Genomic DNA, 72,089 nt, shown 5'->3' on the forward strand with positions numbered 1-72,089 from the left:
AATTTATATTCACATTACCTATAAATGGTTTGTAGAGATAAACCTATCTACTAATCAATCATATATAAATAAAAATCATAACTTAATTAACAAAGCTCTAGAAACTTAAACATATCAACAGTGAAATTATTTTAATTATAGTTTTAGTAATGATTGAGTTAGTTTCATTAACCATCTATATATATAAAATTGCAAATTAGTTTTTGGAAAGTTTCTAACATTTATTTCTGATGACAGTTTTCCAAAATAATAAAAAATACATATCTTCTGAATTTGCCAATTTTAAGAAAATTTTGTTTTGAAGTCATATTTCTATTTACCAGTAATTATGTTTCTATTTACCAGTAATTATGCATTTTTTCTTTCTTCTATCATAAAATGCATCATCTAACTCTAGAAATGCTTAAAATTTGTAAAGTTTTATTCATACAAAATGTATAACTGTAAAAACAGTTTCAAATTCATTCAAAATAATATGCAAGTTTTTGATTACTTATTGGATTTGTCACCATAAACTTTACATATTTTATCTTAAATCTTATCTATTTTTACACTCTACTACCTATCAGCAGAGTCAAAGTTAAGTTATTTTGATATAGATCCAACATTAACATAGAGCTAAGTGTAAACATTAATGTTAAAACAATTACTTCAAATCTAACACTGCAACTTTAGTTCCATATTTAGACATATATACACTAAATTTATATTTGTCATAACAAAATTATTTATTTTTATCATATTATACATAATCCCATATCAAATGATTAAAATATGAGTCATATTTATTTGGAGAAAATGAAAATAGTGTATAAGACATTTTAAAAGTTTTTTTGATTCATCTTTGGAAGAAAACACCAGACAACAGTTGAATCTTCAACTGCCATTTGGTATTTTATCCTGAAGATGAGCCAAAAGGGTTAAAAGCACTTTTGCTAGATAACACAGTCTATGTAATGACTCAATATTTATTTTTGACTAAATTACAGAACATATGGATGCAATCTATCGTTCAGAAATGCTTGAAGATATATTATATGGCATATTAATGATTATAGTATAATAATTTATCAAAACAGGGATATATAAATTTAAACACATACAACATACCTATAACAGCATACTTCAAATTAACAGATTTTTACTAACATTTTCATCCATTTATAACAGACATCTTCAGGAATGCAGAACAAAACAAACAAATTAAAATAGTATAAGTTATTTTTTGTATAATTATTTTAAACTGTAGATGTAATTTCTTTGAGAAATTAAATTTATTTCTCAAGATTTCTTTGAGAAATTAAAATAATTTCTGAAAGAAATTATGACACTGATTAGACAACTCAAAGCTAAGGTCCGCCCACTCCACCCGCACATCATTTTATATAAGAGATATGTAGACGATATTATCATATTGTGGAAAGAAATACCAGACATCAAGGTTTTTGTTGACACAATGAATGATAACACATATGGATTAACCATAGAAATAGAACAAGCACATCAGATGAACGTACACTTCCTAGATATTGACATTAAGAAAGAAGAGTCCGTAATCCACACTGCAGTGTACCGAAAGTTAGGATCAAAGGGCATATACATACCAGTAGGGTCATGTGACCCACCACAATATAAGGTGGCGCCTTATATTGTGTGGTATTTAAAGTCCTAATTAAGAGAGCACACACACACACTTCTACTGAGCAAGCCCTACAGTCGGAACTAAGGCTTACACATCGAACAGCCTCTGAGCACAGATACAGCAAGCTCATATGCAAGTTAATACATGGATACCAAAACCCAGCTCAAGACCTACCACAAAAGGAAGAATGACAAGATATGGATAAGATCATTCCAGTCACTTATAATCCATATATTAAAGGGATGTATAGCGAGATAGCTATAAAGAACCACATACGTATCGCCTACAGAAGATGTGCTTCGATATTTAACATCCTAACCAACGGAAAGATCAACCAGATAAAGATAAGTTGTCAGGGGTTGTAGACCCCTGACAACTTATCTTTATCTTTATCTGACAGCATACCAATTATAGATCACAGATGGGCTAGAAACCTGGTGTATGTGGGTTCCACCAAACGATCCTTAGAGATTAGACCAGTGTTTCTCAACGGGGGTGATATCGCCCCCATGTGGGCGTTTTTTCATGTTGAGGGAGCGATTAGTAACAATTTATATTTTGGGGGCGAAAAACAATTTTCTGGACGATATAGTAAAACATTATATTAGAAATAATTAAATATTTTATTCGTTATATCGTACAATAATTAAACAAAAAACATTATACCAGTAACTAGTCTATTCAATGCAGTACGAATTTGGCTTTAGCCTTGTCCCTCGGCATCGGAATTTTGTAGTGAAGGGGGGGCGATACTACGTAACGGTTTTATTGAAAGGGGCGATACTACGTAACGGTTTTATTGAAGGGAGTGTTACTACGTTGAAGGGGGCGACGATTCGTTAGAGGTTGAGAAACACTGGATTAGACTGAAAGAACATGCTGCAGATATTCAGAAACAAAGGAACACAACAGCTCTGGCAATTTATGCGTCTGATCCAAATATAGACCCCAAATTTAAGAAACATGAATTATCTGCACCACATGGCACATACACCACATCAAGTGGCTGGAGGCAGCCAGCATATACTTAGCTAACCTTAAGGATAATCAATGCATCAATCATAAAGAAGAGATCGCGCTCTCAGTAGCATGGCAGGCACTTATGAACAGTAATTTATGATATCCGTATTGGAATGGACTGCACATGACAACAAGCACATAAATGGGAAGCGTGCATTTGAACATACATATTTTCAAATTTTATGTTTTACGAGCTGCATTTCCATCAGAGATTAAAAAAATACCTGAATAAGAACCACTGTTGGGGTTCGAAAACATTAGTAAAGAGCTATTTTTGTTGGTTACGGCTTTATAGAAGAAGGAAAATGCACGTAATTTTTGTTGGTTATGATTTTTATAGAAGGAGAACGCACAGGTAACAGGTTAGGAAAAGTTTTTTGTTAATATTCTCTGGTGTTGAGATAAAGATGTGTAATAATATGATGATGATAATGATGATAAGACCATTGAAAAATTGAAAACTTTTTCATTTTTTTTTTAATTAAATTTTTCATGAATTTTTGTTGGGATTTTGGATTTATCGGTGTTCTTAGATGATGATTTCAATATTGTGACTTCGGCTAAAATAAGTAACCACCTGTGAGATTGCCCAGTTACAAACAATCTGTTGGCTGTTTAATAATAAAGTGTGCCAAAATTTTCCTATGACTGTAAAAGTGTGCCATAAGTCTAAAAATGTTGAGAATCACTAATCTACAAGGGCCGTTCACAATAAGCATATAATTTTATTTCTTGGATGCCTTTCATTGGAATTGGACGAAACTTTGCATAACATATTTTTAACAATTGTATAATGGCATGAAGTTTCTGTTAATTCCATTAGGTGGTTGTAGTGTAGTTTAGTTTTAAATGGCAACTGTACTTGAGACACGTACAAAGCAGAAAGCTGTGATTGAATTTCTTTTTGCAAAGCATGAGATCATCTCAAACATTCACAGACAGTTACAACATGTCTATGGTAATGAAGCAGTGGATAGGAGTACTGTCAGTCGTTGGATTAGTAGAGTGTCAACAACAGAACAAGGTAAAGTGAGACTGTCAGATCTTCCATGCTCAAAACAACCACATGCTACTGTGGCTCTGGAGACAGTTCAATGCACCGATAGACTTATTCAAGACAACAAGTGAGTAACAACCAAATAACTTGCTGCTCAACTAGGCATCTCTGTGGATAGTGCTAACACAATTATCCACCACTAAGGTTGTTCCACATGTCAGGAAGTGGCTGAGAGAGAGACTAACTGAGTGGTACTGAACTGGCATACAGGCTCTGGTATCTAGGTGGCATAAGGCCATAGATTTAAATGGAGACTATGTGGAATAAGGGTACTTGTAACCAATTAATTGGAGAATAATGTAGTATATTTGGATTTATAAAAAAAATAAACCTTGAGTAAAAAAAAACCAAGTGCATTACTCATTGAACATCCTAGTATTCAATAGTAATAAAGCAAATAGCAATATGTCTATTTAAACATAAAAAAACTGAAAACTCAAATTATAAGCCATTGCATCTATGTAAATTATTTTTCTGTTTCTGCATCATGCACATTGCTAATTAAGCTGATTGTCATAATGATAAACATTAAAACTAAACTGACCAGTAAAAACAATGAGAGTAAACTATATATCACTACCTTTCCAGGGATATAGCCACATGGGGTGGGGCAAGAAACAGTATTTCCCACACTAACACTGTTCCACCCCTCCCTTTGTCAGCCCCCACTGTTGCTTCCATACAAGTTTAAAAGTAAACACACAAAAAAGTCACAAAGCAGTTGACCACTGGATGAAACAGAAAATAGACCATTCAGACTCAAATACTAAGCTACATGAACAGCCATAAGATAAAGAAGAATAAAATTTAATATCTGTTCTTGTTTTACTGTTTATTTAGTATTTTATTGAGCATTGTCGTACATACTACTGATTTGCATATGACATGTAAGGAGCTACTCTACCGATATGGCAGTTCCTTGTACAATGACATGTTGCTAATAATCTTAGTTGTGTTATTTTTATGTAATCTACCTACCTATCCTATGTCTACACAAGCTACCAGAGATGTGGGTGACTCATACAGAAATTTCTAGATACATCCCTGCTTTCATATCATTAGCATATATTATTTTAATACCTAGTGCAATGGCAGTTATGGAATATGTTGGTACTCCATAACTGCCATTGTTAGTAGGCTCAAAGCCTGCAACTCTAAGAAAAATTGCATGTAGTCCACTGAAAGCCTAAAAAGTTCATTTGCAGCTTTTATTAAGAAAAGTATGCTCATAAATTCAACTACAGGTAACCCCCGTATAACANTGTTATATAGACCTAACAATTACTATGGTTATTGAAATATTGAATGTAAATGGGGTTTGCTTGCAAAACCTCTGCGGACGAAGTCGCGGGTAACAGCTAGTATTTAATATAATTGATACCCGTTACATTTAATGTACATATTCTTTACTGATTACATCCAATGGAAGAATGAGCTGCTATTTTGCTGCTATTCAAGTAAAACTAAATAAATAGATTAACTATTGATACAACACTTTAAGCATTGTAACAATTAATAGAACAAACAAATGAAGTAGTGTTTATTAATAAAAATAAAATGCAACATTTTGCTTCTCTGTATGGTATTACTCAATGAATTTCACTTTTGTGATTTCCTTAAACACTAAGTTCAGTTTTTTTTTTTTTTAAATATTCCTTTTGCAAACACTACATTTGTCTGTGTTAAAAAATAGCTACTGTCATTTAGATTTTCATGCAATTTGTAAAATCCAATACTGAGTCTATTACGTACTTTCTCACCACACCGGGTTGTATATACTTCAAATAAACAACTATCTACAATTAACCAGTAACCGGCGCAAAATTCTTTAAAATCGGCAAATGTTTTCGATTCCCCTCCTGGGAATCGAATTCGATTCCCTTTAAAGAATCCAATTATAATGGAAGATATAAAAATAGGCCTGAAGATGATCCCAGGAGGGGAATCGAAAACGTTCGCCGATTTTAAAGAATTTCGCGCCGGTTACTGGTTAATTGTAGATAGTTGTTTATTTGAGTCTATTATATTGCTTAATACTATATTATCACAATTACTACATTACTATACTCCATAGTAAGCAAGAAGCTAAATTTTTCTACTAAATACTTTTGATTGCTTCTCATCCATAACTAAGCCCAAATTCTAATTGAACATTACCTCATATTAAAATGCTTCTTCTTGAACTTAAATTCAAATGCCTATCAAAAGACTAATCCTAAAACATGAGAATTTTCCAAACTACATTTCAAGGATTTGTCTTCTGATAGACGTTTGAATTTAAGTTTTAGAAGCAGCAATCAAACATGAGATAACATTTGACTGGAATTCAAAACATATTTGGACTCTTATAATAGACAAAAAGCATCCAAACGTGTTTAATAAAAAACTGATAATATTCTGTGATAAGTAGGAAGCTAATGTTGTAAAGAGATAAACTTAACTTTTTATAATAATAAAAATAAATATAAAAATTTTAATTTGTTAACAAGAATACACATCCTCTAAATTCATTAAAATTGAAACTAATGGATTATATCGTATCTAACAGAACTGAAAAGTTAAACTTTATCTAACTATAACTTGAAACTACATTATCAATATGATAAAACAATATCAAGTTTACCAATATCTAAGATTACTTTAATATTAAACTAAAAATTTTCTCTCTGTAATTTGATAAGAAATTGATATAAAAAGTATATTATTTACAATAAATTAATTTAATTATTGTTTAATTTAAATCAATTTTATTAATTAAGATAAATAAATGTATTCCTTTTATATTATTTCATATCCAAGATATTAAACTGATAAATTGTTAGCATTATGTAATTAGTCACGCATTTAAACAATACTATATTAGATAATTAATTCAAATTAACAAAATTATATTCTAATTTACACTGAAATCCAATATGTTGATGATTGTATACAAAATAATTTTATTTTAGCTATTCATTAGCACAAACTAAAAATTTACTTAATTTTTAATAATTTTCTGGAGACAAAGTACAAAAAGTGTTTATAATAAATCATTAATTTGCCTAATGATTTTGCTAATTGATAAACTAAGATGACAATCTTTATTCAAGCAATGTAAATTTCACTCTCACTTCTGCTAAAGGATGTTCAATTCATTATTATCTATTAATTGATCTGACAGATTAATTAATTAATGAGTTTTTCATGTTTTGCAGAGGATTTCATGGCCATTTAAATCTTCCATATGGCAGGTTATAGTACAGAAATTTACTTTAATTCTCTCTCATATTGTTAATGTAATTATTATACATATTATTTTATGTTGAAAGTATTAGTTTAATATGACTTTATATCATTTATTAACGAAAAAGACTTAACTAAAGAAGTTCTGATGAAAAATTTATAATATTTATCAGTATGTTTTAACAGGTGATCAAAATATTACAGACTGAACTATTTTAAATAAATAAAAAATAAAATTTTATTTTTTTAGAAAAACAAATTATTAGAAGACAATTTCATTTGTAACTTTTTATTTTTTAAAAGTATTTATAAGATTAAATAGCTTTGAACACGCAAAAAATTTAGATTATGCTTTTACTTTTATTTAAAGTTAAATGAATCAAAGTAAGTTTAAAATAACATTAATTTTTCTATTTTACAGATAAATTAAAAAGCAATTCCCATAAGAATTACTCCACTCTAAATAATTTTTTCAGTCGACAAATCTCAAAGAAATGAACACTTATTAAATGAAACAAATTATTCCAGAAATAGATAACAATATCTATAATAAAAGATTACAAAAAGAAAAAAAAACATTCAAACTAATAAAATTATTATTAATAAAAACACAAAAATAACTAAAAGAAAAAGGCAATTCTTCACAGACCAATGAATAAAAACTATTAGCTTTATTATATAGTTTATGTAATTCCATTTATAAACTCCTCCGAACCGTTGCACTCAAACGATCAAAACAAACAGTAACGTTCTAAATAAATAATAATAAATGTTACAAATATTTTAAAAAATGAATTACAAAGTTAAAATAACATTTTAAAATATCTATCTAACAAGCTTAAAAAGTCCAATTCTAATGTTATGATATTACTGATCATATGGGATATCATAGTAGTTTTCTCACATATATAAAAAAAATGTATACATACTGAATATAAATTTATATTTTCAAAATATTTATAATTATCTTCAAGAAATATATCGTGAAAATAAATTTATACTTTCATTATATTATGGATATAATTTACAATACTTTATAAAAGTATTCTGATGATTTTTCTATAAAATTATAGTTTTATGTATTGTATTAACATTTATCTTCTTTATGAAATTACTTATTAAATTACGACTTCCATCTTTAAGATTAGAAAATGTTGATAAATAACTTAATTCTGGAAACTCTTTTGGGTTACTTATATTAGACTTTCAGTTTTAAATAAAATTAATTTGTTATTTCTAACAGCTACACTAGCAAATTAATCTATTGTATAATTTTAATTAGTATTAATTTTACCTAGACTAATAGCTTCAATTTGCACGAAATTATTAGTGAGATTAAATGCACATTTTTCAGTCAATAAAATAAAATCAATGGCTCTAAATTATAGCTGAATGAAGACCTAAATCTGTGCTAATTTATTTGCTAATTGACATTATGTATCCAACTGAAATAACAAAACAGAAACTTCTCTATCAGATTCTATGAGTTGTCCTTATTACCAAAAAAAAGTTCATAACAAAAATATTTCTGATTTTCAAAAAGTAATAATTCCCTATTGCCAACAGACAATTGCAAAACTTCCAAAACCACCAAGAAACATTTAATGTGAAGAAATACTAAAATATCTTAGCTTATTGTTGTAATATTAAAATAACTTTTTATTAATAAAATAAATGTATGTTCGATGATATCTGTCCTATTTATATTACATTAGTATTCATTTTAAAATTAAAAACCAACTATTTATATTTTGTGTAATAAAAACAATATTCAATTATAAAATATTCTCAAAAATAAGCCAAAAAAATGTAAATACATTTAACTCTCAACAAACTTTCGTCATTAACATCAGGAGAAGATTTGTAATTATACACTCATTTAAAATTAGATAAAACATAATTATTAACATTATTAGATTTAAAATTAGATATGAATATTGATTACATACATAAAAAGTATAAATTCAAAAGAACCTTTAAAAATGTATTTTTGAAATCACAATTTAAGAATTTCAAAACAACTTAATACTAGTTAAGTCTATCGGAAACATCTCAAAAAATTTGTGTAAGATATACACTGAGTGGCCAAAAAATTAGACACACCTTTTATTTGAAAGTAAATCAGTCCGACAGTGATGTAGAGTGACGTAACAATGCAGAGTTGTTTATATAACGTATGTTCAGCTTCGGACGTTATCATGGAAGTTAATGTCAAAATGGGTAAGACAAAAGATTTAAGTGACTTTGAACAAGGGATGATCATTGGTACAAGAAGAGCTAATGTCATTATTTCTGAAACAACAACTCTTTTAGGATTTTTTCACCCAACGGTATCTCGGGTGTTTAGAGAGTGGCATTTGAGGAAAAAAAACTTCAAGCAATAAGGAGAATTCTGGTCGAAAAAGGCTGGTGAACGAGAGGTGAAAGGCGATTAGCATGCATAGTCCGCAGCAACAGAAGGACAACAACATAACAAATTACAGCTGAATTCAATGCAGGTGCATCACAAAGCATATCCCAACGCACAACAAAACACACTTTTCAAAGATGGGCTTTAGCAGCAGGAGACCATCAAGAGTGCCTTTGGTATCACAGAAAAATAGGAAAAGGTGCCTGTTATGGACCCAGGAACAATGAAATTGTTCACTTGAGGACTGGAAAAAAATAACCTGGTCTGATGAATCTAGTTTCCTGCTCCATCTTGCAGATAGCAGGATCAGAATATGGTGCAAACAGCACGAATTCATGGACCCCCTCCTTCCAAATGACAACTCTTCAGGCTGGTGGCGATGGAATTATGGTGTGGAGTACACTAGGTCCCTTGATATTTGTGGACACATCTCTGAATAGAACAGCTTACTTCAACATCATTGCCGATCACGTACACTCGTTTATGACTAATATTCTCTGATGGAGATGGTCACTTTCAGCAGGATAATGCACCTTGTCACCGTGATCAATTGGTCTCAAATTGGTTTGAGGAACATCAATCATAGTTTAATCTATGGCCAGCTCAGTCCCCTGACCTCAATCCTACAGAGCATTTGTGAAACAAAGTCAAAAAATCTCTTAAAAGCTTGGGAACGCCAAGCTTTTAAGTGATTTTTTGACGGTTTGACGGCAGCTCTAAGTTGGGTCAGATTGGATGGGAACGCCATCCAATCTGACCCAACTTAGAGCTGCCATTATGTTAACATTGACCAACATTCCTCAGCAATGGTATCAGCAACTTGTTGAGTCCATACCAAGAAGAATATCGGCTGTGATCAGAGTTAAAGGTGGACCAACTTGTTATTAGACCGTGTGTGTAATTTTTTGGCCACTCAGTGTATAAAGTACATTAACCTAGAAAGTGGAAATATTGTCACTAAAAAAAATGAAAGCTCCCCTTATTCCAGTAAAATGAACTTACAGGAACTGGAAAAAATTCCTCAGTTCATTGAAGAACCAATCTGTATAACTAAATTATGTATAAAGATAAATAGAATATTTGTAATTTTGACCAAAAAATATTTTGTCTATATGAAAGGAGTTGCTTATCATTTCATACAGATATATTATTTTGTGAAATTTATTGTAGTTAATAGATGGAGGATGGAGAACAAGTACCAGCATTGGTTATAACAAACATTAGAAACTTTTAAATGATTTAATGCTTTAAATACTAATGATGTAGCTAACCTTTATACATCTGAAAATTTTTTACATATTTAATCAAATTATGGATTGTTGTTAATGAATATGTAATTGAGTTCCTGGTTCACAATTATTAAATTTTGAGTAAACCTACTGAATAATCTGTATTATTCTTAATGCTGTACAAATAATATTGAAGAAATGTATTGACTTTTAACACATAGATTCAATTAATATACATTCTTTAAACGAAAGGATATAACACTCTTACGATCACTGAAAATGATTTTTCTTAATTACAATGACATAAATCCTAAAAAAATTATTTTATAACTTTTTAAGTCATTAAGTTTTTTGAATTTTTCACAGTTGATTATACCACACCACAATTGAGAATACTCTGGTAGCATCAAAGACTTATTTTCATTTGTTGCACAGCAAAAGAATTAAACAGTCACACAGATTATAAAACAACATACGACAAACCGATTTTATTTTTGAAATATTATATTTTTTGTACGAGGAAAAACATTTTTCTCTCACACCACGTGTATGTTATGCTTTAAATGGCAAAAAAACAGATTCTTCAGGCGACGAGGATTAAACGTATCACATTGTTATTATATTGCAGTAAATGAATCGACTTACAAATATTTTTAGATAATATACCAGTAAAATCTATAAACAACCTATTCGAATATGCCAAAAAACATCTATATCCAGAAACCACCAAAATATTAAAATTTTAATTTCTACTTTTTTAAAATTTCATTTCGGTTACCTAGACGTAGAAATCCTTAACTTAAGTCGACACGCACGAGACGACCGTTTCGGAGGAGATTTCGATTTTCGACCGGGGACGACGGCGTAGATCCTTCCAAAACGACCGTCTGGCACGTGCAAACGAACGAGAGGAAAAACGTAACCCGAGGGTCTTTACCTGGGAAAGGCGTCGAAGAACCACGTCCTCTTCGTGTTGGGAAAGGCAACGCGCATCCCGGACATGAGGGGCGAGTGGAGGATGACGGCGCCCACTTCGTACCTGGAGGCCAGGTCCACGGTGGGCACGGTGCCGATGCTCTGCCCGTACAGGATGATGTTCTCCGGGCTGATGCCGTACCTCGTTCTCAGCGCGTGCCAGGCCGCGTCCACGTCGGCGTACAGGTTCTTCTCGGACGGCTTACCCGTGCTGATGCCGTAGCCGGAATAGTCGTAACTGAAGATGTTACAGTTAATCCTAGAGCCTAGACCCAAGTAGAAACTACTCATCTGGCCCAGATCGACGGCATTTCCGTGACTGAAAAGAATGGTAAACTTAGCATTAGGGCTGCATCTTACGTACATGCAAGAAATCCTGTTTCCTCTCGTAGTTCTAGTATAGAACACTTCTATGTCTTCGAGGTCCCTCTGGCTAAATTGCCATTCTGCTCTATCTGTCAGATTCAAAGTGAATTTCGTACCGGTATCGTCGGCTAAATAGGTATAAGTAGGTTCGGGAGGTATGAAGGCCAACTTGGCTGCGATTCTCGACGGAAAGGGCGGACAACAGAAAAGACAACAAAGTTCACTCAAAGATAAACCGTTCATTTCTCTGGGCATTTGAGGCTCTCTTAACGGCTTCTTTCCGAGTCGATAAGCGAAGATTCAGTCGTCATAATACTACCGATTTGCCAATATCTCCCATTAGACAACACTCGAAATTGTTACCCAACTACAAACAAAGAAAGATGCTCCAAACCAATCCATTCGGAAACCGTCCGCCATTGTACGCCGTGACGTCATCCAACGGAGGAAGAAACGGAGGATATTGCCCCAATTGACCCTAACAGTACACTGCTTTTTGCTTTTTACGCACAATTTTATTGGACGTCGACAGTTTTATTGTCTCTTCTGGATTTTTATTCGACGAAATCGCCGAAAGTCGAATTAGATTCGACTAGAATAAAGCTTTTCCGGAATTATATTTTTCCCCTTGACTTTAATTAAAGAAATTACACTAAATTGTTTGTAATTGCGATGAATATATTATTTATTTTAAATTTTAAATTATGTTCGGGCCAGAAAACAACTAAAAGAAAATACTTTTAATTTTATCCAGTTATCTTTCCGTCGCCATCTTGTCAGTTAAAAAGTAGCGATCGAATATTTATGTAACTCGGCGATACGAACTTAACCTAAAGAGAATAAAATTAAATTTTACGGAATAACACTGTATTTTCTGCAGTTTCTTATAAATATTTTAATGGGCAATTACTTTTTAAAATATTAATCGGAAACCAGTCGACAACTAGAAGGGGAAACAAAAATCCTTACGGATGGGTTGATTCGAATGTTTCGGGCCCATCATCATTTAGTCGTCCCCGTTAGGGGCCAACTAAGCCCGGAATTAAAAAGGCCTCTTAATGCCCTAAGAGAGAAAAGAGTTTTTAAAAAGCAGTTGGCGGGATCGTTTAAACATTTTAATTTTCATTATCGACTTCCTTGAACGGATATTGCAGAATAACATATAATACAAATTCTGTCGGTATTAATAAGAGCATTTTTATTTTGTAACAATGTCTGTAGGATGGAAAGTTTAATAAGTAATTGACACACAGACACATGGCGCAGACCCCACTTCCTTCAAACTAATACGAGTTGCACCCTCTTGTTTAGATCCCGAGTACGCCGCTGGTTCGAACACAGAAAGCTCTCGTTGCACTTTAGGAGTGTATAAAACATAGAGGTTTACCATAATATGTATACATAGGTACTGTCGAAAGAATAGTAATTAAGTTTACATCTATAAATTATTTATAGATGTAACATTAATTATGAAACGAACGTTAGAATCCGGGAAATTGTCTATTTAAAACGGCGTTAAATGACATTTAGAACATCAAATCGATCTACTCACATTTCCTTTCTCTCTCCCTAGTGTGAATATAAAATTTCTAATTACAGCAGTCCACGTTTATTACTATTATCGGTAAGGCCGGATGGCCGAGCGGTCAAGGTGGCAGCCTACCGCTCTGGGGGACCCGGGCTCCAGATTCAAATCCCCAGGAATTTTTCGGGGGTGGTCCGTTCGGATATGTCGGGCCCCGTCTCTCACCACCTGGCAGCCCCATTGTGGGCCTAGCCTAACCCATAATGGGCTTGCAAAAAGAGGCTCTCTTAGTGCCCACAGGGCGGAAAGAGTTAAAAAAAACTATTATCGGCATATTCCAAATTTCCAAATTCGTGTTTTAAATGATTGGACAACGTGTCTTACGAACCATTGTAATCGGAGTCCGGGCTGGACAGAAAATTAAGCCCGGGATAAAGCTACAATACATTCTCACAGTCAGTAAAAAGCTTCTATGCATACAAGATGTAAGTTTCAAAATTTTAATGCATGAAATATAAAAATTTTGTGGGCCACCACGGACAGTCGCAGTTGCCACATATTGCAGAATCCCGAGGAGGCAGCCATTTGTAAATTTGCGGGTATTTTTACTCGATCGAAGTTATGGACATTAACTCCAAAATTGTGGCCAACGTTTATCTTCTCGCTTCTTTTGTTTTCTGCAAAATCAGTCAACGAAAATGTGAAATTTTCTTTCTGAATTTCTTCATTTACATCTCTGTCTCGACCCATTCATTTCGCAAATGATTTTATAAATACAGTAGAGCGTCGATTATCCGAAAGTCAATCATCCGAAAGAATTCCAGTCGGCAAATTTAAATTTTCGTTAGTGCTGTGGCGCTGCAATCTTTGGCTATGTCTTGGGCTACTCAAATATTTTACGTTTTTGATACTAAATTAACTTTTGAAGTATAATTTTTTATTGTTTTTATATTTTTCAATATATTTATTTTGTTCATACAAAATAAAAAAATAAATTTTAACGATACAATAGTCTTCGTTAGGCTTAACATCGACGAAAATTCAGCGCGAAGCGACACGCAACGGAGAAAAATTTCAAGATGGGATAAATTAATATATTTTTTCGTACATAACCGGTTATCCGAAACACCGATCTTCCGAACAATCCCAGTCCCCAATTGATTCGGATAATCGATGCTCTACTGTAGTTGTTCCGGCGGGTCACAGTCGCGAGATTTCGTAACGATGCAATAAAGAACGAGGGAGAGACGAATACGGGATTCTTGCTATAAGAATTACATAGAATTCTAAAACATTAGTGTCGTGATTTATTAGTATATCATTATCTTGTATTAATTTAATTGTTTTAACGACGGCCCACCGGGAAAAGTCCGTCCAGTCCCATCCTTCTTCCCTCTTGTTATTTGGATGTTCGAGAAGGAGTTGGGTACGGGACGCGTGAAACGAATCATTTCGTCAGAAAAGTAAAATAAAAAGAGCGAATGAATTGTAAATGTTCGTTGTTCTTTGTCGTCTTTTCTTCGATCGCCTTCCTTCTGTTCTTTGCTGATCTTTTCTATTTTTCCTTCTGGTCTACTTTAAAAAGCAGGATTTCTTTCGGGAAGGCGTCCGGAGATTATTTACCGGAAATTGAAAAATACTTCTCGTTTAATCTAGCATAAGTTGTTGCGTAAAAGCATAAATATTTATTTTGCGTATTAATTGACCCACCATATACATTCATTACACTCTCAAAAATTTTTTTTACACTCTTTCCGCCCCGTGAACACTAAAAGGGCCTCTTTTAGCAAACCCATTATGGGTTCGGCCAGGTCCACAATAGGGCGGCCGGGTGGTGAGAAACGGGGCTCATCATATCCGAACGGACCACCCCCGAAAAATTCTCGGGGATTTTTCGACCCATCCGGATTCGACCCCGGGTCCCCCACAGCGGTAGGCCATCCGGACGGCAACACCCTCAAATAAAAAGAAAAAATATATATTTCGATTGCATTAAAATGTGTACGGAAGGCAAGGGCGATAAGGCATCCATAAGGGGAGAAGGTCCTCCATTTTGACAGGAGAATTTAGACTTCTGGCGACTCGAAAGTCGTTAAAAATGTGAAACGTGTGAAAGCAAAGACGGAGTAATTTATTATTTCGTATCGATTGTAACCGGTACTTTATATCGCGTCGACATTATTTTTGAAATTCATAATAGAGACGAGGGAGGCGCCTCTAAGATAATAAATTGAACCAAAAAGGATAATATCATTCTTTTATGCCATTGAAGAACCTTTAACCAAACAATCGGAAGCACGTGTTAAATGTGTTTAATTAAATAAATTTACTATAAATTATTAGAAAATACTTCGTAGCGAAATCTCAACGAACTAAGTTAATCCTATCCATGGTATGTTTGGACGGCCCACAATGGGCGTGGCCAAGTGGGCGGGGCGGAACTCGACGTATCCCAGACTTACCGTCCCAAATACTTTCTGGGACAGCTCATCCGAATCCAGAGGAACCCGTACATCGGGCAGTTGGGGCGCGTACCCCCTTTGTCGTCGTGTCGCCTTTTCTTAACTCCCGAGGGAGCTGTCAGGGTTCATTTTATTTTTAAATTAGTTACTCATTTTATCGCAGAAAACTTCTTATCGATGACAAAATAAAAATGAAAATATCTGTTATTAACCGAAAATTTGTTCCAGAGGGTGATGATTGTTCGATCGAGTACCGAGATACCACTGTAGTTGATTAACACGATTTTGAATATAGACGTTAGAATCGAAGGATTAATTAACTGCGTTTATCAAGGGTGACATGTATATATATATATGTCCATTTTTATAACTTGTGCCTCCCCTCATTTTATATTCTGCGGGCACTGATGCCTGGATCGTGGGCAGGTGCTTAAATCCTGGGTCATCCGAAATGTGGCAGGGGCGATGTCGACGCCAGCGCCGTTATTCTTACGACGAGTTTTGTTTTGAATCTGACGCGTCGTTGCCCAGAAAACGAATGAGTTACGGAACACGACTTTACATCCGACGACAATTGACGAAAGAACGTCGGAATTTGGACTGAGTCCAATAAACGCGACACACCGAAAAAGACAATACGTTTTCCTCGTTAGTCACAAACAGTTCGAACTTTAACGATACTGTACGTTATCGGTCGAATAATTGACGACGACAATTGTAAACCATCCGGTGATGTTGGTTCCACTAAAGGCTTATTTCCGGAAACGTGTGCAAAATGTCTTTTACCCGTAAGATCTTTGGATCGAATGAAATTAAATATTCGACGTTATGCCGGTGAGTTTTTCATAAATTTCGTCGTTAGAAGTAATTCGCCAATATATGACGTAACGAAGATGTTACGGGCCAAACTTTATACTTTTCCAAAGTATCGGAATATTCTCAAAGTACGTATCGCTTACGTATTGTCTATTCTATTATCATATATATATATTACTGACAAAGCGCGAAATTTGTGCGAGGTAAAAACATAGCTCGATTTATTAGGCAATCTATAAAAGAATTAATCGGGCCTCCTTCCCCCAAGGTTTCCATATCTGGTCTCGTCATTCATTTGTCTAACTCCGTTCTCCAGATGAAGGGAAGACGGACGAACGATAGTGTAAATTTATAGGTTTATAATTTTTTCAAATTGCAGTTCAAAAAGTTTGTTTTCCACTTTGCCTAGGCCTTCCACAAATTACCTAGGAATTCCATGAAATGCCTGTGATTTTTAGGTAAGGTACTGTACGTAAGAGAAAGGAAGACTGTATTTGACGGTCGGATAATCGAGCGCCGAAAATGTCGGCCTAACGCTCCTTTCGGTGGCGTCCCCATCGTGAGTCTGGCCCGATCCAAAGTGAGATTGCTAAAAATAGCCCCTCCTAGTGTCCAGAAAGCGGAAAGAACTAATAAAAGGCATGAGTAATAATATTGTAACATCCTATTTTTAATACGCGCAAGTAGAACACGGAGAAACACTAATCCTATCACTAATTGGGCTACAATTTGAAAAAATTGCATACCTATAAATTCCCACTGTCGTCAGTGTTTTATGTGGTTTACTTAGTGCTTATACGCCCTTCGTGACGCACTTAAGACCCCCCGCGAGACAGGAATACAGACACTTACTCCGAATGCTTTATTCGGGGTCCTACTTGGACCGGGCGATCTCCACTCTTAGGCTGCGTACACACTAGGCGTTTTTAAACGCGCGTTAGCTCGATCGAATGTACAACAGAATGGCAGTACATATATCTCACAGCGCCCGTAAAGCGCGCGTTAATAGATTTTTCTTAAAACGCGCGTTTTGCGGGCGCTGTGAGATATATGTACTGCCATTCTGTTGTACATTCGATCGCGCGCTTTTGGGACGCGTCGTCTTTTATAGCGACGATAGAGGAGCCACACACAAGCAATCACTTCCACATCCATTTCCAAATCGAGCCAGTGTGCACGCTCCACTAAACGCTCGTCGAACGTCGAGCTAACGCGCATTTAAAAACGCCTAGTGTGTACGCAGCCTAAGAGTGGAGATCGCCCGGTCCAAGTAGGACCGCCCGCTAGATATTTGGCCGCCCTCGCCCGATTATTTAAATGGTGAGTAGATTTATAACTTAACCCGACCGATAAGAATTTACTGGTATGTTTTTACGATAGTTCTGTATAGTTGACGGGAGTTTTAAAAAATCCATTAAAATATTTGATATTTTTATTCCGCTCTCCGATTTTATATTACTCACGGATTTCGATGTTAAACCAGTGATATTACGATTTCGTACGTCCCATCTTTAAGGAGATGTAGAAAAAAACGTGTAAAAGTCTTGTACGATGTTAAAAAATTAACCGTTACTTCGACAGCGTCATTTACGACTAAATTTAATGAATGAGAGAGAAGCGCGAGGTACAGAAAAGGCTGTAGAATTTACTTTCCTTAAATTTACGATTTATGTATCCGTTGTCTTTCCACTTTTTTCCGAGACTACAAATATTTCAGTACGAAGTAACCGGTTTCGACTTATTTCTAATTAAAAAGTAATTAAATAATTAAGAGATTAGGGAATTGGGGACGTAAACAAAACCCCGACGAAAGAGCCGAAATTTTACTTAAACGAAAGCTTAACCGAACCATCTGTAACCGAGTACAGTAGAGACCGATTTCTTCGTATTATTAATGTAATAAAGACAGAAATTTTTCCAGTTGGACGAGAGTGACCGAAAAGTTGTAAATTTTGGAAATTACCGTGGACCCCGGTCCTAAATCGAATTAGTTAGAAAACAAATGACTATGAAGTTTAACGTATTTAGATTTTTACGGCTATGGTGAGAAACGTTTAAAATCTACAACGGCCCCGTCGCGTCCTTTCAGATATACTAGTGATGCGACGAGAGGTATTTGACGTTGACCGGTATCGGCACTCTGGGGATTTGAATTTTTACCTTTTATTATTTGTCTTTTAAAGGAGTTTTATCTTCTAACCAATAACTGTGTCTTCCGTGGTTGTGTGAAAAGGATTTAATGATAGACTCGAAAATATTAATATGTTTTTGTAAATAGTCTAACTTCAAAAATTAAAACAATAACAATGTTTTCCTGTCTTGATAGAGCATTTTTATCGCTTGGTAAGGTCTCCCCTTTACGTTAATTTAATACTTTATCCGGATATTCAATTCTAGGACTTCCACGACTCGTTTTTCCCTCTACTTTCCTTCGTGTTCATATTCGTGTGGAATTTCTAATCAAATGTCCAATCAAATCGTCCCTCCTCTTTTCTATGATTGTCAAGAACAGTCATTCTTTTCTTGCTACAATCAGAATGTCTTCGTTTCTCCTTTGTTCCGTCCACGATACGCGTGGCATTCCTCGCCACATTTCCAAGTCCTCCCTCCGGCTTACAATTTCCTGCCTCCCGAAGTGTCCGGGTAGTTCTAAGCCATACAATACTATACTCCGCAGGAAACTTTTCACGAAACGTTTTGTAAATTCTATTGAAATATTTTTTTATGTCAAAACAAATAAATTTTTATGTCTCACTCAAATCAAATGCAGGATACACGGGTAGGACTCCTCCTGAATCCCGTACAGAGGGAAAAGAAAAATGACAACTGGGACAAGGGCGACCCACTAAACTCGAATCGAAGCGCTCTCTCACAGTAAAAATATACCATTATTGTAATAAAATTTTTAGTAACACTAGGTCACCAATTTCTAAATTTGATGATGAACGATGCCACTTACCACATAGTTGGAGAGTTGTCAAATACTCTGCATTCCACTGTCTCCAGAAGTATGGAACTGTTTGTTGTTCAGTACAAAGGTAATGTAGGAAGAACTATATCACTCAAGTCAGGTTCTGGGATAGCAATCGAGGGTGCCCCTACTAGAAAGTGACCAGATGTTAATACCTGCGAGTCATTGGGATCGCTTGACATTGAACAAAGGGGACGACTGTTTAAGCGTGCTTCCATCTGTGTTAACAACGTTACAAACTCTTCGTACGTTAATTAATAATGTAGCTCCTATAACTTTCCTTAGGTGGGACTTCATAGATTTTACGGCGGATTCCCAAATTCCTCCAAAATGAGGCGCGGCTTTATATTAAAAATCCACGTTATGCCTTCACTGGTGGTGAAATGAGCCAATTCGCTACTCGGTTGTCTTTACAGACACACACTCAAACTTCCTTCGGTTCTTTACTAGCCTTTTTTAAGTTGGAGGCACAGTCACTCATAATTTTAACTGATTTTCTACGACGTGCAATAAATCTCTTCGGCAAAGCTATAAATGTTGGTGTAGGTCACTGATCAACTCGAAGTAGACAGCCTTTTTGGAAAAACATACAAAAGTTAGCAACATAGCACTGTGAAGTAGTGTTACCATCCGTCCGGTTTTCACCCGGACAGTCCGGGAATCTCGACTCACTGCCCGGGTGAACTACTAATTTTGTCCGGGAATATCGTGCGCAACCTGTCCACCTTTTTGTTTTTTTTTTTTCTTGTACGATTCGTATTCATACACGTCTCCAATATCCAATAGAGCTAAGTCATCTGTAGTTGTTTTTTCTTAATTTAGTTACTTACGTTACTCCTACCCGAGTCTCGCTAGTCCCTAACTGTAACTGATTTAGAACCGGCATGCACTGCACTTATTCTTCGCAATGCAAAATGACATTGCGCACGCGTCAGGAACTTCTGTTCGAACAAACCTCACCTGCCGTCTGGGTCGGCGATTTTGAAAAGGCGGCAACACTACTTTGAAGATCTAACACCTTTTCCATCTCATAATTTAAACAAATAAGGACCGGCATAATCTAATCCAGTGACAGTGAAAGGCCTACTGGGTTGAACTCTAGGGGCTGGTAAATCACCTATCAACTGAGAGGCAGTTCTTCCCTTGATTCTTACATAGGTGACACATTTATGTATAATATTGCGAACTACATTTTTCCGGACAATATCCAAAAAGGCATTCTACGAATACTCATGAGCAACTCTTGGCTAGCATGTAAGTGAACAATGTGCTAGTAAGTTATGATTTGTGATATGACTCCTAGCGAGAAGACGGGATGTTGTATGTCATTTCAGGAATATTGGCATTCTTTAAACGACTTTCCACACGGATGACATCCAAAACGAGAGCCAATTGAATTATTCTACTGTGGACATCTAATTCCTTTCCCAACCTTAAACAAGCACGTCCTCGGTAAAATATGATTTTTGAACATTATTAACCTCTACAGGCTGATTTTAAATAGATCCTGGAACGATAACCAAACCTCAACATTTCCACTAAAGGTCGGAAGAGATAGTTTCGGAAGTCTTACATTCAGTACCTGTGATTTTAGACCATCGCATCACTTGTAGAAGCAATTCTTTACTTAGAATTCTACCGTTCGACCATTAACCAAAATTCGTCAACATATTCCTCAATGGATTGCAGCTCCTCTACATACATTTCAACTTCCTTATCGTAACATTGCAAAAATATCTCGCGAAATACATGATGTAATTCAACTCTAAGTTTCTTAATTTTGGTTTGGAACGTTCTATTTGGGTATCGTCTGCGATATCAATACTGGCACTTATCCTTTCCTTGAGACTGGTAGTGTTGGACTTAAGTGTGCGTTAACGAAAAAAGTCCTTAAGACCTTCCATGATAACGACTAATAATAAAAAGGCTCTCACTTGGCTGAGCTTATTGAATCATGTTTCTACGGGGTTAATCCAAGGAATACGAACACCAATGCACGTGATAGAAAGTTCCAAAGTTTTCTATCCACTTCAATCCGGCAGAAATCCGCCTCGACGGACCAAATAGTATTTATAAATTGATTACAAAATGATGTAGCCGGCAATGTCCGAATTTCACACTTTGCCGGTTTCACACTATATAGAATGTGACGGCCAAATGGCCGAGGTGGCAGTCTAACGCTCTGAGGACACGGGATCGAATAAGCCCCAGGAATTATTCGAGTGGTGGTCCGTGCGGATGTCGGGCCCCGGCAGAACTCATAATGGTCTTGGTGAGAGGCCTTTTGTGCCCACGGGGCAGGAAGATTTTAAAAAGTATATACAACATATTCGTGTATTTCCATATATTCAATACCAGTAGTGCCAAAACTTTTCGTTTGACCCGCCAATCGAAAAGTTAGTGTTAGTATTCTCTATTAATAATAAAAATTTAGTTTATATTAATACGTCTATAAAGCAACTTATTTAAATATGGCCAATTTAATTTCGTCTATGGCCCACTAGAAGCTTAAACCTACACTGGTCTAGCGTATATTTTGCATACCGACGAGATATCGTGATATCTTTGTATCAGATGAGCAAGAATCAATCCGTTTGTCCCAGAAAATGGCATACAGAATTTTGTCGTTGGAAGCAACTTGTCGGAACTTTCGGGTGTGGAGAAGCAGTATGTTCTCATCGTTTCTATTGCAGTTTTCTATCGGACTTGAAAAGTGGAATCCAAAACTCATCTTTGGCGGTTTCTTCCATCTGCAAATTCTCGAAACCCCTTGCAAACTGTGCAGACAGCAAGAACAGACTCCCCAATATCCATTAACTGTGAATTTCACTCTCTTTTTCACAAGAAAAATTTTGACAGCACACTGCTCCTGAACCGGAAAAAACTCCTATGCTCAGACACACTCGGAAACAGATGCGTGAAAAACGCGAATTACTCAGCGACTAGTGGAATTCACGAGGTAACTGGCAGAGGTTGCTCAAACTTGTCCTTAGAGGGAGTGCTTAGTTTGCAGTAATTCCCAAACTTTTCCACCCCTTGTTCCATAGTTATACCCAATGCCCCTATTCCATTTGTCCTTGTGAAGCATGGAAACATTCTTAGGAAAACTTTTCTATGAACCTCACACTATATTGTTCTCCATATCTGGATACCATTAAACGCAGTTTCTTCTTATTCGTTTAAGAGGAAAGGTTGTCAGTGATCCCAACCTTTGCTTATGGTCACAATTCAGTATCCCCTAGATTTACTCACCACCGACTGAGAACCACTGCCTAGAGGGAAACTGTACATAGTTCTGGTATGCACCTCTTATTTCTTTAAGCATTAATAATAACGTGCAAGCTGGGCACTTGGATGAAAAACTTGTTAATGAAACCATCTAATTAATGCCATACACAGTAAGTTTAGCGATCATTTCCAGAAATGATCATTAACACTTGGTTTTTTGATATAAATGAATATGAAAAAGACGAAGAAAAGAATTCATTTACATACATACTTCTTAAAGTAGCGGACTTGTGAAATAGTGATAGACTGAGTCAATTTTGGTCTTGCTATTTATATAGTCTATGTAATAAAAACCTCTTGATTACAGTACTTTTTAACTTGGTCTGAGTATTCACTAGAGTTCACTATTTAATAAAAGCTGTATGATTCATATTATATAGTTTATATAAACTGTGAGTTAAAGACGACTATAAATAAAACATGGTCTGTAAAATTTGATTATATTTAATTGATAAATTATGATAACAGTTTTTTTTATTCTATTTATGAAAGATGATGTATTTTGTAGCAGGAAATAATTTTTATTAATAAATTTAAAAGCTATTATTTCCTGCTGCAAAACTGCTTTGTCTTAAAATCCAACAAAAATAAATTTGACAAATGTTTTAAGTTTTGTAAAAATGAGTTTGAGAAAACACTATTTAAAAGGCAATGAAAAAAACAGATCAGAATTTGACTCCTGTTATTAATAATACATAAGATGTTAATTATATAAATTAGAGTAACTTCTTTTAAAACAAAGTCTTACCTTAGAATAAATAAACCAATATAACAAAGAACACTTTATTCACGTTGTATTACAAGCATGGGTGGTCTTGTTAATAACCATCTATGTTCCTTTAAAGACACCAGACTCTTTCCATTTTAACCAGTCTCTAACTATTGGAATCTTTAAGAAAAGTAATTGCTAATTTTTTACAGATCATTTTCATTACTGTTTTTGTAAATACTATTAATTATTTTATTCTAAGCTTGGAAAGTGGCTAAGAAATCCGTAACGATCTTCTTCATCTTGGCATCTGTTTCGTCGCTTATCTTTCCTTCCGTGGAAATGGTCTTCAACAAATCTTGGTGAGAAGTACGGATGTGTTGCAGAAATTCGTTCTCAAATTTCTGGATCTTGGAGGGATCCAGTTTGTCCAGATAACCTCGCACACCAGTGTAAATTACTGCCACTTGATCTTCAATGGGCATCGGAGCTGAAAAAGTATACAAAGTTATTGAAACATTTTAATTATTTTATATTATAAACACAAATGCTTCATGTACTGTATTGTCCTTGTTTTAGCAGTTCAGTCAGACGAACGCCCCGATTCAGTAGCTGTTGTGTAGCGGCATCCAAGTCGGAACCGAACTGGGCAAAGGCGGCCACTTCTCGATATTGAGCCAATTCTAATTTCATGGAACCTGCAACCTGCAGTATTATAGTTTATTTTAAATCATTATCCTATATTATACATACTTATTGAACTAAAGAAAAATAAGTTTCTAGTGCTAATATTTTTAAAATCAAAATTTGTAAAATAACAGATCTATATTAGAATTAAACATACCTGTTTCATAGCTTTAGTTTGAGCGGCAGATCCTACCCGACTGACGGACAAACCGACATTGATGGCCGGTCGGATACCTTTGTAAAAGAGCTCTGTTTCTAAAAAGATCTGTCCGTCGGTAATAGAAATTACATTTGTGGGAATGTATGCCGAAACGTCTCCGGCCTGAGTTTCGATGACAGGCAACGCAGTAAGTGAACCGCCTTTAAACTGCTCATTCATTTTGGCAGCTCTCTCTAGTAATCTCGAATGAAGATAAAATACATCTCCTGGATAAGCTTCACGACCGGGTGGACGTCGAAGCAATAGGGACATCTGTCTGTAGGCTACAGCCTAAAAACAAATTTTAATTTAATAAATGTATTATGTTAAAATAATAAATAGCTATTTTCTTTTACCTGTTTAGACAAATCATCATAAATGATAAGTGCATGCATTCCATTATCTCTGAAATATTCACCCATGGCACATCCAGAATATGGAGCAAGATATTGTAAAGGAGCAGCATCGGAAGCAGTTGCACTGACAACAATGGTATATTTCATAGCATCTGTAATTTATGATGTAAAACATCTTACAATATGAACTAAACACTAAAATACAGATTAATTAAAAAATTCATCACTTTTAAGTCATGTGAACCATTGTCATAATGATTCACATTGGCTGTGTTCAGCAGACTCAACAGTTCCAGAGCTGTTAAGTACTTTTCTGTCGAACACCCTCTACAGTAGTGCTGTCTTGGAACACGTTCGGTATTTTGACATTTAGTACATTCTTTCATTTACACTACCTATCGGTAGTTGAAACTGACTAATGATGGATGCTTCCTGTTTCAATGCACACATCACTCATCATTCAGCAAATGTAACTACGCAACAGCTACCGATTGAAATATCTTTGATCAGTTACAACTGTTCATTCTGCTGAATGCAGCCATTTTCAACAAGACATCATTTTTGCCTACTATATTTGTATTTATCCAAATTTATTTTAAAATTCTATTTTTGATGTTTTTAGCTATATATTAAGTAACAAATGCTTCAATGAAAATGTTTCTCATAATTCAATTTCCCATTTAAACAATCTGAACAGATAACTATACAGATTAGTATGTACACACCTTCCCCCTCTCATGATCTGAAAATGTACTGTACAATATATTTAAAGACAAAATTATCAAATCATATTGATCAATTTCCTTGATTATCATATTCTAACAATACTAATATTCTAGTATTAACAAAACCTCTTTCTCTATCATTGGAAATATAATATCTTCAGACCACTAAACATCTTCACCTTTCAGCAAAACATGTAAAATGTAACAATTCACAAATGTTTTCAGAATCACCTGATTTGATGAATTCCAATTTGAATCAAACTGTTTGAACCTGAAGCTGAAATCAGGTAATTCCAAAAACATCTGAATTGCTACATTTTACATGTTTTGCTGGAAACTGAAGAGGTACAGTAGACTCCCCTATAACACGGGTTCATATAACATGGCAGAAAAATTGCGACCGTGTTTGTATAACACACTAAAAGAATGAGACAGATTGTCATGGCCAACTCGTGTCTTGACAGGATTGGTCAAATCTGGACCAATAGCAGACATTGCACAAACTGTTGAGTTTAAACGAGCAGCACACCTACTAAAAACCATTTATTATTTAATGGCTATATAAATTATATTTCTATTAATGATGTCTCCAAAGTTCAGTGAATTTTTGCAGAAAAACAACTTTTCAGGAAACATGTGCCCGCCATTCGATGAGCCGCTCCGCAACGAAAACAAGCTTAAGCAATGGCGTCTTCAAACGGTGCGCACTCAGTAAGTAATCCTACAATATTTTGTTTGTAGCATAGTTTATATGGATTATTCCAAAAAAATTATATATGATTTAGAAATGTTGAGTCAAATTATTCTAGAATCGATTAATTTTATGGAAGAAAACCATTCAAACAGCCATAGTCCGTAAACTGCAAACATGCTGGGCTGTGATTGGTTCAAGTATTTAAGTGACTTGTACAACACAGAATTCAGAGGGTCTACTGTATAGTGATCTGAAGATTAACAGCATTATAGTAGTAACCAAATTTTATATAACTGAATATCACGTACAATCTTTCAAGTCAAATTTACAGAATGGAAAAACATAATTTTAAGAACAAATGAATTAGTAAATTCTGAAACACTTCACTTCATTTTACTTATTTTCACAAAGTTGTTTTATCAAAATATTGAATGAATTTACCACCTATTGCCTTTCTTAGTATAGACATTTTTAATGGTTTGACCATGTTCTGTTCCATATATAAGAGGGGTTTATTCCTGGTTATATGTAAGTTATTAGTCTTGCTAAATAATAAGTTTAATTCATCTAATTTAGAAAAGAATGGAAATTTACACTAAATTGGTAATCTTAATGATCACATCAGTCATCAACTTTTTGTAATTTCTAGTTCATTTAAACTGCATCATCAGATACTCTCAAAATTCAGAATTTGAAAAGTGATAAAAATCAACATCAAAACTCATCACTAATACATCTATGAACTTTTGAATGAGTGCTGTATTTAATCTGTGAAACCATTTTATGTTATATTAGAAATTCACTTCATATGTATAATGCATCATAGCAGTTTACTAACAATTTAAATGTTTTTGAATTATTCATCTATTATAAGAACACAGCATACCAGTAATTTGGTAATATTGACATAAAATATGCTTTTTAAAATATTTTAATTAGATAAAATATTTCAAATATTACTCTAACAAGGGGACCTTATGGTCTCGGAAATTCAGTTCGGGATGAGACTTTGCAGGTTAGTAGTATACCTCAAGAGTGTCCACCCAGAAGAATTGTAATGCGCACTAGCCAGAAGATTCTGAGAAAAAGGGCTCTAAAGTTTTAAGCGCAGCTCATATACTGGTAGATTTTACACTAGGACAGCATAGCAAAATAGCTGAGTCTGTAGCAAACTCGCTTGCCATGCGGCTAATCTAGGTTTGATTTTACCTTTGGCTAATTTTTTTTAATTGTTTTAAAAATTATAACTTTTAAATAAGGTTAATGACCTAAAAATATTATCAATTAAACCATAAATACTTTTATTTTATTTATGAAATGACTGTTACAGCTAATTAAAATGAATTAACAACATAAAGATAATATTTTATTTTTAAAAAGTTGAATAATTTCAAATGAATTTTTAATGGAGGCAAATTAAAACTTTAATTACTGTTGTCATTAAAAAGTTATTACAAATTTTAAGATATTATAAGCTATGGAGAGGTTAAAAATATTCATTGTAAATTTGAGGAACTGGTTTCTACATGGAAGAGTAGTGTACAGCTGTTGATTATTATTAATGATTTAATGGATAATATTTTTAGGTCATAACTTTATTTAAAAGTTATAATTTTTAAAACAATTAAAAAAAAAGTTAGCCAAAGGTAGGATCAAACCTAGATCACTCGCGTAGCAAGTGAGTTTGCTACAGACTCAGCCATTTCGCTGTGCTGCCATAGTGTAAAATCGACCAGTATATGAGCTGTGCTTAAAACTTTAGAGCTGTTTTTCTCAGAATCTTTTGGCTAGTGCACTTTACAATTCTTCTGTGTGGACACTCTTGAAGTATACTACTAACCTGCAAAGTCTCATCCCGAACTGAATTTCTGAGACTGTAAGGTCCCCTTGTAAGTTTATTTCTAGCTCAACTGAATGTTCTGAAAAAAAAAAAAAAAATAATAATAATATAGTAATATATGAAAGTAGTCTTGTAGATGCAAAACATACACATTTCAAAAATTACACCTGACTATAATAGCAAATAAGTGAAAGAACTAGGCTTTATTGTTGCAAATATATATCAATTATGATAAATACTATCTTTAAATGTACTGCTAAATTTTAAATTTTGTTTTAAGAGTAAACGTCAAAACACCAATACAAATACCATTTTTTCATTATGTACTGTACATAAAATGTGATAAACTATTAAATAATTGCACTCACCAGAGTCTGTAAGTCTCTTAACTATCTGTGCTACAGTACTTCTTTTCTGACCAATAGCAACATATATACAATATAATTTCTTTTTCTCGTCAGTGCCTTCATTAAAATTTTTCTGGTTGATGATAGTATCAATGGCAATAGCCGTTTTTCTACAATAAAATTCCACAGCATCTTAATCAAAATTACTTTTGAAGTTAAATAAAAATAAATAAAACTTTACCCCGTCTGCCGATCTCCAATAATCAATTCACGCTGACCACGTCCTATGGGTACTAGACTGTCTACAGCTTTGATGCCCGTCAACATTGGTTCTCTGACAGAAATACGAGGAATAATACCCGGAGCCTTTACTCCTACTCTTGCCCTAGACTTTGCATTAAGTGGCCCCTTTAACAAAATTAAAAAACAAAAATTAGACATTTAGAAAACAATATGTTGTGTGTATCTACATAAACACATAATGCTTAATTTTAAAACATCCATAAAAACTATTTCATCTAATATTTTCAAGACAGAATAGTGTGTTAAATAATATGTTTGTGAATAATGTCAATTAATTTGTTTAAATAACAAAGTATTACTGTGTGAGATGTTAGTGCTAGACTGTTTTTGATCACATTCTAGGGTAAAGATATTTCCAATTTAGCAGGAAATTCAAATCCAAGATTTGCATTTTCCCCAAAATTTAAACTTTTGGTCACTACTCAAAGTTTTGAATACTTGAATGTGTTGTGAACTTAATTACAATACTTTATAACTTATTACATTACATAAAATTATTGTTTTACGTAATCTTATTTCTTCCACTAGTACGTATCTATTAATAGGAGTCATTAAACTGGCTTTAAGGATACTGCAACTCAGTTTCACAGATTAAAAATTTGTTGTTTTATTTAATTTACCTGGACACATACATGTTAATATTGTGTTTCGGACTTGTTCGTCCCTCAGCAGGTATTTATATGACACATTAATTTCAGGGCTAATTCTTTCTATTCTGATTTCCACCAAGCAATTAAATTTAAAAATTATTAACAGTAACTTTTTAAACAAATTCATCTCCAATTGTTCTCCTTGACTTAAGAAGTGTAAGTCAAGGAGACAATCAGAGATGAATTTGTTGATTCAACTTCAAACTTTTTAATTTGACTGAGTTTTACATTTACAGTCCCTGTTTTTAGTACTGTTATCTTAACTACAATAGATAAATCAAAGACTCATTTTCACTAATTGCAGATTTTTATTTACAAAAAGAAGCAGTCAAACACAGTCAAACAAGATCTACTCTGCTTCTTTTCTTGCAATAAATTAAAGCAGAGGTGCCAGAATTGCAAGATTGGGGATCTTCCCCAAAATGAGGAGAGTCAACTGGGAATAATGGACAAGAGGTATTAATGGGAAAATTTTGTGAGAAAGACTATATTCTCAAATGGGAATTTGAAAAATATGTAACTTTTTATTGACGAGACTATATCTCGTCTCTAAAATCGCACTGCTGTCAACAGCTGCACACCTTAAAGGTATGAAGGGGTATATGTTGGGAGTAGCAATTTGGTACAGAGTATTTGATACCCAAATCATATACCATACATCTAAATGAATAAATCTAAATACAGTAATTGGTTTATCATTATTATAATATATACTTAAAGAAAAGAGAGGAAAATCTTATTACAATTTTAAAATGAAATAAATGAAAAAATAGTTCTTTGTTTAAAAAATTATTTATGTAGAATACTAAAATGTCTACACATATCTGTCTTATACAATTACCAGGAACCAAACAGTCTGGCTTCAGAGACAACTTTTTATGGGAGGCTACAACTCTGTAAATGTATCTAAGGAGTCAAAGTCCAATCATTACTTTATGTTTTATACATTACTTTTAGTTATTATTCTTTTGTTTTCAAGGACGTTTTATTATGTTTTTAAGGATGGAAAACCCAAAAACATCAACAATAAACTAATTCAAAATTAAAACATTCACTTGCACACAAGACTGATCCCAAACACCAAAATATATAAATAGGATAGTGTTGCATTATAGTTAAAAGATGTCACCTGTTCAACAGAGAGGAATAGCTCCAAAAAGTGACCTTGAGAGTGTGAAGGCCATCTACTTCAGACTGAATTGTCTGGCATTATTTTTGATGAAGCACTTAACTCGTAAGAGTTGTATTCTTTGTTTTTGAATCTAGTTGATACTTAAGATTTAATTAGTCGTATGTCTGTCTGGCAACTCTGGGCAAAAAGATATTGTCTGTACATATCGCATGATACTAGAGATGTTTGTAGTATTCAAATTATCATCATCAGTAAGATATTTAAGATCTGGATACTTTTTACTATTTGAGTACCAAATAGTAAAAAGTATCAAATAAGAAATATTTGGTTTATCCTCAAAAACATTGTTTTTGTAACTTCTCAGAAATATTAAAAGAAAATATTCTCAATATGCAATTTTATATACATACCATATATTTCTGCAGATATGACAACATATAAATATTTGTCAAAGTTTTATAGTTTTAGCATATATCTGTCCTATAAGACAACCCCCAATCTAACAATGGCTTATGAATTTAGTTTAGATCAACAATCATCATCTGAATAATAATACTGTATAGCGTATACGTTATTATGTCCTATTTGTTATTTTTCAAATGAACAAATTTTATTTTCTTGCATCCAGCAGCACTGCCTCGCGATTCTTGCAAGCATTTGCACTGATTCGGACATTCGTGTAATGACCTTGACTATTCACAAAATGTTGTATGGGCTATTCTATTTTGTGGACATACCCTACTCTTTACTAGTAAATAATTTATTTAATAATGGTTTTTTTAATAATGGTTTTAACTCAAAAATTTCAATCTAATCTTTTTGTTTCTGTCCTATAAGACAACCCCGAATTTCGAGAGCCTTTTTTTATGATTCAACTATCAGCTTATCTGCAGAAATATATGGTATATAAAATCACTATTATTCTAATTAGAAACAAACTAGCTCAATGACTCAATTCAAGCATGATGATAATTTCACTTTATACTAATTATTCATTTTATGCAAACAATCTAGCACAGTAAAAATTTAAATATAATTAGTTATGTTATCAAGTCCTTTACACCCAACATTATTCCATAAAATTATTACACAAAATAAGAACGCTAAACATTTTAATAGAGAAAATGTTTTCAAAACTACTACTATTAATATGTTGACTCCATAATTGATTTAGTGTCCTTATTTTATGTATGTTACAAAGGCTAATCAAGCTAATGAAATTTTACATTTCAAAATAGGAAATGCAAATAAAATTTTCACATTATTTTTAGAATTTAACAGATTTTACTGTCCTTTTCATTCACAGTATCTTATAATAAGAGGGTGAGTGTGTTTAATCAATTCTATTTAAAAACTTTTTGCCTCATAAGGTTTGCACATGGTAGTAGGTTTTAATAAAGAAGCAATCCAAAGGAAAACAATTTTTTATGAAATATACAAATACAAAAAATTAACTTTACCTTGCCATCAATAGGATTTCCCAAGGCATCTACAACTCTTCCTAAAATTTCTGCTCCTATTGGAACATCTACAATTGCTCCGGTTCTTTTTACAATATCACCTTCTTTAATAAGTTTATCGTTACCAAACACTACAATACCGACATTATCAGGTTCCAAATTCAAAGCCATTCCCTATAATTTGAAGAAAACAAAATCAAGAACCAAACCAAGGCACTAAATTATTACCACCGCTATTCTACTTAATAAACTAACCTTTAATCCACTCGAGAATTCAACCATCTCTTCAGCTTGAATATTCTTCAAGCCATAGACACGAGCAATCCCGTCACCGATAGACAGCACTCGTCCGGTTTCTTCCAACTCAGCAGTAGGAGCTTGGCCTAAAATTCTTTCCTCCAGGATGGAAGAAACTTCTGCAGAACCTATAATTTATAAATACTTTTTATTTACTAATATTTACAGTTTACAAATACAGTTGAACCTGTCTATCTTAAATTTTTTCCGCATTCTTGTGAAATTCAAGACACCAGGTCCAACTGTATTTAAAGTAAACACAAAAAGTAAAAATAAATTTTATCAGGATCAAATTACAGATCATACGCTGCACAATAGTGAGAGGCATCAAAAAATTATTTTATAAGAATATCAGATAATACACAATTATTATAAATCATAAAATTGGTTAAGACTAAATGTTGAAAAGTTTTTTATGATTCATTGGTTTCTGTAAGTTTAGTTCTATGCAGAAAGTTGTATTGCCCCAAGCAATTGCCACTTTTACTTGGGAGCAACAACTCATAAAAAGAATCATAGATAAAAGGTTGAATATTCTAAAGAAATCCAAAAGGAAAACCAAGTCTGTTAGCAGTATCTTTGATTTTTCTGGAATGAAGGATGAGAAATTTTATATTTTATATTTATATTTAGCTCTGGAAAATAAGAGAGGATGAACTAAAGCTTCTTATTAATGTGAAGTTTGGATTTGACAATTGGGCTAGTTCAAAATAGCCATAGTGTGTGTAATGAAAAATCATTTGTTTGATTGCCCCTCTACTTTATTTCAACAGCAACAGGATGAATACATAAGTTTAATCTCAAACTTAGTTATGCCATTTGGAATTAAAATAATTGAAACCAAGATGTGTACTCAATCTCAAAGATTTATCCAAAAATTCCAGGATCTTCTGATTTTTTAAGTTATTTATAAACATATTTTCTATCAACTGGATAATTAGACAACAACAAAAACAACTTTAAAATTCCAGCAAAGAAATTTACTAATAAAAACATTTTCAATCGGTTTAACCGATCTCCCTCAGTTACGATGAAACAGAATGTGAAAATAGAACATAAAATTTAAAAATTAACAATAACCAGAATTCTAAAATAAATACATAAATAAATAACTGAAATTATAGTTGCGAATAATAAATAAATAATTACAGAAATAAAATAAACAATAAAAAGTAAAAATAGACAAATAAATGAATCCAGCTTTCTTATGGAATACATAAGAAAGCTGCCAGAGCAAATAATCTCAAGGTTGTATATCGATGTAACCTGATGATATTCAGAATTTTAAGGAATGATAAAAAACTGTATAACCATAATTTGGCCACCAGGACATACTCCATCCTGTTAATCGACCAACATTTCAATTTCAAATCAAAACTGGTCTATGTGGGTCCACTATGCGTGACTTAACAACAATGGCTCAAAGAACATAAATATATAATTGATAAAAATCTTGATAACATGACGCTGGCAGCTTAGGCACATCATCAGGACATTCAGGTGCAATTGGAGCAGGCATCGATCATCAAACCAATATTGAATATAAATACAGTACTATGAGATATCTGGAAAGATTGAAAGATTTTTAAAGCGCGCAAAAAAACTGATTACATCAACCATATGAGAGCCACACACACCTTGGCTACCGTATGGCAGTCTTTTTATGAAAGTTAATTTTATCAAGGAACATTTATCTGTCTATTTTTACTTATTGTTTATTTTATTTCTGTCATAATTTATTTATTATTCATAACTATGATTTCAGTTATTTATTTATTTATTTATTTTAGAATTCTGGTTATCGTTTATTTTTAAATTTTATGTTATATTTTCACATTCTATTTCATCGTAACTGAGGAAGATTGAAAATGTTTTTATTAGTAAATTTCTTTACTGGATTTTTAAAGGTGTGCTTTTTTTTAATAATTTAGAATATTCTTATAAAAGTTGCTTCTAGCCCTTGGTATAATTATATTAATTAAATTATCAACAACTGTGAGACAGATAATAGTGAGGGCTTATCAGACCAAAGATGGGCACAGATGCTCAGGTATCAAAGTGAAAACGTTTAATAAACACAAAAATGATTACATAAATTTGGAAACAAAAGAACCCAAATGCATTTCAGACTATTTTCTGAAATCTCATCAAGTTCCCACATTCATTGTTCTTTTTCTATATGTTCGATACATTTTCTCCATCCTTCTTCAGTTATTTTTTCAATAGCTTTATTTATTAAAATTTGCACATCTGACAGTTTGAATGTGTTGTGATATGTGATGTAACTTTTCATATCTGCCAATATCAATTCAATAGGATTTAAATTTCAATGATACAGAGGTAAACATAACACATCAATACCTATTTCTTTGGCCATTTCATCAATAATATATTTATCGTATTTATGTTTTACTTTTTTAACAATATCCTAAAGTTCTATTTTCAAAATTTTGTCATTATGATGAACCCTATTTTTTTCTAACCAAAAACTTATGCCAGCTTTTTTCCAAGTACAATTTAGATCCTTCTCAATTTTAGCTGAGCGATATACATCATTGTCCATGACAACAAGAGCATTATTTTCTAATTTTGATGATAATTTTTCAAACCATTTTTTGAAATTATTGCTATCCATTTCTTCATGGTAATCTTTTGTCGACTTTGATTCAAATTCATATAGACCACCATTAAGAAAACCTGTACAGTAGTACCTCAGGATATGAAATTAATCTGTTCCGAAACTGAGATCGTATGATGAAAATGTTGTAAAGTGAGTCATTTTTCCCCATATGATTACATGTAAAACCAAATAATCCGTTCCAACATGAAAAACACACTCAAATTAAAGCTTAGCAGTATATTGAAAAAAAAAACTTTAGCAAGGAAAACACTGAAAAATGTGTTTTGTAGTTGTAAAGTATAAATAACCATAATAGAATAATAATTGATTTTAAAAATGTAGTTTTATTTGCACTTTACCCTTGAGGATAGACGATGGTGGAGGTGTAAACTGGGCAGAGGAGAGGGAAAAGGGAAAGGATACTAAAACTTAACTTACATAACATAATGTAACAATAACTTAACACTAATTTTTTTTTATCTTTCCTGTTTTGTATATATATTTTTAATTTTTTATTCACTGCTTTTTACTTTCTTTCCTTCACTTCCACCAGCACTTTCACTGGACAGAGGTTGCTTGGTAAAATAACTATCCAAAGAGGTTTTGCTTTGCCTACTTTTTAAAATGTTTCTAAAATGACTTTAGCAAATGTCATTACTCTGAGCAGCAATATGGCCAGTGTAAACCTTTTCGGGATGTTTCTTTTCAATAAAATCAGTCACTTTCTGATAATACCTCAAGATTTCCTTTATCGAGTGAGATCCTTCCACAACGAAGCAAACACGTGTACTGAGACAAATGAACAGAAGTGAATAAAAAATGGTGCTGCAAACTAACGTAGCATCGTATGGCAAGTTTTTGTTTGTACCATGGAGCAAAATTATGTTCAAATTTCATGTCGTATCCTGAGATACTACTGTATTACTGCCTATACGAACAAGAACTATTCATTTTCCCTTCCCAGAAGGATTTTTCAATCCAGATCATCCAGTTATGAAAGCTTCGCAATATGATGTAATTGAACAGTCCTTTCATACTTTATTCTTGGTATGGTCTGCATTAATCCATGTTTTGTCCAAATAGTAAATCTTACGGCCTAAAGAACGCATTTCTCTTATTTTTCGTAAATATTGTCTCTTTCAATTAATCTACTATTTCTGTTTCAGTTTGTATATTTAAAATTAAGTAATTTTAACAAATTATATATCAAGGATTGAGTAGTCTGGTAAATCTGGATCATCAACAGCCTGTAATACCTATCTACAGTAGGTAATTCATTTAAAAAAATGAAAATGGTGTACTTTACCTCTAATGGCACATTTTGTGAATTTATCTTACTTGTCAACAAGTTGAGTATGCTTACGGGTTTTCAAAGTAGTTATTACTTTACCATTAGTAAAATATTCTATACGAATTCTGTGAATGCTCCTTTCTGATATCCCTGTTGTCTTTGCTATCATTTTCACTCTATCCTTCACACAAACTTCCAAATTTGTTTCAGTTAAAGAATTAAACAAATTTAATACTATTTGTTTATCTGAGCTTCTCAGCAATTTTCCTTGTTGATGTTTAATAGTATTTACATTTAAGTTTTCCATTTTTGTAATTCGACAACACAGTTTAAATAACAATAGTTACTGTAATGAATGGAAAACTAACCAAAACATTATAGTATGCATGACAGGAAAAGGTTTATTTTTAATAATTCAGAAGATGCAAATATTCATTAAAGTAACAATTTAACAAATATGAAATAATTACATTTATACTCATTGCTAAGTGACCAGTACTCATATTTCATTAATGATTTTATAAATAACAAAAAACTATTTTCTGTGAATGAATGAGATGCAAGATAGTTTCTAATTGATGGACATGGGCTTAAATAAGGGTTGTCCAACCTATTTTTTCCCAATGAGCCAAATTAGAAATTTACATATATTCAGTGGGCCACAAAGGTACTTTATATAAATATATGCTTTTAAAAAGTTCAAAAATGTAAATATCAAATGTTAACAACAACAAACAGTATTTTTTGTAATTATATATATTATTGTCAGTCAAAACAAATTATATTCCCACAAAATAAAAATAAATTCAATGTGATTTTTGACATTGCCTTCCTTTTATAATATTGTCAGTATCTGCTTTTATGATACTAGTCGTAATTCTAAAAATGTTAGTTATATTGGAATCACTCAACTTATTTCTTTCAGAAGTTTTGATGTTTTTCACAAACAAAAGAATTGTTCACAACAGTATGTACTGTACAGTACAGTACTACTCCACATGCATAACAGTTTTCTAGAGCTAATTACATTATTACGACATCAAAGTATATCCAGTGAAATTTTTTAAGATATACTTTACCAAAATAAATGAAAATGCATCTAAAAAATGTGTAGGGTGCAATAGGCCATGGGCTGCAGTGCATAATTTGAAGTGAAAATTCTGTCTGAACTGTGATATGCATATGTTAACTCATTTAGATCAAAGTGCCTCTACGCTGTAAGACAGGTATCAAACTGGCGGTCTCCAATGTAATTTTTTGTGGCCAGTGGCCGCAATGCTCTGAAATTAAACAGCTTACAGATCAAGATTAACTGATAAACATCTATCTGCCATACTGAAAATTGTTCTCAGTCTTTGAATCTAGATAATGAAAAACTAGGAGAAAAAAAATTAGTGCTGGTAATTTTCCGGTGAAAACAATTTTAGTTTTATAAATATGTACATTAAATAAAATAAATATTTAAATAAAAGCAATACTACAGCAATTATATATTGTTGAGTTGAATTCACTGAACTACATAATGTGTTTAAATTGCCCTATCTATATTCCTGCATTCTCATTTGAATTTTAATTTTAAAAAAATTTGTACAAGTGATGTGGCCCACGTAAATCTTACCAGTCGCATTAATGGTCTGTTGTTTAAATGAGTTTGACACATCTGCTGTAAGAGAACAATAGATCAAGAACAACTAATATGGTCAACATGACTTGCTTTTACAGTAACACATTTTCTGGTGTCACTTTACATATGCACTATGCCTTTCTTCTCTTACTGCATAAAATATGGCTGGGTTTCAGGATTCCAAGATTGGGCTACAAGTAGCAGATTAAAATATTTGTAGGGCTTCTACTATTGGGTGACTTGCTACTTTTTGGGCCACTTTTAACATAATTTTTGCTAAATTTTGGGGTATCCTGCTTTTCTTTTTTTAAACCTATCTTGCGACATGTGAGGTTCTCACCAAACATGCTGTTTACCTGTATTTACTTATTATTAACTAATGAAAATAGCATTCTGTATACATAGCCATATTCTGTTTGCTTAATAAATTACATTAGTACATGGCATTTGACATAATACACAGAAATATATAATCTCAGATAATTCAAAGTCACAAACATCTCGACCCACAAATTTCAAACTAATGAGAATTTCCTGTAACAATCTTTCCAATTTAAATACTAAAGTCTATACTTTTCTGCTTTATTGGATATATATATATATAGACTAACTTCTTTAACTCAGCAGTTTTGGCTCTTTCAGTCCATAAAGGGTAAAAATTATTGAAATAGTTTAATACTGTAGGAGTATATCCTTCATTTCTTAAAAAAGTATTTATAAAGAACATCAAGAAATATAATCAAATCAATCCTCCAACATTTACAGATTCCTTTCTTGATGTCTTAATTTACTGAAACTTCTTAAATCAGTTTAATCAAAAATAATTTCTAAACTGAATTTTTGTGAGACACACATCAGATAATAACTGACTCAAGTTTTCCAATGATTTTAACAAGCAATGAGTGAACAAGTTTAGTCAAAAGAAATAAATCAAATATTTTTATAGTAGTTCAGATTTAAGTTCAAAATGGATTTTAGCCTGGCTGTTCATAATTATAGAATTTCTTACTTTATAGTTAATTAATATATTAATTTTTGACATGATTAAAAAGTTCTGAATTACAATATTACATGTATATTATATTGATAACATTTATAGACTAATTTTTTAACATTTGAAACATAGTTTAATAACACTATCTGTTTTAAACTCTTTATGGCTGGTAACATCATATGAAAGACAAGTTACTCATATCAACTACAGTCAGAAAGTAATGTCCCCCTTTTTTTTGTTAAATAAGTTTGCAATGTGAGCAATTTGAATTTTATGCAATTCCACCAACTTTCATCTGCAGTTCTTTGCAATAACAGCTTTGTAAGTAAACAAGTGACAGCACTGCATCATTTTACAAAATGGCTGATATTGATGTGTGTGTAAGACAGCAATCTGTAATAGAATTCCAGATTGTGAAAAGTATAACACCAACTTGCATTCATGAAAGGCTGAAGAAACATTCTTCAGCCTTTATGTTTATGAGGATGCAACAGTGACTATCAGCACTGTTAGATGCAGGGTTTGCTCTTCAGCTTTTGTACAATGACAAACCACCTTGGCTGATGAAAACTGGAACAGCTGGCTGGCCACTGCAGTGACTCCAAAGAACAAGCAAGTAGTTGATGAGATCTATATTGCTGACTACAGGTAACAACCAACAAATTGTGCCACATGCTTTCCATCAGTACAGACAGTGTGAAGGGCATTATTGACAAAATGGGCTACTCAAAGGTCTGTACTGTAAATGATGATTAACCAAAATGAGAGAGAATAAAGAAACAAAGAAAACAATAGCCACTAACCTGTTGCATTGCTTCAATATGGAAGGGGATAAGACTTACTTCATTTTTTTGAACCTAAATTCAAGAGGCAGTTGATGGAATGTCATCACAAATCACAAAGGAAGAAAAAATTCAAAAGTGTGTGATTTGCAGGAAAAGTTATGGCAACAGTGCTTTGTAACATTTCTTTTTTATTGTAGTCCAAAAAAGCCATATTTTTTGGACCACAAGTGCACAATAAATTCTGTTCAATACATCAAGACCCCCAAACAATAAAACATGTCTTTAGAGAATTTGCCCAACAAAAGCTCAGGTGGATGTAGTTCTTTTGTACTACAATGCAAGACCACATGCCAGTGCACAAACTACTAATTAGGTTGCAAATATTAGATGGGAAGTCTTGCCTCATCCATTGTACAGTCTTGACCCATCACACTACCATCTGTTTGGGCCACTACAAGAAGCTCATTGTGGACATCACTTTGAAGATGAAGAGTTTCTGAAAAATTTCATAAGACAATGGCTGAGAAAGACAGTAATTTTTACCATGCAAGAATATTTTTAAAAATTTTAAGGATATTCTTGCAATGATTTTTGTCCATATTTTTACAGGGACATCACTGAATGTCCTTGTAAAAATATGGACAAAAACCATTGAAAAGGATAGCGATTACAGTGGGTGATCGGTTAATGATCAGATTGGATAACGAACACTTTCATGAAAGATTCTTATGTTCGGACAACGAACATTCCACAGAACAAACACAAGAAGAAGCAACATAAACTAATGAATACCGATTGGTCTTCCATTGTCTTCGGGCAACAATTCAAAACTTTTTGGAGTGCAGGAGACGTCGACATCGACGCTCAAGCCAGTATATACCGATCAGATAGTATTCCTCCAAACTTTGAAACTCTCCCTTGTAATTCCAGCCTTTTATTTTTCTGACAAAACAATTCTTTTACATATTTGCATGACTGTTGGGTAGGCACTCGTTAAGTTTTGCATCTGTTTCTCTTTTCGAAAGGTGAGAGTGGGCAGAAGATGCCTAATGTTGCTAGGCAGTATGGCATGAACAGGTCTACAGTAGGCCGCAGTTCAACCATATTTAAGAAAACTACTGTATAATCAAAAAGACTCAAGCAGCTAAAGGAGTAACAAAAATCACATCTGAGAAATAAAGAACATCAAACAGTTCATAATGGAACTTGAGACAGATCTGATGACAGAAAAAGGCCAAGAACTCTTGAGATATGTTTTCTTCTGAAAAAGAGGATTAATGCCGATATGTGTTATTAAAGATCCTTTGAAGAAGTGGGATGATGTCAGAACAACAGTCTTAGAATGGCATCCAAACCAGGTTGAGGCTTGGGGATTTCTACAATTTCAATGCTATTAATTACTTATGAAAAATCCTGAAGAAGAGAGAAAAGCAATCGACATTAAATAGATTCTTTAATGCTTTCAAATGGAAAAAACATGACCAATAAAAATGCAAGACCGTGTATGTATGTATTTTTATTACTACATATAAATATAAACAACCCAAAGCGTGCTCAGCAGAAAATAATAAACTATAACTAAATCAACACCTGTTCACTCGCTGAGAGATTTATTCTTAACACAAACGTTTTCAATCCAATCAATGGATCATCGTCAGGTAAATTAGAACATTTCAAAAAATAGAACAACAAGTTCAAAATACAAANGTACAGTAGAGCATCGATTATCCGACTCAATTGGGGACTGGGGTTGGTCGGATAACTGAAAAAACAGATAACCGAAAAATATGAAAAAATACATTATTAGTATGGTATATTAACATATCTCATGTAATTAGTATATTGCTATTAACCTACTTCGCGTTGAATTTTCATCGATGTTAAGCCTAACAAAAATTTTTTTAAAATAATAATCGTCGCTATTGTATCGTTAAAAATTAGAAAATTAAGCCTCGTTTAAATACTGGCTCCCTTTCATGATCGAGCCAGTGTTGCCAGCTAACATGTAAAGTACTATTAAAGTAGCCAAGACATAGCCAAATATTGTAGCGCCACATCACTAGCGGACATTTGAATTTGCTGACTAGAACGGTAAGTTAACCGATGTGACGGTTAATCAATGCTCTACTGTATATATTTTTTATTTTTTGAGGGTCTCCAGAATGAATTAATTAAATTCCCATTAAAACCTATGATAAATCGATAATCGGTTAACGAAAAATTTGGATAGCAAATTATGTTCGTTTATGTTCGGATTATGTTCGTTAACCAATCATCCACTATATACTGAAAAGTGAAAACTTAATTGTGAAAGTTACGGTTACAGTAAATTTCACTTAGTTTTCTTGTAAAATAAGAGACACAAAATAGGAGGCATTACTTTCTGACCGACCCTCATATATATCATCCATAACAAAATCAATCCAATTTGTCCAGAAAGAGAGATCACACATGCTAGAACAAAATATATTAAGAATATTAATAGGAATAAAACTCACCTGGACCCGCAGCAGCATATTTTGTAGTTGAGAAATTTCTCGTTCCAACTGAAGCGCATGGTAAAAATTTAGGTGGTATCTAAAAATTAACATTTAGAAATAAATATTCATAAATTTATATATTTTTAGATAATAAATTAAATCAGTTAAAAATATATTCATTCAATAAAATAAATTTATAAAAAACTTGATTTTAAAATAAATTAACAATAAATAAATTGAAATAAATGTAACATTTGACATTATTATTATACAAGCAGGAACCGTAGAACAGTATTTTCTGAACAATAATTAGAACGTAAGATATTTCATGTCCTAATTATTTAAAAACATGTTTAAACTTTAGAAAACTTGTGTTCTGAGCATTCCAGTTTGGAATATAATGTTGACTTGATGCAGATCTTGTTTAAGATCAAAAACTTTCATTAACTTTTACATTAAATATTTGTTATACTGGATATTAAAGGTTCTGTTGATTGTGTTAATGTAATTCATTCCAGTAATTAAGAAGAAAGTAATTTGGAGACAGTTTTTCTGAATAATAGCTACTAAGAACATTTCCTAAAAATGAAACAATCATCAGCACAATAGGCACAAATTACATAATTCTTATTATGGTTTAATCATGTCACAAGTTTATACGTTTATTAATGATGCAACGAATATGCGGTTACTATTTGGTATTCGGCTAAATACTGAATACCTAAAAACAGGAGTAAGAAATAACAAAAACACAGTAAATTAATCATTTTGGTAACTTTTATTACTGCTGAACATACATTTCAAGTTCAAGAGAGCACAATTTTTTCTTATTTATGTAAAAGATCAAAGGAAAAGTAATACAGTAAAGCGTCGATTATCCGAAAGAATTCCAGTCGGCAAATTTAAATTTTCGCCAGTGCTGTGGCGCTGCAATCTTTGGCTATGTCTTGGGCTACTCAAATATTTTACGTTTTTGATACTAAATTAACTTCTGAAATATAATTTTTTATTGTTTTTATATTTTTCAATATATTTATTTTGTTCGTACAAAATAAAAAAATAATTTTTAACGATACAATAGTCTTCGTTAGGCTTAACATCGACGAAAATTCAACGCAAAGCAACACGCAACAGAGAAAAATGTCAAGATGGGATAAATTAATAATTTTTTCGTACATAATCGGTTATCTGAAACATCGATCTTCCGAACAACCCCAGTCCCCAATTGATTCGGATAATCAACGCTCTACTGTATAACTAAGTTATTTTTTAAGAGATCAAAAGAGGTAACAAATCAAATGAAACTATCTAATTATTATGTTGTTTAGTCATCTATATACTTATATATATAAGAACAAGTCCTGATAGGATAATTAACACATAGCCAAAACTACTGGTGCTAGAAACTTAGAAATTTGAGGGTGTGTTCCTTTTGTGAAGTTTAGGCATGCTAAAAAAAGATTTTACGAAATTCAACCCTAAAAGGAGAAAAAGGGTAAAAAGTTTGTATGAAAATTTTTACTGTGTGAGCACATTTAATCGAACCTTAGGTCATAAAATGTGAAAAAATTAATAATTAATGATTTGTAATGTATTTTTATGAAATCGTCCCTTATTATAAACTTGAAAATTAAATTAATTTTTTTGTTTCATTGTACAAAATTATTTATCATAACTGAAGTTCCAGACAGCTTGGTAGCCTGAATGGTCCCAGGCTTTTGCCCATGTATGCTAAGTAATTTTCATTACAAGCATTTAGCTTTCTGAAGTCTATGAGAACAATTATTTGGCATTGACGGCTCTGAATTTTGCACCAATAAGCTGCCTCAACTTGTTCAATTATGTTATGAACTCAATTTCATATTTATTTTCACATTTTCACTTCACGGTCCTTCTCTGTTCTTTTTCCATTATTTACACATGTAGGTCATTTCATTATTAGCCACATTTGATATCATCACTTATCACATACTGCCATGACACTCATGTCTGTCTGCTACAATTGCCAAGAATTAAAGCAATTGGCAAAGCAGTGACAGTGGGTCAATAGAGAGCAGGATGTGCAATCCTTGCCATAATGCAATTTGCATGCCAATTTTCATACTTACATTAATCAAGCCGAATAGTTTGGCTGAATATTCAGCTATTCAATCACGCTCCTGGCCAAATATTCAGTATTCGTCAAATATACTATTTGTTGCATCACTAATATATATATATATATATATATATAAATAAACTTGTACACACACCTACCTTCTGTTTTAGTGTGCTTTTTATATTAAAAAGTTCTCTGGAATAATAGTTACACGTTTTATAAAATGTTATATTTTATGCTTCTTAAAGGAAACAAACGAAGAAATTATTTTCAACAGTACTTCCATGACATATATACACTACATAGTTAATATATTTGGAATGTATATTATACAAGACCTCTCACACATAGCAGAATGGGAGAAAAATTATTACAACAATGAGATATGAACAAACTTAGAATATGATCCATTCATATTTCAAGATGTTTTTTTCATTACATCAAATAGTTCACTAAAGCATTTTTTCTCAACTGGTGCTCCATGAAGATTTGAACAGTACTTTTCATTCAATCAAGTTACTTATTAAAAAATTTATTTGGTTTCATAAATTTTATGTTTATGCCTTTCATTAACACACACATACCTACTTCTATACATACATAATCTTGCACTTAATAATTTATATACACTTAGAGCTTAATAACGGAAGAACCACCAATGTTCTGGCATTCTCAAGAAATTGAAAAACAGCATTGAAGTGTGAGATTGTCCATCCTCATCAGTCATTGTAAGATTCAAGTCATCCACAAGCACAAATTGAATATGCAGTACTTTATTTGTATTTTACTTTGCAATTCCATATTATTAATACTGCTTGCAGGCAAAATTTACTAAAATATTGAATGCGTATTCCGTCATGTGACTTGTTTGAAAGTGCTAGAACATAATAGTCAGCATCACTCAATATTATAACACAATAATAATTCAATATTTTGCAATATTGAATGCTTTTTGATCAATATCTAGCTCCTCCTATTAAACTTCAAAAAACCCGAGTCACATACTCCCTAAGATGAAAACTCATGCTGAAAATTTTGTTTACTACCATAAATTTTTTCCTACAAAATAACTGGTCTATGATGAAGCTATAGAACATGAAAAGCTGTAATGTTATATCTTTGTTATTAATTTGAACAGTTAGAGCCTGTGCAAAACAAACTTATATGCTAACAGAAACTACAGTTAAAATGATTGTTGTTTGATATTAAGTTCTTGTCAAAATGAAATACATTACAATTAGCAAATTTTATTAAGTAATCACAAATGTGTCATATCTTACAAAAATTGTAGATTTAAATATCTTTTCGTTCCTATATCTGCCAGAGAAAAAGTACATGCCATTTTTCAAATTAAAATAAATCTCATAACTAGAGTGAATGTCACCAGGAAAGAATTGCCTACATTTGATAAAAAATTTTTCAGTAGGTAAAATCAAATGGATGAAGTCTTTACAGTCATTATGATTATTGAGAGTAATATCTTAATAATTATATTTTAAAAAAATACTTATCAAACACTTAAGTATTTTATTAAATATATATAAGAAGTTTTTTGGATACAAAACAATAACTTATATTTAATCATTTGCAAAACATTATTCAGTTATTGTAAATTTTACAAATGAAACAATTAGTTGTCATGTCTTTCCACCATCTTCCAGAAGTTTAGTAATAAATTAATTAACCATGCGCTTAATTGTATGATAAGTTTAATTAAACTGTTTTTTACTTCAGTGCATTCCTTATTGCATTTGTTAGATCTGATATTGTCATATTGCTGATCCATACACAACTTTAACCATTATCATCTAAATGGATTATGGATTTGGTTTATTGGGTTCTGATCTGGACTTAGTGCTGGTCAGCCTAATAGTTTAACATTTTTACTTTTATCTTTAGATGATAGATAGCGGTATAAATGAATTATCCTGTTATTACAACTAATCTTTACCTATAATACTTTCTCCAACCAGTAGTAATACTTTCACTATTAAATTTATGTCATCTTTTGAATTGTGAACTCCAAGTTTCAATTCATCAGAGAATATAACTGTCCCAATTAGTGTGATTTATAATGTATTATTGAGAAAAATCATGATCATCAGTGAAGTGATATGGCTTCCAAGCGAGTTGGTTCATTCCTCTCATATACAACCGTGATCAAAAAGTATTGGGAATGATTCAATAGTATGCAAGATTTGAATTTATCTGTACATTAAATTATTATTGAGCACCAAATCTGACTTGAGTGTTCTGTTGTTCATCAGTTGAAGTGGATGGTTTACTAGAGCATGGTTCATCTTCATTGTGTTTTATGCCTTCCTCAAACTTCTTATACTACTTTTGCAAAATACACTTATTTTTGATAAATTGTCATCAGATGCTTTTTGCAACATTTCAAACATTTTTACAGCAGTAATTCCATTGTGAAAACAAAATTTAACGAAAGGTCTTTGCTCATAAGAATCAAGGATTTCTGTAACTGTTTATACTTAATCCTAGATGAGAATGATCTTTTAACTTTGTCTCACAAGCCCAAGCAATGTTTTGTTTTTTTTCTTTTGCAGTTACATTATAAATACTTGGATCAATAAGACCATTGTTTTTATCACCCTCTCAAAAACCCAAGCAATAGCTCGCACACACAGCCAGTATATAAATAATAACTAAAATTAAGAAGAAACTAATTTGGATGATGTGAATTTTTAGTAATATTGAAATTTGCCTAAAGTGGCAATTTCTATGTTATTTAAATATTTTTTTTTATAATCTTATACTTATTAAATTCACATAATAGTATTTTCAGACACAAGTACAGTACAATCCATTTCTCTACATAATTATTAGTCAAGGTATTTACAACATTTCCAGATAAGATTCTTGTCAGCTATAACAATCAGAACTTTGTTGCTTCAGTTGTAACAAAATCTCTAATTTCAAGATACTCTGATTTAAATACATTTTTTCAATTTTGGAAGAAAAGGGAATAATAATGGTATTGAACCCAGGCAAAAGTTCCTCCCATTTTTAGTACTAGAGGGCAGTGCACCGCAAAACCAAAGCATCATCTATTCCACACGCGCAAAGTTTTGACATTCGACAGAAGGGATTTTGGCGAGTACTCGGAAAAAAGTTGCATTACTCGGTCGTCATTTGTAAATTTCGTTAAGCATTAATTAACCACTCTGCAGCGATCGACGGATATACCCGTCAAGGGCAATCACGTGGCGCCGGAGAATGTCGTCTATATCTGCCAAAAAATTTTAGCCAAAAGTTACTGTGAAAAGAAATTCACATAAAAAGGAAATACGTAACAATAAAGAAGGATTTTTTTCTTCAGTAGACATAACTGTTAAAAAAAAATTTTTTTTCCTGAAATAGAAACAAGACAAACGCGTGGGAAAATTTTTTAAAAATGTCCCACATTTATTCTCCACTACATCACAATAGCACCATATCTGACTAACCCTCCATACAAAGGTTAATGGCAAAAAATAAGGAACATTTTAGACACGCTTCTTTTATTTCCGAAAAGGCAAAAATGCTCCACAGAGGCAAGACAGGTACCACATACGACGAGGGTACCTTCGACGACTGCAAGCGGCGTAAGTGGTTTGGAAAGTTTAGCTTGTAAAAAAAAAAAAAAAGGACAAACTTTCACATCATCCAAATGCATATATTATTTAGTATATTCAAATAATAAATGTTACATTTCAAACAGATTGTTCTACTTCGAGAAATTTCAATTCGAAAACATCCCCAGAGGTCACTTACTCTACAAGAAATGTTCTCAAACTTTGCAGTTCATTACCACATCTAGCAGTTCCGAAAGCCACTTCCGAAACAAACGAGCCGGAAGCCACTTTTTTGGTATTTTTCCATTAATTCTGAAATTTTTTCTTAAAAACATACCAACACTTATGGTATGTTTTTAAGCAAAATTATTTTTATATTGTTATCTCTCTCTATCCATAAATTGCAGGTGTAACACAGGTTTTGCACTAGTTTTCCTGCAAAAACAAAAAACAAATAAACTTAAGATTCAGCTTTCTCACCACTCCATTACCATTTTACAGATGCATTTCCTGAACTCAGATAATAATAGAGCTAAATTCTCTACAAACCTATATTAAAATCAATATATTACTAATTAAAAAACTTAAAGCTCTACTTAATAAGCTTGTATAAAGTATAAAATATAAACCGTATAAAGCTGTTAAAGGCAAGAGATACGAGAAATGTTATTAATAACTTCAGCATCGAAAATAAATATGTCGATTCAAATATTTTGTTAATTTTTCCCCTTTAAGACACACGATAAGTATCGTAAATAGCCAATTTACCTTCGGAACGTTTTTGGGTAATTGTTTTATAACGAAACTGGCTAATCGAGCCGAGAACAGAGACATTTTGCAGATTTTCTCCGGCCTCCCCGTGCAAACAAGATGTCGACCTTTTCGTCCCCGATAACTCTCGCACGCCGACTCTCTTCTAATTTTATCCTTTATTTTTATACCAAAGTGGACGTACGTTATTATTTATCGTTATAATTGTAATATTAAAATATTATATTAGCGGAATTTATTTGTTTATTTAACGAAAAGATTATAATTTAGTGGTCGAGAGTAGATGCCACCCGGCCAAAAGGCGTGATCTATTTATAATAATTTTACGGCATATTTTATATCGATTGGATTAAATAAATTAGAACTGAATTTATCGATTTATTATCGGTAAATTAATTCTCGGCAGGATAAAGTTTAATTCGGATTATTAGATTAATTTATTATAAATTTAATAAAGCCAAATAAAACGTTTAAGTGTTGCCAGTTATATTTTCTTTGTTTTTTTTGTTTATTTAAGTGAATTAACTTGTATATGAATTTAAATGACTCGAAATTCGAATTATAAAATATTTATAAAATTTAACTTGTTAACGGTCATTAATTCATTATTATCTTTAATTTTTTGCCTAAATAGTAAATGCGTATTTTTTGCTGGACCCGAACTCGTCCTTTGTCCGACTGGTATGGAACGGTATATATATTTCTTTACACTGTGGATGGAGCAGTTTATCCGTCATAGACGTAGCAAACGACCGGTTTAGTGCTCAGAGGAAGCAAGAATTTAAACTAAACATATATGGTGTATTGAAAAATTGTACATTTAGTATATTTATCTTGGACTTTATCCATGACCTTCCTGACTCCGAATCTGATATTTAATTACTGGCTTTGCGATCGGGTCGAATTAAAAAAACAATTAAAGCTACCACCGATCATAAATCATCGGATAGAGCAGGGGTGTCCGACTTTTTTGTTTCTCTGGGCCTCATTGGAAGAAGTCAAGGAGTTATGGGCCACAAGTATATATAGTGTAATATATATACTTATAATATACTTGTGGCCCAATATACAAGTATATTTAAAAATTAACATGTCTAGATTATAATAATAAGTATTAAAACTTTATCAAGAAAAAAGGATATTTTAAAAAATTACTTCTACAGACACTTTCAATTTTTACTTAGAAATAGATAAATTCATTTATTATAAAAGAGACTAAAGAAAATTTATTTGAAAAACACAAATATTTGTTTTATTTGGGTCTCTAATTAATAAAAAGCGACGAAACACCATTTTAAAGTGCATTTTTATTCAATTAATATAATTATAAATAATATGTAGCCGAAAAAGTAGCCAAAGCGCCAAATGATATTTTTTACGTCAAACAAAAAAAAGTAGCCACATTTGGCCCAATGTAGCCAAATCTTGCAACGTTGGAAGAAATACTAAATAAAGCTGGAGTTGTGAATCAAAGGATTATAGACCCAAGTGCGGGGAAAAAGAGGCAAAGGACAAAAGATAAAGAAGTGAAAAAGGTTGAAAAATTACGGGTCCATATTTGCTTAACAGAAGATCTATTTAACGTTTCTCACTACTACATCTTTTGTCCTTTCTCATCTTTCCCTCCTTTTCCCAAATTTGGGTCTATAATCCTTTGAGTCACAACTCCAGCTTTATTTAGTAATCCTTCCGCATTCACACATCTCCAAGTATTTGAAAATATTTTCTTTCCACTCAAAAATAAAATATGAATAAAGGTTTACGGCTTTGTGAAACTTTTTTTTTGAGTTTATGCCGTTGAAATAAATAAATAATAAAAAATTAAAACATTTGTCGGTTTTGTTTACACGTTTATTGGGCCGCATTGGAACTTGCCTTGGGCCGCATGCGGCCCGCGGGCCGCGGGTTGGACACTTTTGGGATAGAGTATTGTCTATTGCTGCCATAGATCCGAATTCGAATCCATCGGGAATATTGTGTAATTTATTTCGATTAATTAAGAAGGCAAAGACGATCGAGTCCACTCGTAATAGTCATAATTGATGGGGTTACGGACCACTTTTGATAAAATAAAACAATTATCTACTCTTTAATTATTTCAAAAAGTACTCGTACTAAAATCATATAAAATATTTTAAGTTTGTGCCTAAAATTATGAGAAATATCTTAATTTAAGGTAAGAAATAAAGTTCGCATTTAGAAAAGAAGTCTGATTTAACGAGTTTGAAAAAGTAATTTATTTCGAATTCTTAACATATTTAGAAAATGATTCGTTAAATTTTGCTAATATATTTTTTAAAAAGTTAAATTTATCAATTTCGCTTTTAAATATTTCGAAAAGTTACTCGCAGTTCCTGTTTATTTGTCTTCTGAGCAGTCTCCTTCTTGGCTGTTTCATTGGATGTTCCACCAAAAGCGTATTGCAAAGTAAACTTGCTGGCGATTTCATTTGCCAGATTTTCCGAATTGCGCCTGTTCGTCTCGTTTATTTCTTCCTCCAACTGCTCGATGCTTTTCATGACGTTTCGAATGGAACGAGTATCTTTATCTTTAGTGACGGAGATACTCTTTTCTTCTTCTTTCCGCTCGTCGACCATTCCTTTCGCATCCAAATAGACTTTGTCGTTTTCCGACACCAGACCTACGGCCGTCATCTGCAGTTTGGCCAAGAAATATTCTTTGGACTTTTCCACGTATCTCGGGATAACGCTTACGCTGGGTTTTTCTTCGTTTTTTTGCAGAGTTTCCAGTTCCAAATTGATCTCGCGCACCATATCGCTACTGTTTACTCTACCGTCGAGTCTTTCGGACGAAGCGCGAAACGTAACTTTCGTTGTTATCTTATTTTCGTCCTCTACGAGATTTTGCTCCATATTTTCGGAAATTTCTTTCTGTTCCTCGAAAGATGGCGTATTTTTTGTAGTAACCGCGGCCATATCGGAAGTATCCGTAAGTACTTCTTTTTCTTTATCGACAGACAAAGGAATTTGGTACGTCGGAACTTGGGAATTTTCTTCGTCTACTTCGTCTTGTATATCGACCAGTTTCTTAAATTCGGATTTTTGTTTACGCAGGACAATTTTTTGAATACTTTCTTGTAATGATTTATCGTCAGATTTTGTTACTTTTACGAAGTGTATCGATTCTTCGTCAGTTTCTTTACTAAGAAATTGTTTTTTAGTTTCCGAAACGAACGAACTCTCGATTGGATTACAATCCAGATATGTGGAACTCCTGTCGGTAGAAGAAGAAGTTGAAGAAAGAGTATTATTTTCTTTAACTTCGACCTCGATCTCCGACGATTCCGCTTTCCGTTCAGAAATCTCATTTTTCTCAAAGTTACGAAGGAGGCGATGGTGGTTAGATTCCAACTGATTAATTTTGGATTTCAAATAATACAGGAAACCTCCGATCAGTACTTCGACCAAACATTTGATGGCGGAAATGACGCATAAGGTCAAAGTGGATCCTCCCGAAATCTCGTCAAACATATTCTTTATTGTTTTTTTAAGTTTTTCTTTCTTCTAATGACACGGCAATAATGATGACAACAATGAAGATTTTATTGTTGAATAATAAAGGAATAAATGTTCTCGAAAACAAAACAGAATATTGAATACCATAACGTAGATTTTTTCCATAATTATGGAAATATGTCCCGTTATTGCGTAATTTTTTCTGTAAAACTACTGCTTATCAGATTATGCGAAAGAGAAAGACGTGATTAAATCATATTCGAAATAATTGCAAACTTATTAGTTTGCATTTTGTAGTATGATTTTCAGAATGAAACATATATTTTGAAATCATACGATTAATTTGGATTACTTAATTTGAAATCTTACGCTAATCTGTACTTTAAATGTAGTTAAATCTAAATGAATCTAGGCGACTTTGAAAGATATTTCTAAAATGAAAGACTGAGTTAAACTGAAGCGAATTAAAATTTCAGTCGAGTGGCTAATTTTAAAAATTAAAATTACGAATTCAATAAATGTAATTTAAAAGCTATTAACGATTCTTTATCGTTATTACTTTATGTCAGAAATATAAATTTTATAGAAATAAACAGACTTTGCTGAATTTTAATCGAGTGTTCATTTTTTAATTACGTTCAAACGATGTTTTGCGAGTAATTAAATTGATCTTTGATAAACAAAATTCGAGAATAAATTACGACCCGCAGCAGTCATATGTATTTCATTTTTATTATTTGTTTTCGCTTCTAATTAAAACTTTTCTTCTTTATAAGTTACTTAAATTACACGTAGGCTATTTATATATTTCTATAAATAAAGAAATTTGTATAAAAGCTGTATAAAATCGGATACAATTTATACAGGTGTAAACACTGGTAATCGTATCATCGTTCTTGAAAATTTTTAAATTAATTGTATTAATTAAAATATATTACGTAACTAAAACATAAATGATTTTAAGGTCTGACATTATTTTTAAACAAATAGATTATATAGAAGTAATGTAAATATTACATTTCAATTTCATTCATTCTCGATTTATCTATTTTTCTTTGACGTTGTGTCATTTGTATATCGAAATCACGTTACTCGACAGAACAAATACAGCTTTAGTAGTAATCGCTCTTCCTCTACTTGAGATTACAAAATAGTTTTACCGTTATTCTTCCAAGTTAAAAATATTCCGGGCCCTTTCTTCGATGCCCGCCCCCATTGCGGGCATGGTCTAACTGACGACCACGCCCGCACTATAGAAAAAATGGCCATCTTAGTTTTATTGTCCATTGGGCGGAGAGTAAAAAAAAGAAACAAACAAACCGGCGCGTTTTTGGTCAGGGTATGTCCAAAGAGCTGCTGCGGCATTCCATCGATATCGAGGCTCTCAGTTTTGTGACTTTAAAATAAAAATAAATATAATAACGCAACTTTAATTAGATAAGATTAGATAACTTTTTCTCCCCGTGGTATCTATAAATCCGCCTGGAGTAGCACCCATATTCTCAAACTTTCGAATACCCACCGGTTCTAGTTATTATAAAATAGTTAGCGTAATTCATTACCAAAATAAACAAATTTCCCTTTGGTGTAAATGTCCGAAATGTCAAGGTAACGGTAAGAAAAGATCCGTAAATCACGATATTCCTTTTCGGTTGCAGACGAATCTTTGCAAGACTCGTCAGTCGCTTATTGGTGGAGGACGACGCTTTCGATTGGATTTGACGTTGTATTGCATCGTTAATCGAGAAAATAAATGTACCATTTTCTGAACCGATTTCGGGTTACGGACATGGACAGACCGGCAAATTTCATTGGTAAAAGTTCTTTTTATTTGTACAAAGAATTCGTTTTTATATTTTCACATAATAATATAAAATTTCGACATTCTACCGATAAAAAATGTTTGTTTTTTATAAATATAGTATATTTAGACGCTTTTTACAACCAGTTGATTTTTACTTTTAATATAGATTAAGGTTTACATTTATTTTGAAATACTTTTAAAAAATCAACACCTATCGAAATTCATTCTCTTCGTTGTGACAACAAATAACACAAAATAACCCTCCGTGATTTGGTTTCTTGAAATGTTTCAATCTTACTGACAAATTTTATTTCAAATTTTACTTAATACATTAAGTATACATTTAAAAATATGTAAAATCGTTAACATCGAGTAAATTTGTTTTGCAAATTTTATATAGATTCCTCTTTTATTCGTTGATAAAGTCTCGAGTCTCACCAATACGGTGTATAGTACCTTTTTCTATTTAGCGACGTGGGAATCTTCGAAAGATCTATACGTTATTGGTGAAACTTCAGCATCCATTGCGAAAATAGTTATATTTGATACGATACAATGATTGCAAATTAGATTTATTTTATCGTAAGTCTTTTGGAAAGAATACTCTTCATAATAAATGCGAATATAATTTTTTATTATTAATTTATGTAAAAAGTAAAGACTTTAAAAACTTATTTTAATAATTTAGATCTTATGTAATTTAATTTCATAAATTTTAATAGTATAGAGATTTAAATCTTAGAGTTACTCGCTGGAATCGGAAATTCACGATAGCCTTTCCGTTTAGGAATCGAAAGAAATAAATGAAACGAATGGAATTAATTAATTTTCTTAGTATACATCACGAAACAATAATAAAAGAATAAAGAAATTCGGGTTGAAAATTCGAAATCAATATATTGATAACAAATTACCGGATATACTTTATAATGTCATCGAGACGATCTGTTTTAAGAACGTTGTATTACCGGCGCGTTATATAAAAAGAAATACTGCAAATACTGTGTATTTTCATTCCGAATACAAATAACAAGAGTTAAATAAATAGAATAATGGCGTGTCGAGTGGCACGCAAATACTCTCGCGTGCAATATTTTGAACGTACAAGTTTACAATTCCTGTTGAAGAAAAAAATACTTTCCTATCAACTTTTTTCATCTATTATTAACTGAAAGCAATATTTTGTCTACATTTATTTATTTATTTCGCAGGAGCCAAAATGAATTTTCGGCTTGTATGTTTCTTAATGATAAACATCTGCCTAATTGGTAAGTACTACTACTAACTAGCAATTAACAGTACGAAATTAAAATTTATTAAAGCTGGGAGGTGTGCTATGTATAAAATGCAAGAAAATGTTTTTATTTTTTACGTATAGCAATTAATTTTTACAAACTTACGCTTGTATAGAAAAGTATAAATTTATAATAAAAACGTATGGATTGCAGGTACTATTACGGTCTTTGGAGATGAGGTCCGTCCGACAAATCAATACGGGTCGGAGATTTTCTGTCCTCGTCAAGGGATCGACCAGAAATGCAACGCTATATGCCAGAGAACTGGATATCAACACGGGTTTTGCGATCAAAGGAGTTGTATGTGTAAAATACATCCGTATACACATTAATCGGCCATTCGCGTATCGACCCTGTTATAAACATTTTGTAACGAATGATCGAATGATACATTAATTGGAAATTAAAACTGGTTAAAATGATGAGTATCGTTAGTTATTCGTGTTTAAAACTACCATATTCGGGTAGCAATTTTCAGTCTATTCGGAAGTTCCCGCTTAAACTCAAAAAACTTAACAAATAAACCCTCACTTTGCAAAGTATTAAAGCTACGATTAAGTTTAAAACTCTTCTATTATAAAATATTTACAATGAAGTTATTATTAAGACATAAGTTATAAGTAAATAAATTTTTAGGATATTACATTCAAAAGGTAGTTTCCGGGAAATGAATACGGGTCGATTATAAAGTCCCGATTTGTTTTTGTGAAAATAGTAACAAAATTATTTATATAAGAGTTCAATGGGGAGAGAAGCGCTGTTGTTTGCGCATGGTTTAGAAGATTAACGTAGACGGAAGTACAGTACTGTACAAGAAAACTTCACCCAGAAATTCGGGAAGTTCGCGTCCGCTGGGTCAGTGTCAGAGAGTTGATTATAAAATTCGGATGAACGGGTAATGTACACGATGTAGACGTTCCGGAACACCTTCCGTACCGAACGAAACCGTTCAACGGACGTCTTCGACCAGAAATCTAAGCCGGGTGCTCACCCGAATTAGATTTCTGGTCGAAGATATTTGTTGGACGGTTTCGTGCCACCAAATATGGGGAATTCTTCATTACAAACTCATAAAACGTGCGTAGCGTGTTCGAGTGTTACATACGCCGGAGGAGGAGAAAGAGACGATCACACATTGCTTGGCGGGTGACGTAGTCAAGAGGACTACGTCACCCGCCAAGCAATGTGTGATCGTCTCTCGAAGGCTACGGAACAGGAGGATTTGATAGTACTTCCGTGTACGTTAATCCACTCAAACACGCGCAAACCACAGAAATTTCTTTTCTTGGGTCAGCTCGTTTCACACGACTCGCAAAGAAATGACTTTGTTAACATTTACTCAAAAATGGATCGAGACTATAATCACCCCGTACTTATCCGTCGAAAGGAATCAATTATGTCAAAAAATTTGAACATTTTGAGATTTAAATGAACGAATATTTTGACAGTTTTGATTGTTATATTTTTGTCTTCATTACGCCTATTTTTCAGGCCGAACTGAAAAAGTTATAATAAAATACAGCAAACCTCGATATAGCGCTATCTTGATGAAGTATCAGTAAAAAGCGCAAACAGGTCTTTTTCATTAATATTAAAATAGAAAACTTTACAGTTTTTTGAGTTAATAAACGTTCGATTTGGATCGAAGTGGAATACGAATACCAAAAAGTCGGCGAAAGTGAAATTTTCTAATCACGATTTAATTATTGTTTGGAACCGTAAAATGAAGGATTTGTTCGTCATCACTATTTATAATTAGCGGTTGCCATTCCATAGTTAACGAAACCTGTCAAATGCCAGCGATTGTTTCGGGTCTTGGCCATAATTTCGTTCGAGCTTCGTTTCTATTACAAAATTTATGTTAACAGTCGTTAGATGACACGGACTCGATTGCTGGACGTAAGTACATGAACATTAGTACTTTAAATGCAGTAGTTTTTGAAAGTTATTTTATCTTAAAATAATAAATGTAAGTACGACTCTTACAAAAAAAAATTTTGTTTCAGTCATTTCTTTCGTTGTTCGCACCATCCGCAGTTCATAAAATCACAAATACTCACGGAGACAACCTTCCTAAAAAGTTATTTTATCATTCAAAATTATACAAAACTTCAACAATTGGTGGCCAATATTCCATAAAACAAATCGAATGTGCCAAGCAATGGCCTGCCGTCATTAGAAGCGGTGGAAGCGCCGCTTTCCTCGTATTTTATAAAAAATAAATGCATATTAATTTTAATTATACGAAAATAATCGCGCAATATTTTATTATCACCGCATTACGTATCTTATTATAAATTTCTATACTACACGTGAAAAAAAATAAGATTGCCATTCTATATTCGAATATTAGTGGCGGAGTGGAATCTCTGTATTGTCAGATTCCAAAAAGCCAGATTCGCGCACGCGCTTTACAGAGTACCGACCTCACCCGGTTTAGCTGGTGGAAGCCTACGACCTCGGGTCGATGCTACACATATAACGCGCTTCCAATTCTATCCGGGCCGTTAGCCGCCCACCCGCTAGATATTTACGTGAATAACGAGTAGATTTATAACTTAACCCGACCGATAAGAATATACTGGTACGTTTTTACGATAGTTCTGTATAGTTGACGGGAGTTAAAAATTCCATTAAAATATTTGATATTTTTATTCCGCTCTCCCATCTTATATTACTTACGGATTTCAATGTTAAACCGGTAATATTACGATTTCGTACATCCCATCTTTAAGGGGATGTAGAAAAAACGTGTACAATTCTTGTACGATGTTAAAAAATTAACCGTTACTTTGGTAGCATCGTTTACGACTAAATTTAATGAATGAGAGAGATGCACCAAGTACAGAAAAAGCTGTAGAATTTATTTTCCTTACACTTACGATTTATGTATCCGTTTGTCGTAAAAATTTGTCTTTCCACTTTTTTCCCGAGACTACAAATATTCGAGTACGAAGTAACTTGTTTCGACTTATTTCTACTTCAGAAGCAGTTAAATAATTAGGGAATTGGGGACGTAAACAAAACCCCGACGAAAGAGCCGAAATTTTACTTAAAAGCTTAACCGAACCATCTCTAGCCGAGTACAGTGGAGACTGATTTCTTCGTATTATTCATTAATGTAATAAAGACAAATTTTTCCAGTTCGACGAGAGTGTCCGAAAAGTTGTAAATTTTGGAAATTTCTGAGGGCACTTGGTCCTAAAACGAATTAGTTAGAAAACAAACGACTATTAAGTTTAACAAATTTAGCTATGGTGAGAAACGTTTATAATCTACAACAGCCCTGTCGCGTCCTTTGAGATATACTAATCATGCGACGAAAGAGGTATTTGACATCGACCGGTATCGGCACCCTGGGGATTTGGCAGTCCGCGTGTACGCACGCTCTGCAACCGTCTTGGATTCCATCCATTAAGGCTGGTATACACGGTAAGGAAATCCTCAAAGGATGTGCTTAACAGACGAAAAAAACTCGGATATAACTGGCTGGATCGAACATAGTAATTTACAAAACTTATTAAAATATCTCCCAACGTATAAAGAATTATTTTTATTTAAAAATGGATAGATAGAAAAAAAAATCACGATTAATCCTCAAAGGATTTCCTTACCGTGTATACCAGCCTTTAGCCACTCGTAGGGAGCTATTTGATTGTTTTAAGATTTAAAAAGTAAAGAATATTTTATATTTTTATGTACGTTTCTTTAAGCATATTTAATTATAATTTTCTTTAAAAGTATATTCGTATAATTGAAGAATATTTTGTATGTACCAAACATCCACCACATATTTTATTTCACCGAGTAAGTTTTTATTATTTTATTTTTAATCGTAGCCCTTATATCGTGGCTAGCGATTCGGAATGTAATTGCGATATTAAAATGCATTTAGAGAAGTCTATGGTTTTTACTGGCTTATCGAATAAACGATACGAATGGACCCTAGACCGTCACTGACGCGCGATTGACTGATTGCCCCTGGATGTCGGCGTTTTTACAGAGACACGGCTTCCCTATTGTCAAATGTCACGGCACGCCCCTGGTGCCAACAGATAAAATCACACAATTTCCTATCTGGAAACGTCGCCGTATCGAATACGGATCTTGTTCAAAGGAATATGCAACTGTGTTATAATCGGTTGACAGATTTATTAAGAGAAGAGAGAAGCTTTCTGCCACAAAAAAGAAACAGAAGTTATCACCGATGTTACCAACCGATGTTAAATTAATAAAATACAAAACTGGAAAATCATTTTGTATATTTAAATTGTTTTGTGTACAACTTAATATAATATTCATTTAAACGTTTCTGTATATAACCAGTAAAACCGTCACGAAGTCCTACCCTACACTATCCCATTATCGCCCGACCCCCTCGACCTTTATTCACCAAAATTTAATATCATCGATCCCCTAATAAACAAACCTCCCGGTAAAATATCTCCCGTGCTTTTTGTCGAAAAGCACGGGAGTTATTAAGCTTCAAACAAGATGAACAAAATCGTGCCCCCCACAAACACACTAACATCCATACATACAGAAATTACCCCCAAAATTTTTTCCGTTTCTCGACGTTTCAAGATGTCTTAAGTATAAACACGTAAAAATCTGGGAGGGGTTCATTTTTTTTGCTGGATCGCCATACTTTTCGTCTGTATAACAGCCGGGATAGTAAAAACATTAGGCATCATCGAAGATGGCGGAACCGAAGCAGATAACCATGCTATAAGATACTTCACTACACGCAAACTCACATTTATGTGTATTCTTACCTTCGTAACTATACGCAATTCTTATTATTTGAAGAGCATTATTTTAGTGCCACGTTCGATTTAGTGTGAATTTCAAAGGAATATCATCGCTTACTTTAAATCGAAGTTTCGCCGGGACTTAATGACGATGGGATGGAGAATGGCGTCTAGTTACGAGGCAAAGTTCGACCTTAACCAAGAAATTATTTATTGAAGGAACGTTTTCGGCCGTCTCGGCGGCCATCAGCGGGATGTGGCATAACGGGATAATGGAGCGTTATATTAATATTCTATAAACGAATTAATTTTAGAAAGTTCTAATTTTTAATGTGAAATTTGAATATTGCAATTCGGGTTACATGTAAAACATCAGTTATGAAATATAAAACATATTTAGTTCCACAATGCATCTTCCATTTTTATTAATAAACGGCTTTTAAGCTTTCCAACAAATTCAGAGAATATTTTAAAACAGTTTTTTCCAGGAAGGAGACGTTTTCTTCTGTCTCTTCTCGTTATTATTCAACATTTATGTTATTTATTTATAGGAGTAAAGATCTTTGTTCTCCACCTAACATTTAATTGAAACTACAAACGATGACGTAGCCCAATTCTTACAAATAATTCATTTATTTTTTCTCTTTCCCACTGCGTGGTTTACAAAAAAGTATATTCCCAGAATTAGATGCAGGTGCAGAATTATTTTTATCAAATGTAATAAAATAGGTTCCATTCTTATTAATTAAAAGCTGCATAAAATTTTTATTAGACTTTATTTTATTATTTATTAAATGATTCGTGAATTAACAATACAAAGTTATAAGGCGTTCTTCTTCCACAATTTCCCGTAAAAGTGAAAACGATGCTGTTGTTTTCGTCACTTCCTGTTTAGTGTTTAGTCTTTGGTGTTTTGTGTTTGATCTAAGAATAAACTAAAGTTTAAACCGTTGTCCCAGTTTATACTAATTTTGTTTTTTTAAGTGAGGAGAATATTGTTGCGAAACCTTATGGTTTCTCATTTTAATGAATTATTAATGTTAAGCATTTCATTTAGGTCTCGATTTTTCTATAAATTCTTGTATCGTACAAACCGTAAATTAAATTATGCGAAAGGAAAAGTTGTATTTCCGTTTTTATAACGAAATAAATTAAAGATTTTGAGTGAATTTTGTGTAAGACACTTGTTCCTGCACGTAAGAAGCTTTATTCCGAATATATCAGAGTTGTATTTATGTAAACAACGACCCATTTATCGGGCAAATGATCCAGTTACGATTAGAAATTAATGTTTATTTAATATTTATGAAACGATATTTCCATTAGAATCGATTGGTTGATGTTTACGATCGAACCACTTTTCACATTTGTTCTAATTAGAGCAGCCAACACGTGATTCGAATTGTTTCACGCTTACTATAAAGCCGCCTGCTTGTGTTTTTTTACGAAATCTTGGAAGTGGTAAGTTACGTTTCGTATTAATTACCTGATAATATAAATAGAAGCGGTGTCTCTGATATCTGGGGTTATACTATAAATATAGGCTATAATTATGAAACTTGTGTAATTAATCACTAAAAAGCAACGGTTTTAATCCGTATAGTAGATTATAATGTATATAAATATGTTTTATCACGTTTAATAGTGTAAAGATGTCCGTAAAAAGCGTTCTGCTGTTGATTACCATGGTCTACGCGGATGCGAGTGTGATAACAACGTTCTATAAAGAAGAGAATGCCAAGAAGATGGTGGAAGTGATACGTGTGGAAGGAATCGTTTCAGATTGTTATTTATACGGCGACAAGTAAATACTTTTATTTCCTCGTTACTCCGCGTTCGTATGATAATAATCGATGTATAATTTCTTAGCTGGATCATCGAGCAAATGCTGGACAACGTTCCTAGTAACTTAACTCGAACGGTGTCCGAGGAGGAGTTGAAGAAACGGGTGGATAATTGCACTTCGTTGCTCCTGAACAACCTCCAGAAAGGCTTTTATCACGCGTTGAAGACGCCATTCGATGGCATTCGAAAATTTTTCCGGAGATTTTTGATATTTCCAGGTAGGCCTAAGTCGCGATATCTTTTCCAATCAGTAAATTAGAGATAAAGAATAAACACGTTTTAGGCACGAAATGGTGCGGAGCCGGAAACATCGCGGACGATTACGAAGATTTAGGATCCGCGCGTGAAGCCGATAAATGTTGCAGAGTTCACGATCATTGCAACGTCAGTATTTCCGGATTCGGAGAAGATTATCAACTGAAAAATAAAGATTTCTACACCAAGTAAGGGAATTTCGAAGGAAATTGCGTAATTTAAAAACTTTTCTTGTATTAAGATGCAAATTTTCTACGAAATCAGAAGTCACTGCGATTGCGACGACACATTTTTTTCTTGTCTGAGCCGTGCCGATACTTCGACTTCCAAAACCGTGGGGAATACATTCTTCAACATTTTGCAAATTGAATGCTTCAAGGAAGAATATCCCATAGTCAAATGCTTGAAAACCAGCGGGTAAAATTTTAGAAAACATTTATATTTTATTGTATTTTTACCGTTATAATATTTTAATAAACCTTTTAGAATTAGAAGAAGATGTCTAAAGTACCGGCTAAACAGGAAAAAACCGAAAAAATATCAATTCTTCGATGCTAAGCCGTTCGAAAAGAAAGATAATTGATGATATCTCTACAGAGAAAATGGAATTTACAAGAAAAATAAAAATTCCATCGGATACTTTGATGGAATTTTTCCTATCGATTGACATTACAAAAGAATTGCAGGGGACCTAAATGAAAATTTTGAATAAAAGTGAATTTACTTATATTTGTAAATTATTTAAATTTTAAACATTTAAACCGAGAGTTTTTATTAAAATTAAATCTTGCGCATCAAATGAGAAAATGGCGTCACCGATAACGTCACGTTTGAAGATATTTGCCAAAATGAATAACGCGACGTCGTCTCTTACACACGTTTCCTTCACTTCTTACACACACGTCAAGCTCTAAACGTATCTTTTAAAATTAAAGTAACGAATTATAAATTAAAAACCTGTAAATATAAAATTAGTTATTAAAGGCGAATATTTTCGATAAAAAATGACGTCAAATTAGCCAAATTAGCGGTTAGGTTAGGAAATAGCCTAAATATTTACAAAACTATCCTCTATTTAGCCACGAAGAGGTATTCGAAGGGAAACTGCTAGGCACGAATATTCTAAATGTTCATCTTTGAAATTAAGAATACGACGAAAAGATATTCAATTTATTTTGTAAATAAATTAACCGGAGCACCTCCACGTACCATTTCATGGTAATTGAATAAAAAATTAAAATATTTAAAAAATAATTCTATCAAACTCTTACTTCCGTTAGACTATAATAAGATAATAATGGAATTATTTTATTTTTAAATTTAAATAATAATAGGTCTTTAATTTGATGAAGTATTAAGTAAAAGTAGTGATTATCAAAGGACAATTCCCAGACCATACGCATTTTTTGTATTGGATTGAAGTTGAGAAGGATGAAGAATACGTTTTCGCCAATTCGAGAAATGGTGAATTATTTGAGAAAAACGACGAAAGATACGGCGTAATTTGTATATTTTGCGTCGTTGGTTATTTAATAAACGCGCGCGCGAGTGACCCCAAATTATCGCTAAACTCTCCTAGTATTTGACAGTATAAAAGGATGACGTGTTACCAGAATGGGCTGGGCCTTCGAACGGCGACTCTTCCTTCTTCCGCGTGTCGTTCGTAGAATAACTTGGGAGGGCGATATTCGTTCTCGTTCTCTGACGTTTCGATTTCATAAAGCGTAATAAAGACATCAAAACGTGACGTCGAATCGTTTATTCCTACCATTGGACGGGAGAGAGAAAAGAAGCAAACTTATTTAATCAATAAGAAGGCGAAACGTGTCTCTAAAGTTTAATCCGCTGATATCGCCGTGTACGGTCCGCCATTTTGAAAATTTTATTTATATTTATCGTCTCTCGTGGGGTTATTTTTAGTCACTCGATACATTTTTTACTATTAAATTTTGCTATTCTGTCTCTTATTAAACTTTCTATAATACATAATATTATAAAGCATAATTATGAGCATTTTTTTAAGTAAAGAAAGAACTACGATTTTATTAATGTTAATTTATTATGACTATAATCTATCAATAAGACTTTAAATTAACAGCGGGTTTTGAAAAATATAAAATAAGGAAATTATATGAAAAAGGAAAATGGAAAATGGGTGCGAATAAAAGTTTATTCGTTTGAACCGAGAAACGGATTCAATCTCTAATTTTATCGGCGAGTTAAATCAGTATAAAAAGTCCTATTAATGGATTTTAGTCACGATAAACTAATATTAATAAAATAACATTTAAAGGACTAGAAACTTTAATTTAAAAAGAAATAATAAACGTAGACGACACAAATAGACGTTATTACGTTTATAATTAGGCTACCGTGAATATATTCGCTACAATTAAAATTAACTATATTTCGATATCGATAGCAATTTTTCTATTTTATAGAATTTATTTATTTATTGTTTCAAAATATAAACAACGAAAAGACAATTGTCACGCGTACACATTTTACGTTAAAACAATAAATTCGAATTTATGGTTTAATTAAAAACTTATTGTATTATAAAAATAAAACCGCAAATTCGATTGGCTTATTAAATTATAAAATATATTGCTTAATAATTAATAATTATACGTATAAATAACATTTAATTTTGGAGTTTTACGCGTAGACTATATCCACTCTATATAACGGATCATAAAAAATGCTACAATAGATCAGTCGAGAGCGTTAATAATTTATTAAACTTTTGTAAAATTTATAATTTACTTATAATTTTACACTTATTTTTCGTTCTTTCGTTATTAAATGCAGTTATATACCCTATAAATATGCATAAATTGCCGCAATCTTTCAGATATGATATCAATTCAGATTCTACTTGTACAGCCAGAAATTATTCAATACAGTACTTGCGGTTTATCTCTACTTGTTTTATGTAGGAATATATTATTTTTTAAATTATTATTTAAAGCATATACGAATGAAAAACGATCTACTTACCCGCTTCATCGCTAGACATTTTAAGTAAATTCGTATCTCAAACGTCAACAAACATCAAAACCTTCGTATACTCTTTAAAAAGTGCGGAATTTTTAGCATTAAGTAATAAAACGAAACCTAAAACTTTATAAAGATCTAAAAATACCAACAATAAACGCGACATTATTCTTATTTCAAATGAATATTAATAAAATAATGAAAAATATCGCGTAACAATTTCTCCTCCCTGACCGGAAATGGAACTGTAAACACGCCGCAGGACGATGCGATCCAGAAAAATTTCCACCCTTTAATTTTACGCGTTAACAGGGAATCAAATAGGCACAAAATACAAAGAAATAAACTTAAATATTTCTTAAAATTTAATTTTTCGATTTAGAGTACAAAAATGTTTCGGAAAACAAAGAAAATTAAGTAGGCGCTTACAAACATCAACAGTTGAAGTAAAAATAAAATTACACAACGAAATAACATCAAACAATATATATATTTGCAGTCTTTAGCAATTTCGTTAATATTTAAATTGTAATTAATGGATGGATACGAAAGATCTCTATTAAAGATGTCGGAGAACGTCACTAGATTACGAGTTACGATTGTTACTTTTAATGTTGAATAAGGCTTAATTTAAACAAGATTTGTTACAGAATACCCGGCTATCTCTTGTTTAAACGACATTTTAAAACGAATTCGCACTTATTTTAGTAGAAATCGCGTGAGAGCACGGAAAGTCAATCTCGCACGAACCAGAGGATTTCAAATGCAATAACAATCCTTTAATTTCTACTTTGCACGAAATTAAAATAGCGATGCTCTTATCTTCCACCCACAAAATCGGAAAAAATAAAATAATCCGAGTATTAATTTTCGTATAGATTTAATTAAATTTTCATCGCCTTACAGAAACAAAGATATAAAATATCACGCTATAAAATAGAAAAGTTTTCCTCTAGCAGTATAGAACTTTCATATACAGTACTAAAACATTCTGTCTTAGTGGACATTACAGTAAGACTATATTGAAGCTTTGTTTTTACTTAAACTTGGTAGCTTCGTTTCAATTTTTAATAATTAGAAAAATTATAAAGTTTTTATTTAACTTTTTACTTTATTTAAAAAATTTTAGTAAGCTTAAATTGGCATATTTAAACTTATATAAATATACTTTTACGCAATTCAATAATGCGCTTCGAAGGATGCCACGAATTGAAAGAAAAGAAGTTTGCTAGTTGTCAACACTCGGCCATTTCGCCTGTTTAGTTTGATGGTTCTTTATTTGTTCAGTCGATTTCCTGGTTAAACTTTGTTTTACGTCACTTTTTGATGGATGAGATCGTCGCGTGACAAAACGGGCGAACCTTTCGTCCACACGTCGCCACGTCATCCTCCGGGGCCACATTTTTGACAATAATTTCCGACTACTCTTCGGCTCTAGGTACAGTACATCGTATTAATGTTTAAAAGCCCCGCATTATAATCAGCCTGATGGCAATTTAGGCGATACATTTACAAATATTCGTTAATATGGCGGTCGAAATTTCGTAATAAGACCGAAACGTCCGTCGAATACGAAAAATGAGAGAACGGATTTCCCAAATATAGGCAATTCATTCTTCACTTATGTGTTAAATACGAAATAATATTACGTCTCGAAAGAAATTATTAGAATGTCGAGAAATAATTTTAATAGCATTTCAATATTATTTAATATAGAAATAAAATAAAATTGAATACTAATTTCGTACGGGTTGAAGAAAGAGAACGAGACGCGTCGGCAGTAAGACGACGAGAAAAAGGAAGAAAAAGAGAAATAAATTAGAATGGGATAATTATAGAAGTGACGATAGCCAAAGGTAAAATTCTAATGAGACAGTTACGGGAAAAGAAGAGAGGAGATACGAGGGACAAAAATCTATTAATTAAGACTTGAAAAAAGGCAGTCTTTGTTTCTCCAAATTCATCATCTAAATGGGGACGATTTGAAAGACAATCTTGAAACATTAAAAGCGAGAAATAACGCAGTATAAGAGATGCGGGCCTATCCGAAACACGTGAAACTTTAAAGAGTATTCTCCAGATTTTAACTAAATTGTAGACATTTCAAACGTAGGCTATACATGAACGTCCCTCTTGATAACAAGAAAGACGTTCTCCCCGAGTAAAAGTTTTATCGCAGCGTAAAAGGTGATCATAACCGATGAATATAGGCACAAAGATGTAAAATTTTATGTTACTACGAAAGTTGTTTAGTTACTGGTAATTAACTCGGGTAGATCGAACAGATAAATGCTGCTTAACAATCTGAAATTAATTTTTAAATTTTTTTTAAGTTGTTGGCAGCGGGATTAATTGGAAACAATTGCACACGATTATTAGAATATTTATCTTTATTCTGCGAAAAGAATTATTAAAAAAATGTTTTCAGTTTTTCATACGAAAGTTACTGTATATTCTGTAATAATTAATAAATGTATTTACTGTGTATTTAATTGATTTCATTCAATAACTATTTTAAAAATATTTACATAAAATGTGTGCTTTTGTGCTACAAAATAAAATTATTCCTTTTATTATGAATAAATAGATAATAAATAAATAAATACATTATAATTATTATATTATTTAATATGATTTTATATTACAATTAAATTAAAATTTGGATAAATATTATTATTTTATACAATATAAAGCTTAAATAATAATATTATTTCTATTATTCGCGTATTTAATATTATTTTAAAATACGTTAAAGTGTTTCTATATAAGCAATTTTTAAAAATTAACTTTACATCACTTCCTAACAGTTCTATTTCTGTTTTTATTTCGAAAATTAATAAAATAATTAAAATTTGAAAGACCGAATACTTAGAAGAAAGACGCAGAAAAAGTAAAGAAATTAAAAATTAAATAAATTATCAAGTATACTTTTAAAATAAGTTACGGATAAAAGTTGCTCCAACTTTTACCTATTTCAATTATAAAACGAATGATAATAAGCAGTGACTGTTCCAGGCTAATTTGCGCCCTAGGCAAAGCTTACAAGCGAGTCCCTTATTTCACAAGTTGAATATTCTTTAAAATGAAATTTTAAATATAAAAAATAAAAATTGTTTTGGCATGATTTATTAATAACTAGCGGATGAGCCCGACGTTGCACGGGCAAAACCACGGGCGTAACAACAGCAGAGATTAAGATTATTAGATTATTTCGTACCTCTAACCCTTATACTATATTAGAGCTATACTATAGTATTTGATTTACATAACTACAAAAGTTATCTTACGTAAGGGTTTATCACACGGAGTGCCCAATCTGGCACGTTTTAAAAATTCTTTAAGTTGTGTACAGCAGAGGAATAAAAAATTTTTAAATGTGTTATATTATTACATTGGTCATTCCTTGTGATAAACTCCTACGTAAGATAAGTTTTGTAATTATATAAATCAAATACTATGATGTAATAAATATTAAAATGAAAAGAATATAGAGTTAGGCTATTTCAGCCTACCATTGTCACGTTTATCGTCATACTCGGACGGTACGAAATGGTACTTTCAATGGTCGAGTAGACAGGAATTGAAAATATATCTTCAATTTTTCAGATATTTTCAATGTTAACTTTAAGAAATTGGTCCTTTCTAAATTTTGACTTAAGCATCCTTTTAGAATTCTAAAACAAAGTCTTTTTATTTTCTTTTTAAATTAATTTGAAAAATCTGTTATAATTCATTTACAAAAAAGGTATAAAATACCAAAATTTAATATTTTAAATTGTTAACTTTTTTAAAAATATTTATCTTAACTGAATTTTAAATAGCGGTAAGTTCAAATCACTATTGAAGACGTTTCTGCGCTCTAAACTCTTAAATTTTTTCCTTCAAGTCCTCGAGAGTTCGAGGATGTTGTGGGAAAACTTTTTCCTTTGGATATCCCCGAAGGAAAAAGTCACAACGGCTTAAATCTGTGAACTTATCGGCCACCCACGCCTCCCCTTAAAGAGATCAAATGCCCAGGAAATCTTTCCCTGGACACGCCAAGCGAACGTCGTTTGTGAACTGTGGCCCCGTCCTGTTGAAACCGTACATGTTCCGTATCCAAGTCGTCCAGTTTATGGCGCAGAAACTTCAACATTACGATATACCGGAGATAATAGTTACTGTTTCATCACCTATTCAAAAAAGTACGGGCCGATGCCATCAAAGTCGGCAAAATTAAAATGGTAGAGCGTAGCCTATCGAATGAAACCTGTCCCGCCTCTCTACTGCCACTACAGCCCATATAATGCCACTCCAAATGTGATAGATTTTTATGGTGCCCCACTCCGTATATATATACTGTGTACTATATTATTCAGATGCTAACTATATAGGACTATATGTAAACTTATATACCTATATACAGATTGACCAACACGTCTCCGGCATTATTGGGATCCGTAGGTTGCCGGATAAATGATGGTTAAGTTAGAATGCACTTACATTTAAAATGTCCTGTAAATCAGTATAAGTCGACTCGTATGTAGTATATGATAATTAAAATAACGTATAGACTAATATAATATATATAAATATATCATATAATATACACCGCTGGCCATTAAAATTGCTGCACCACGAAGGTTGCATGCAACAAACGCGAAATTTGTATTTGGGTGCTCTGTACGTGTCAATTCGATCGTGTCTTCCTCTCGTTATACTGTATGTGTAAAATAAATATGATTCTGCTCTTTGCTTTCCTTCCTGGTATAGTAATTTTAATGGCCAGCAGTGTAGAAACTTAAGAAAATATAAAATATAAAAAATATTATATAATTATTTTCATAATTATATGACCGGAATTTCTGGCCACTTGAAAATCTTAATAACACTCGATTTATAAAATCTGTACTAGTGCCAAAAGGCAGAATTTAACTTTACAGACAAGAAAACAATTATATAAATTTACCTTTTAAAAAATATATAAGAAGTTAGTAAAATATGTTAAAAATACATCGTAGATAATTTTTAAAAGTATTTTAACTTTGCTTTTTGCTTTTACGACGAGACAAAGGTCAAATCTGTTAAGAGTTGCGATGGTAAAATTAACAGAATAAATTCTACGAAAACTAAACGAGTAAGTTAATACAAAATATATTTTCTTTTTCCGGAAAGAATAATGGCTGTTAATATAGAAAAATTTAAAAATTGAGGCTTTATTTAGGATGCGAAGAATTCGGATTTGAATACATTTAATTAAATACCTCACCAAAATACAAAACGTCACGGCTAATTCTTTCCATTCATTCAAACTCGACCAAACTGCCGCCAATTTATGAATATACATTTAAAAAATAAGAAGAATTCGCAATTTCTGATAACGATTCGTTGAATAAAAGCGTAAACATTTTAAAATAAAAATAAATAATCTTTATTGTTCGTGAATATGGCTGAATAAACCCGAGCGGTGACAATTCGGTTTCCTTGTTTTGTTATTCATAAAATTTACTCAGGAAATCAAACAAAACAATTACGATTTATCCGACTTCCACGCATCTTTTCACTCGGTAATGAAAATTAATTGTATAAAATAAGCGTAATTAATTACGAAACTTTTGTATACGAGTAATTCCTACGAATTACGAAAACTCGTGAGAATTAATAAAGCCAATTATTGACGGATCTGTCGGACGAAATATGAAAAATATAAACTGAATTTCATTGGCGGAGATAAGGAGCATCTGTTCTTTGGCAAATAGTTTTTTGCTAAAAATCTGCACCAATGAAAATCAAGTTAGAAAAATTCCAGCCTATAAATATGCTAATGGAAGGCCGGTAAGGTTAGGATAAGATGGCAAATACCGTTTACACCGCACTTTTCTCAGTGCTGATCTATTTTCTGGCAGTCGAGGGCTTCGAGTACGGTCACTGCGGTGAGTTTTATTTTAAATTTTATCTGGTCGATTATGACTTTTATTTTTCTCGGTAGCCATAGAAATCAGTTATTATTATAAATTTGGATTTGATTGATGAAGGAAGGCAATACAATCCCCTCGGCAGACTGCCGGGAGGATTTTCCATGGGAAACGACTTCGAGTGTTAACACGGTATAAATATCCTGTAATCTTCAAACGGTAAATAAAAAATAATCTCACCACATTAAAATATAGTTTATTACTCGATAAAACTAGTTTTAAAACTTTGACGAAGAAAGATTGAGGTTGAAAATGTAAAATTTCTCTTCCGAGATTCGTTACTCCGCAAAATTACTTCATTTAAAAGCATGGTCTTTTTTATTTCAGACGACGAAAGCCAAAGAAAAATACAATACAGCAACCTGACCTTCACACCGTATCCCGTCGAATCCACTAAAAGCCTCCTGGCTGCGGCCTATTGGGACTTCTTGGCTCCCATCACCTGCGACGCCATATTTTTCATCACCGTCTTTAAATGCGGTAACGACAGGAACTCGGCCGATAAAACTTTGTAAGTCGAAGTTTAGTAAAATGCGAGAAATCTTGGCGTAAAAGCATTATAACTAGATATAATAGGAATAAAATGGGAGAAGTTTGAAATGATTGAAATTGCGTTTTCAGTTCGTTTAGCATGAAGTTTGTCTTCCAAACAATTCGCGAATGCTCCATAGAGAAAGACGCGTACTACGCTTGTCTGGAGAAGGATTACGCCAAGAGGATGCAAAACGGGAATAGCATTCAACCGGGAAGAATGTACGTTTGCGCAAAACTGCCGAAAATGTTCTCCCCGGTAAGTAATAAATCGATTTTTTATCGGAAAGTTTTCAACGTTTCTAAGTTGTCCTCATTTGATATTTTGCAAATTTCTAGGGATGTTACGACGGGGTTGTAGAGATTCGACAGAAAAAAAGTAAGAAAGAAACTATTACTTTATCTTGCTTCCAGTTTAATAACGCTGTTGTTGTATGAATATCTCGAAGCGTTCTTCCAATAAATAAAATAAAATAAATCTATTAAAGTTTGACGTAAAACGTACAGTACTTCTGTTTATTTTTAAAAAGTGAGTTCTTTTACAGTTACAGTTGGCGA

The 72,089-nt window shown here is 32.6% G+C and overlaps 5 protein-coding genes and 1 pseudogene across 5 annotated transcripts in view; 2 read left to right on the forward strand and 4 right to left on the reverse strand.

Moving 5' to 3' along the window:
• Positions 1-12,489, reverse strand: part of LOC111628389 (protein ABHD17B-like) — a 54,889-nt gene extending 42,400 nt beyond the window's left edge. Inside the window, exon 1 of the mRNA XM_023372165.1 lies at positions 11,521-12,489. Coding sequence (XP_023227933.1) covers positions 11,521-12,179 — 659 coding nt within the window. The 5' untranslated portion in view covers positions 12,180-12,489. The remainder of the gene's footprint in view (positions 1-11,520) is intronic.
• An 11,266-nt stretch (positions 12,490-23,755) lies between these two features.
• Positions 23,756-48,772, reverse strand: LOC111628390 (ATP synthase subunit alpha, mitochondrial-like). The gene is made up of 10 exons (XM_023372166.1): positions 48,621-48,772; positions 42,198-42,276; positions 32,344-32,513; positions 32,089-32,262; positions 28,785-28,951; positions 28,565-28,713; positions 24,938-25,089; positions 24,540-24,872; positions 24,256-24,400; positions 23,756-24,185 (listed from the first exon to the last, which is right to left on the reverse strand). The coding sequence occupies exons 1-10, from the start codon at positions 48,684-48,686 to the stop codon at positions 23,953-23,955; spliced, it is 1,668 nt and encodes a 555-aa protein (XP_023227934.1). The 5' UTR covers positions 48,687-48,772; the 3' UTR covers positions 23,756-23,952.
• Positions 34,302-35,044, reverse strand: LOC111628391 (annotated as a pseudogene).
• Positions 48,773-50,947: 2,175 nt separating the features above from the next.
• LOC111628375 lies at positions 50,948-52,114 on the reverse strand. The gene has a single exon (XM_023372150.1). It carries the CDS (start codon positions 52,112-52,114, stop codon positions 50,948-50,950), a length of 1,167 nt encoding a protein of 388 aa, XP_023227918.1.
• A 1,665-nt stretch (positions 52,115-53,779) lies between these two features.
• LOC111628372 (lipolysis-activating peptide 1-alpha chain-like) lies at positions 53,780-55,623 on the forward strand. The gene is made up of 3 exons (XM_023372147.1): positions 53,780-53,913; positions 55,115-55,171; positions 55,352-55,623. The coding sequence occupies exons 1-3, from the start codon at positions 53,853-53,855 to the stop codon at positions 55,528-55,530; spliced, it is 297 nt and encodes a 98-aa protein (XP_023227915.1). The 5' UTR covers positions 53,780-53,852; the 3' UTR covers positions 55,531-55,623.
• Positions 55,624-61,628: 6,005 nt separating this feature from the next.
• Positions 61,629-62,713, forward strand: LOC111628393 (phospholipase A2-like). The gene is made up of 5 exons (XM_023372169.1): positions 61,629-61,753; positions 61,819-62,012; positions 62,078-62,237; positions 62,314-62,466; positions 62,536-62,713. The coding sequence occupies exons 1-5, from the start codon at positions 61,635-61,637 to the stop codon at positions 62,630-62,632; spliced, it is 723 nt and encodes a 240-aa protein (XP_023227937.1). The 5' UTR covers positions 61,629-61,634; the 3' UTR covers positions 62,633-62,713.
• The last annotated feature ends 9,376 nt before the right edge of the window (positions 62,714-72,089 follow it).

The sequence above is a fragment of the Centruroides sculpturatus genome, unplaced genomic scaffold (genome assembly GCF_000671375.1).
Source record: "Centruroides sculpturatus isolate CEXI.00-Female unplaced genomic scaffold, Cexi_2.0 scaffold483, whole genome shotgun sequence".
NCBI lineage: Eukaryota > Metazoa > Arthropoda > Arachnida > Scorpiones > Buthidae > Centruroides > Centruroides sculpturatus.

Bases quoted from the DNA above. Each gene is read 5' to 3' on its own strand.
- LOC111628390 (XM_023372166.1), bottom strand. From the start codon at position 48,686: ATGTCTCTGTTCTCGGCTCGATTAGCCAGTTTCGTTATAAAACAATTA. The intron at 32,514-42,197 runs GTGAGTTTTATT...TATAAATTATAG, and splicing joins ATATGCTGCTGCGGGTCCAG to GTTCTGCAGAAGTTTCTTCC. The intron at 28,714-28,784 runs GTAAAGTTTTAT...ATTTTATTGTAG, and splicing joins ATTGGAGATCGGCAGACGGG to AAAAACGGCTATTGCCATTG.
- LOC111628375 (XM_023372150.1), bottom strand. From the start codon at position 52,114: ATGTTTGACGAGATTTCGGGAGGATCCACTTTGACCTTATGCGTCATT.
- LOC111628372 (XM_023372147.1), top strand. From the start codon at position 53,853: ATGTACCATTTTCTGAACCGATTTCGGGTTACGGACATGGACAGACCG. The intron at 53,914-55,114 runs GTAAAAGTTCTT...TTTATTTCGCAG, and splicing joins CAGACCGGCAAATTTCATTG to GAGCCAAAATGAATTTTCGG. The intron at 55,172-55,351 runs GTAAGTACTACT...TATGGATTGCAG, and splicing joins GATAAACATCTGCCTAATTG to GTACTATTACGGTCTTTGGA.
- LOC111628393 (XM_023372169.1), top strand. From the start codon at position 61,635: ATGGTCTACGCGGATGCGAGTGTGATAACAACGTTCTATAAAGAAGAG. The intron at 61,754-61,818 runs GTAAATACTTTT...ATAATTTCTTAG, and splicing joins TGTTATTTATACGGCGACAA to CTGGATCATCGAGCAAATGC. The intron at 62,238-62,313 runs GTAAGGGAATTT...CTACGAAATCAG, and splicing joins AATAAAGATTTCTACACCAA to AAGTCACTGCGATTGCGACG.